Source organism: Sceloporus occidentalis, unplaced genomic scaffold (assembly GCF_023333645.1).
Source record: "Sceloporus occidentalis isolate IW3139 unplaced genomic scaffold, rSceOcc1.0.p SCAF_63, whole genome shotgun sequence".
Classification (NCBI taxonomy): Eukaryota; Metazoa; Chordata; class Lepidosauria; order Squamata; family Phrynosomatidae; genus Sceloporus; species Sceloporus occidentalis.
Window position 1 is genome coordinate 2,312,838 of NW_028317043.1, and position 72,089 is coordinate 2,384,926.

The 72,089-nt window shown below is 41.3% G+C and overlaps 2 protein-coding genes across 6 annotated transcripts in view; both read left to right on the top strand.

The window, feature by feature from the left end:
* The first annotated feature begins 6,692 nt into the window (after positions 1-6,692).
* On the top strand, positions 6,693-35,617 carry LOC149287180 (enhancer of polycomb homolog 1-like). 5 transcript variants are annotated; one of them, XM_089493157.1, is made up of 14 exons: positions 6,693-6,845; positions 21,056-21,215; positions 21,440-21,585; positions 21,673-21,879; positions 22,342-22,490; positions 22,765-22,921; positions 23,503-23,673; positions 25,003-25,092; positions 25,177-25,325; positions 25,500-25,852; positions 33,138-33,340; positions 33,516-33,657; positions 33,747-34,125; positions 35,545-35,617. In XM_089493157.1, exons 1-14 carry the CDS (start codon positions 6,693-6,695, stop codon positions 35,615-35,617), a joined length of 2,532 nt encoding a protein of 843 aa, XP_089349283.1. The 5 variants fall into 5 exon arrangements, with proteins under 5 accessions (XP_089349283.1, XP_089349284.1, XP_089349285.1 ...); XM_089493158.1 differs by having other exon boundaries at positions 33,138-33,256; XM_089493159.1 differs by having other exon boundaries at positions 33,138-33,256; positions 33,750-34,125.
* Positions 35,618-54,559: 18,942 nt separating this feature from the next.
* The window catches only part of LOC149287181 (kinesin-1 heavy chain-like), a 21,757-nt gene continuing 4,227 nt past the window's right edge, over positions 54,560-72,089 (top strand). The window contains exons 1-16 of the mRNA XM_089493141.1: positions 54,560-54,685; positions 64,633-64,720; positions 65,574-65,647; positions 65,726-65,830; positions 66,123-66,171; positions 66,896-66,951; positions 67,031-67,118; positions 67,289-67,413; positions 68,304-68,408; positions 68,609-68,754; positions 69,090-69,238; positions 69,741-69,922; positions 70,370-70,438; positions 70,628-70,834; positions 71,219-71,362; positions 71,640-71,828. Of these exons, the coding sequence (XP_089349267.1) occupies positions 54,560-54,685; positions 64,633-64,720; positions 65,574-65,647; positions 65,726-65,830; positions 66,123-66,171; positions 66,896-66,951; positions 67,031-67,118; positions 67,289-67,413; positions 68,304-68,408; positions 68,609-68,754; positions 69,090-69,238; positions 69,741-69,922; positions 70,370-70,438; positions 70,628-70,834; positions 71,219-71,362; positions 71,640-71,828 (1,902 nt within the window). The remainder of the gene's footprint in view (positions 54,686-64,632; positions 64,721-65,573; positions 65,648-65,725; positions 65,831-66,122; positions 66,172-66,895; positions 66,952-67,030; positions 67,119-67,288; positions 67,414-68,303; positions 68,409-68,608; positions 68,755-69,089; positions 69,239-69,740; positions 69,923-70,369; positions 70,439-70,627; positions 70,835-71,218; positions 71,363-71,639; positions 71,829-72,089) is intronic.

The window sequence follows — 72,089 nt, forward strand, 5'->3', positions numbered from 1 at the left end:
AAAATGTTCGTTAAAACTGAACGGCAGCGGTGGGATTCAAATCCGCGCTCTCGTAGCGACTGGAGCCCTCCTCCTCCAGCGCCTTAGCCCGCTTGGCCACGCTACCTCTTATCACCTGACACTTGTTATTGTCATTTAGTACCTTCCTGTGCCTTGTGAACAACCAGTGCAGAAATGTACTGTATTTGGTCAATTATAAGATGACCCTGATTATAAGACGACCCTCCAAAATTTTAATATTAATTTAGGAAAAAAGCCTGAATATAAGACTACCCTATAGGGAAAAAGCTTTACTAGTAAATATTAAATTTAATAAAAAAATGATTGAGAATAATGAATTTCTTGTGTTTATTTCCTTTTTATTTGCCAACCTGCACCCCAGTTATGCACATCTGCCCCCAGGCTTGCCACTATGCCCCCAGATACGCCTCATGCCCCCTTCCTATATGCCACTCTGCCCCAAGATATGCCTTATACACTTTATATGCCACTCTGTCCCCCCCCCCCCAGACTGCACCCCCTGTGCTTCAGACTCCCTGGTGTCTAGTGGGGGGCATCTGATGAACGTTTACGCAATGCCATAAACAAACTCTGCTGCTACCTGCCACTTCCACCGGGGCTTCTATGACTGAGCACCGGAAGGTCACGTTGTCGCTCCGTCATATAAGCCCCAGCGGAAGTGCTGGGTAGCATCGGAGGCTGCGAGCAGACATTCACCAGCTTCCAGAGAGGAGGATCCAGGTCCCCTGCAGCGCTGCGGGGGAAGGTCTGGGAGATGTGCATGACATGACGGAAGGTCATGTCATGCCGACTCTTGGTCATAGAAGCCCCAGAGGAAGCGCCTGTAGCAGCGGAGGTTGTTTGCACAAGAAGGGTCCAGGTCCCCTGCAGCGCTGCGGAGGATCTGGATCTTAGTCTTATAGTCATATCTATATTTGAAGTTGGATTATAAAATTACTTCAAATACAAGGGTCTTTTCCAGAGCATTTGCAGTACTGAACGCTGATGTACCCCAATAGTAACATAACCTTTGACTATATACCACTAACTACAACCTTCTATCTTCTGTCTACCAATGCCTTGATTCAACTATCAACATCCAACGCATGCATGTCTTCTGTGCTTTCCCGGACTCTAGAAAGGCTTTGTTTGCTGCCTGGCCTATTATTTATTTAAGTTACCCAATTGATAGAAAATCAGATCAGTTGACAAGGCCCACCGGTAGTAAACACATCTTGTTTCTGATCTCGCAAACTATATATTAAACAATTTTTTCTTTAAACATAATTTCCATTCATTTCCCAGTTACTGGTGTCGGACTTACTGGTCTGTGGTTGTCAGAGTTTTCCCTGTCATTAGAGCGGTTTCCTTTTTTTCTTTTAGTCTTATTGACAAGTTTTGGCAAGAGTTCCAATAATTCCGGAGGGAAATCACAAGGCATTTAATTAGTGTTTTAATAGTAGCTTGTATGAGCAAAAGTAACATTTGGAAGACTTTACAGATGAAGGCAGGACTTGGTGAGTAATTGTTATGGATGGACGCGAGGCATGAGATGTTGGTTCTGGGGTGTCGATACTTCACTGATGAAAACCAATGCAGAGAAGACGAGTAAGAACGAAGCTAAAGGTATGGTGAGAAGTGAGATTTGAGCTTGGAGAGAGCAGTGCTACTGGTTCAAAGATTGAAGAGAGGTCCAAGATGTGTTAAATCAAATATCAAAATATAATGAGTGACAGTATAGAAATAGAAAGTTCTAAAAGGGTCCAAATGCAGATCATTGGAAGCCATAGTAGAGCCATGGGAAGTAGCTTCTTGTCCAGAAGCCCTCTTAGCTCTAATCATTTTTTTAACAGTAGTCAGACAGTAGTCTTGTCAGACCCCTTGAATATATGTATTGTATTAAGCGCTGCGTAAATTGTTGGCGCTATATAAATAAAAGATAATAATAATAATAAAAACATGAGCTGCCACAACGCTATAGTGAAATTAGATATTTCTGAACCAGGTGTTCGATAGTATTTACTTAATTGAGAGAAAGGAGAGAACCAGTGAAAGGTGCAGGTGTATAAAGACACTTTATCTTCACTTCCTCCGCTTTCTGTTAGCGTCCCCAAGGTTCAGGCCATGGCCCTCTGCTCTTCTTTCTATTTCGTCTTTTGGTAAACTAATCAAGAGATTTGGCTCCCAGTATCGCCTATAGGCAGACTATACTCAAATCTCAGTGTCCCGTATTAGAAACGGCTTTCTTCCTGGACGTCACCTTAAACTGGGTATACCTTAACCGGACTAATAATCTTCCCTCCGTTTTCAGCCCAGTACCTGAAATCTCTATCTCCATTATGACTATCTCTCACACTAACCAGGCCCAATGCCTTGGGGTCAACTTTGACCCAACACAACATTCACCCATTCCTCAACCAATAAGCCACAAAACCCCTAGCTCATTCCTTTATTGTTTCCCACCTTGACTACTGCAACATTCTTGTGGTTAGCATCACTCGGTCTTGACTCTCTCCTCAATCTATCCAAAATGCTGCTAGCCTTATCTTCCATACTTGACGCTCTTCTTTCCCACTCTGTGAATCCCGCCCCCCCCCACCGGCCCTCTGTAATACTCCCCCCCCCCCCCTACATTTCTGCCCTTATAACAAAATACTCCCCTACTCGATCCTTACGTTCTTCTTGTGTGCTAAAGCTTTCCTCCTCTCATCACCTCTTCCTTTTATGCTCACAAGACTTCACTCACTCTGATGTCCCAGACCAGTAAGGATTTGACTCTGGTCTGGTGGTTTTCACTAGGATTTTAAAGTGCAGAATTATAGCCCCATCTGCAGAATATCCCTGAGCATTGTTGTTGTTGATTTGGTTCAGACAGCCTTTGGAAGGGTGGGTGAGGAGGAGAGAATTTGATCTGGTAATACCGCCTGTGGGAGTCCATACTGGAAATGCCTACATTCAGGGGGTTACCGAAGCCTCCTTTAGGTAGTTCTAAAGCCTCAAATAGAACGTGGTGGTGGCGGTGGCAGCGTGGAGTATTTGGGGTGAGCAGGTTTAGGTAAATGTGTAAATGCTTTGGGTCCTGTTGGCTGGATTTCTGTTAACCTTTTCATGTCTAGCTCCTCCTACCCAATGCAACCGGGCCGCCTGATAGTAACCCTGCATCTGTGACATAAGCATTTAAATGTCACCAAATCCATTACACCGATTGCTAACCAACCGCAAGAATATCTAATAAACTCAGAAATACTTAAAGCAGTCACTGTTCTCTCTTTGGAAAGAAGTGTCTTGCGATCTAGTGCGCACGCATTAGATGATTTGTTTTCTCAGTTTGCGTGTATGTTGGACAGCTTGTAGGCGTTGGATTCTACAGTACCTTTTTAGTACCTAAATCAACCGGGTTAATTAACCGTGCAGACATTTACCTATTTTCTAATATCGTGCTGGCAGACCACTAATAACCTAAGCATTTTGTTTTCAACGTTTTTCCAAAGTTTTATGCCGTTTCGAACCTTGAACGCAAATAATTAATGTATTATATAAATGTTATACGGAATGTAATGTGAAACTATTAAAGCTGCAGTGCCAGCAGATTCCGTAAGAGGGCAGCTGTCCTGCAGAACCAACAGTTGGTGTGCCTTACCCAGTGAAAGGTCACGTCATGTTTTTATTTCCAAGTAGGATTTGCTCACTCAAAATTTATATATAATTTTTTTTTTTTATGTATTTTTAAAAAAAAGATTGAAAAAATATGCTTATATTGTAGCAAATATATATATATATATAAAACCTAGCTATATAATACACTTTGTAATAACCCGCTGACATTCAGGCCACCAGGAGCTGGTTGTGGAGATCCAGCCATTTATTGGCATAGGAATTGGAATAGTACTGAGCTCTGATTATAATCCGGGAGCCGAAATGATTGTCCCGGGCTTCACGCTGTATGTTTTATCAGCCATAGGATGTCAGTTGCTCCATGAACATTTTCCGTTATACGGAGGACAAGTGGCGCATTTGTTTTGGGGTCCTGCCTTACAGAAGTCAAGAAATCCAAGTTGAAGAATAAACTACTCCCTGTTTAACGCAGAGGGGTTTATTCACTAAAAGGAGAGTTGGTTCAACTCCGTCACTTTACTATTCATCATGAAGGGCCAACAGCAGCGTGTTCCTTGCACTAGAAGATCTGGGCTGGCGCTGCGTAATGTATACCTTCATGGGTGGCGAGACTTACTGATTAAACTATGCATTATGCAGGGCTAGCAAAGCCTTTTCTAAAGCAAAAGCTTCTTGAGGATGGGCCTTTATAATGTATATTAAAGTTAAGGCCACAACTTTCCTGCAAACTCCCCCTTTAGTGAAAAACACCAGGACTATCCGTTCTAGAATTTTTTATTTATTTTTTTTGCTGAACATATACGGACAATGGTGCCGGCCAAGGAGAAAATGTATAGGTTTTTTTAGAATTTTTTTTTTTTTTTTTTTTTTGAGATAAAAAAAACAAAAAACTATTGAAAGTGTCTACATTTCTTTGTATTAATTCAGTTATAATGTGTATTTCAATAATATGGAGTTCCCGCGTGTGTCCTGTTGCAGTTCCCTGCCTGCAGCCCATGATGGTCTGTGTCGCTTACGTTTTGGGTATGAATTTGTCAGATTGTATTATTTTATTATTAGTGTAATGGCTGCTCTGACACCTTTGAGGAGCGCGTACCAAACGTGACGGTACTACACATACATTGATGCAGCTAAAGGAGTGACAATTCCTCATGTTAATGTCTGATTATTGAGTATATATGTAACCATCTTTATAGAATATATTTATACTAAATCTTTTTTGCTACATGCACCAGTTGCTTTGGGCCCCTGTTGTACCTTGACCCACGTAAGGACTTTATGAAGCTGGTCTGCTTTTTGTTTTGTGTGCACATTTTATATATATTTATATCGTATTCTGTAACGCTGTATTGTTTTATATAGCTCCATCGTGTTCTGTAATGCTGTACATTGTTTTATATAGCGCCATCGTATTCCAAAACGCTGTAATTATTTTAAATAGCGCCATATTATGTAATGCTGTACATTGATTTATATAGCCCATTGTATTCCAAAACGCTGTACATTGTTTTATATAGCGTCATCATATTCTGTAACGTTGTACATCTTCTGAAAGTTTTCTTGGGGGGGGGGGGAGATCATCGTTGCGTATGAATCTAATACGCTGACGGTGCAGAATTGTGTTGTACTGATTATTTTAGATATCCAAAGTTTTTTCTTGCTTTTATAAAGTAAGTTACAAATAAACCATCCAACTAATTGAGACTACCCTGTCATTTCCCACACACACCACGCAGAATGCTTTAACGGGTAAGGGTACGCAATAAACTTATATATATATATATATATATATATATATATATATATATATATATATAGTGTGTGTATACATATAAGTAGAGGTTGTTGCCGTATTATTCCAGTGGTGTCAATATAAAATAACTATATATATGATATTTTTTTGATATGTTAATCTGTGATAACTGTAGCCTCCCCCATAATAGCAAGGATTGGAAATGTACATTAGGCCCATAAAGCAGATGCATTTGTGTGTATAATGCCTTCAGCTAATACAAACAGCTGTCTGTGTGTGTAGGTGTGCTCTGCGATGGTTAATGTATATTTTAGTGTGCCGAAATATACTCTATGTATAGAGAGATACGAAAAGATAAGCTATAATCTGGGGTTATATAACAGACTTGCATCTCTGCAAGAAAAGATGGCCCACGATGCATTCTGCACGAGCAAGATGTCTTCATGGTACCGTTTCCTATAATGTACGGTGAAAATGGTGTTGGAACATACATGTCTATTATGCAGATGCAGCTGTCATGTGTTAAATGCAGTGTAGCATGCAGTGTGTGTGTGTGCGTGCCGCTGTCTGTAGCTTTCTGCGCGTATGCAGCTGTCTGTGCATGCAGTGTGTGTGCAGCTGTCTGTGCGTGCAGTGTGTGTGTGCGGCTGTCTGTGCATGCAGTGTGTGTGTGCGGCTGTCTGTGCATGCAGTGTGTGTGTGCGGCTGTCTGTGCATGCAGTGCGTGTGTGCGGCTGTCTGCGCATGAGTGCGTGTGTGCAGCTGTCTGCGCATGCACTGTGTGTGTGCAGCTGTCTGCGCATGCAGTGTGTGTGTGCAGCTGTCTGTGCATGCAGTGTGTGTGTGCAGCTGTCTGCGCATGCAGTGTATAGGTGACACACTGCCCTGTGGTCTGCTGCAGAAACCAGGCATATCCCCCATAGCTGTGCGCGCCCCCCACCTCTCCCCCAGTCCGCGCTCCGGTGCGCTGCAGCTCGGTCGGGCCCGGGGTGCGCGCAGGCGCGTGATGCACTCTGGGAATGGCTGCGCAGCTCGGGTTGGCTGGGGGAGCAGACAGCGGAGTTTTAATGTCCGCCATGTTGGCCATGGCGTATTGAAGAGGGAGGGAGAGAGGGAGACACCGAAGCGCTGAAACCCCCACCAAAAAACACCCCCGAAACACAGCAAACCCACCCACGGGCACCTGGAGTGCCGGGAATAAAAAGCACCATTTTTATCACGGAGTCTGGCAAGCGAGCAGCGGGAGGGCACGGAGACCTCCATGAACGAACGGAACCGGAGGATTTCCCCGCTCATCGGTCGCATGGCTCTGTGGTAGACAAAAATGAGTAAATTGTCGTTCCGGGCGCGGGCGCTAGACGCGTCCAAACCGTTACCCGTCTTCCGCTGCGAGGATTTACCGGACCTGCACGAATATGCCTCCATCAACCGGGCCGTGCCGCAGATGCCAACGGGCATGGAGAAGGAAGAGGAGTCGGTAATGATGCTTATTGTCGCTCTGGCAGCCGCTTTGCCGGCGATGTTTTAGTCTGCGCAAGCTTGCACAAAATGGCCGCCATTTTTTTTTTCTCGGCCGCTCGAGGGGGGTGGCGCAGATACACCGTCCAGTGCCTAATAACCCTCCGTTTCGCCCTAGTTTAGCTCCGTTAGGTTGCCAATGAGACATAGGTCATTTTATTTTGCTTACCGGTGGTTTTATTTGGGATTTTAGAGTCCTAGAAAGCACAAAGAGGTCACGTGACGGGGCCGCGGTCCGCCATTTTGTTGTGTGTGTCTCTCCTGTCTTTGGGTTGGGCCTGCTGTGTGAGTGAAAACGAAGGCGCATTACTGCGTGCGGCCGCAGGGTGTCGCTGCAGAACAGCCTCCGCTCACATTGTGGATTGTTTGTGTACATGTAAAGCTGACAGCTTAGAAGAGCAGGGCCTCATTAACCTGTCACCTAAAACAAGGCCCTTTTATCCTACTATACCTGCGTGTTATAATATCCCACAGCACAGCGTGTGTGTACATGTGTATGTATGTGATATATATGCCCTATGTTCTTTTAACCCTTACCATAGTAGCATTCCATTTCTTCATGTGAGTCTTGACACACCGGAGGTGTAATTGTAATAGTGTATCTTTGGTAGTACTTCTTCTTTTTTTTTTTTTTTTTTTTTTTTTAACCTAGGGCTTCTTGAATATCTTTCTGGCCGTAAGTGAAATCTGCCGTCGTAAACCATTTCAGTTATCCCGTATCATTTGTAATTGCTATCTGAGTTCTAGGTTGCATGCATATTAACAAATTCCTAAATTACACAAGCGCGTTTCAATGTCTGCTTTGATATCTGTTACACGTCATATTCTGCTGTCATAGATGTACCATGGACCATGTAAAACCGCGTAGTTAATATGAATTTGTAGGCATGCTCTTAAGCCTATATAAACACGATGTGTACGTATGTTGAATAATTCTAGGGGATTGCTGTATGCTGAGGATCTGTGTATTTGGGCAGTTTCTGTGGAAAACCGAAATAATGTCACCGGTGCTGTAAAAGTTTCAAACTATGTAAGATGTTCTGCAGGCTTAATGCTTTCTTCATGTTGCTGATGTCTTTTTGTGACATTTAATACTGGATACAAAATCGCACAACATCAGGTACAAAATACTTGTGGTTACAGTTGAAATCTTTCTTGGTTACATGGAAAAGATTGTTGGCACACGTCAGGTAGCCTTAGTATTAAAGGAAAAATATGTAATAATAATTTGGCCGCTGCGTTCTAAGTAACGGGAAGCCGTTTGCAGTGCAGTGACTTTTTTTTTTTTTTTTTGCGTAAATAGATAGTGGGAAAAGCACGTGTGCGTCAGCCGTGTAACGCTCCTGTTTAGCTTTCTCTTTCGATTTGCATGTCTGTCGTTTTGCCGCTGGCTTATTTCCGCTCCCTGGGTACAGTACGGGCGAAATGCTCTCCTGGATTCTATTTTAAATGTTACTTTAAAAAAAAAATATAAATATATATATATATTAGTACTTCCATTTCTGAAATCATATGATATGAGTATTTTTGGCACAAAGTTGTATTCACAATACCGGTTTCAGTTATGTTGTTTTTTTTCGGCTTCTTTGCTGACTTTCTGCCTGCCTGTTATGCCAGCGAGATAGTAAATTGTTGGTCGTGTGATATTCGGATGAATTTCTCTGCTCGATAACCACACTGAGCTGACTCAATGTTCTTACTTTCATACGTCACGTTTTTAAGACTGAGCCGTACTATCGCTTACCACAAGGCAGTACGATAAGGAGTCGGGGTGCTTGTGTAGTAGGTTGGGCTGATAACAGAGCGAGAGATATGTAGCTACCTGTAATACATACGTGTCCTGCAAAAACACTGATAATGGTAAGGTGGGCACAGGAAATGGGCACCGTGGCTCAAATATTTGAATTTCTTTTGAGTCCATCTTGTTCTGACGTCAGTAGATGAATGACTTCCATGTTACCCCAAAAATTGTTACTGCCAGGAAACGGGTATCGAGGGAGTTATTCCAGGTACAAAGAATAATCCTGGCGTTTTTATACAAATGCGTCTAACATCATTCCTAGTTAGCAGCTAATTGTCTGTTTTTAGCCGTTTAAGTTCTGGTCTTGTTTTCGTTTCTTTTTATCCATCCGTGTGGCGTGAAATAAGCGAAGGTCCGGGCTCTGCGGCCGGTCGAGTTCCTCCGCACCAAACTCCCCAAACCGTGTCTTTATTGACCTTGCTTTGTGCGCTGGGGCAGTCATGCTGGAATAGAAAAGGGCCTTCCCCAAACTGGTGCCGCAAGATGGAAACTTAAAGTGTCTAAATGTCTCTATGCTGTAGCGTTAACATTACAGGGGCCCAAACCCTGAAAAACAGCCCCAGCCATTATCCCTCCTGACCAGGCTTTACATCAGGCACTATGCATTCCGGTGGGTAACATCCGCCGAGCTCATCCATCGGACTCCCAGATGACGAAGCGCGATTCATCGCTCCGGAGTCCGCTGGCCATGGAAACGCGTTTCATGAAGCTCCCGACAGGCAGCGCTTGTGCTGACGCTTCCACAGGCAGCCTGGAAATATATAGTGAGGATGTTACAGAGAACAGGCAGATGTTACGCGCTACTCTGTTCAACACTCGGGGGTCCCGCTCTGGAGTGTGCGCAGTCCAGCGCTTTGTGATTGAGCGGTTGTTACTCCTAGATGCTCCCACTTTACAGTAATAACACTTACAGTAGCCCGGGGTTCCTCAGTACGACCCGTTCCACTGCAGATATTGGTCTACAATAAAGCACACGGGCAACCATCCATATACACCTGCTAGCCATGAATGTGGTTAAAAGACCTAAATTCAGTAATTAGGTGGGATGGTCGTATACTTTTCTCATACAGTGAATATTTTTTTGCCTTCCAAAATGTAACCGGTCTTGTATGTGCTGCGTTCCTGTTCCAGAGTAATGCTGGATACTTAGTCTGTTATGTGAATAACTGTGTGACTGTTATGTGGAAATGAAGCGGTAAATCCATCTCATATATATAAAAAAAAAAAAAACTATGAAAACGTTTCCTTTAAAGAGACAACCCAGCGGTCGTATGCACTTTCATGCATGTGAGAGGTCCCTTTTTGTGGTGCTATGCTTTTAAATGCATGGTAAGCATTCCCATTTGCTTTCAGTGGGAGTGCTTTCCTGCCATGGATTGGCTGCTTTGCACTGCAGAGGCTGTCGGAAGCTGCAGCTTCTCCGTAAGTTAACAACAGTTTTGGTTTTTTATGCTGGTACATGTGAAAGTTTTTACAGTGTACATTGATATGCATTAATCGTTTAGTGGGCTTTTGGGACACAATTGTATAATAATGCAGACCCCCCCCCACATCATACTTGGTGCTTTTCCCATAATTTTACTGTAAAAAGTATATACAAGGACAGTGACTGCTAGAATTGGCTAGTGGTCTAGTTTTATTCCTGAATAGTATGGACACGTTATAAACATGCACATAAGAGCCCCTACACCAAAACATTGTATTATGGAAGACCTGATTACAATTCTGTTCATGCGTCATGTGCTAAAAAAAAATGTTTAACCCTCGATGTCGAGGCATTCAGTAACGCCGAGATCGGCATCGGGGGCCATGTCTGGCCCCTCCCCGAGGCGTCAACAGCCGCCATACATTGTATGGCGGCGGACGCCCGTTTTAAAAGCGTTTAGGAGGCGATCAACGATCGCCTCCTAAACTTAAATGGTGTCGCTGGAATGCCTCGATCAGGAGGCATCCAGCGACACCAAACACTTACCTCTGGGTGGGCTGTGACCGCTCCGGAGAGCGGTCACAGCCGCAGCTGCCGGTGTTCTTCGCCATCAACAAGATGGCGGCCGCCCTGTAAAAGAAACAAACAAGTTTTTAAAGTTCGCTAGATGGTCTAGAGAACTCTGGCTCCACTTGCAGGTTGAATACAGGTACTGCATTCAACCATGCAAGTCAATGGAGCCCAGCTTTCTAATCACAATGTGATTAGTAAAATATTCAAAAAAAAAAAAAATGGAAAAAATTAAGTGCTAACATTTAAAAATAATTATGCAGTGATGTCACTAGATGAACCAACCAGCAAAATGTGTAAAAAAAAAATAAAATAAAAAATAAAATAAAGTTTATTATTTTGAGCAAGTGCTAAAATTTCTCAAAAATCTCAACAAAGAGTTAAAATAAAAGCACTTCAAATACCCAAGGGGTGTCTAATATAAAAAAAAAATGGCTGATGGGGTAAATTGGAGTGGCTGAGCTCAAAGATAGGGCATAGGTACAGACTGACCAAAATGGACAAAAAAAGCGCACTTCCCAAATGTGGCATTTTAAATCTCAAACACGACAAACCCATGCATGTCGGGTATCACTGCACTCAGGAGATGTTCCTAAACACACATTGGCGTGTTGTTTGACAGTGGTATATACCGGCACCTGTATATCTATAACTAAAGTACAATTTGTGTGAAAAAAAATAAAAAAAAATTACTATTACAAAGTTTGACAAAGTGTAGTTGTATAATTGGTGCATGGAAAGGGTTAAAATAACAGCATTTGGAATACCCTGGGGTGTCTAGTTTTAAAAAATATATGGTTTAAAATTGAGTTAACCGGCTTCAAAGATGTTCCAAAGAGGAGATGGAGGCAGACTGACCAGATCTGTTAAAAAAGATTTGGAAATCATAAAACGCTGCTTGTACTTATTGCCCTATAACTTACAAAAAAACAGCAAAAAACATAAAAACATTGGGTATTTCTAAACTCAGGACAAGTAGTAGAATCTATTTAGCTAGTTTTTTTACTTGCTTTTTTAGGTGAGTAAAAGATTTTTCAAATAAAAGTCATAAAATGTGTTTCTTTTCAATTTTTCACCATGTTTTTTTTATAGTAAATAAGATGATACGATCAAAATGGTATCTGAAGAAAGCCCATCTTGTCCTGAAAAAAACAATATATAACTTATGTGGGTTCACTAAATGGGTGAGGAGAAAATTACAGCTGAACACAAGCACCACAAAAGTATTAAAAGAGCCTCGGTCCCACAGGGTACAAAACGAAAAATGAGCCCGGTCCTTAAGGGGTTAAAATGTAGTGAACAAACTGGATGCCTTACACCCTCTGATGTGGCTTATACCCATATTTGCCACTCTGCCCTCTGATATGCCTTATACCACAAATCTGCTGCTCTGCCCCCCCCCCCCAAATGCCTTATAACCCCCGTAAGTGAACATGTACCCCTGATATGCCACTGGTGCTCCATCATAGAAGCCCCAGTGGAGGTGCCAATAAATATGGATCTCTGATTTTTGTGAAAAAGAAATTGCAGGAAATAGGCTTTTTAAAATACCAACCAATTCCACAGTGCCATACAGCTGATTATTAGCGAGCTTTAAAGGGGTAGATGAGGAATTCTGAAACTTATTGAACAGATCTGAATATTTTGCTGATATTTGCTTCAAAAACATTAAATATTAGGCTTTCTATTTTTAAAATGGTTGTAGTTTTTGTAGAATATGATTTCAGGCTGTGTATGTGCTTGAGCTCGGTTATCTTGGCCCTGACTACTTCTACTGCTATCTGTGGGGAACAATAGAATGGCTGAGTCTTAAGCACCCAGCCAGATTCTCTGACTAATGAAACCGTAACAGGACAGACTTCCTTAGCATTGCCAGAAAGAATCAGTGTGGTGTTTGAGCTGCTAAAGTCACTCACAGTATCGTGTGTCTGGCGACAATGGCGGCATCCGTGTCTGCGGATAAAGTTTTACTTGAAACGACGATAAAATCCGGTTCTGGAAGCGCTGACCTATTTTAATATTATTTACGCAGTGCTTGCCGATGTACAACTATCTATCTTATGCTCAAGTTGAAAATTAATTTTTCATGGGGCTTTTATTCGGTGCCAGTAGAAAATCCCGGTGCCTTTACAATAGGCAAGCGTCTTTACCTGAATGTGACGGTATCGTGAGACCTCGGGCAAAAATCTTTTTTTTTTTTTTTTTTTTCTCTTTTCTTTCTATCTGGGTCTGTCTTATAGAAAGATGTTTTATTATAGTCATTATCGCCATTCTCTTTTCATAGACACATTTGTTCCATTTCACACGGTTTGGGCGATCACGTTACCTTTCTCGCAGCCTTCAGAAGGTTTTTTAATGATGTCAGTAGTCTGAAGATCAGTTTCCCACCAATCCGCAGTCTTTGCACAGAAATGTGTGAAACACAGTCCTATTGGAAGAAAATCAGTGTGGTAATCTGTATAAGGTATAAGAGCCCCACAATCCTATTGGAGGAAGTGGAAGAAAGTCAGTGCGGTAATCTGTATATGGTATAAGAGCCCCTCACACACATCCTGTTGGTTTCTTTATCTGCTGCTTGGAAGCTCCCCCAGCCCTGCTTTTCAGTATATTTTGACAATGAGTTCCCTTTAACCCCTTAACGACAATTGCCGGTCCTGGCACGACACGGAAAAGCATGTGCTTTACGACAATTGACGTGCCAGGACCGGCACGTCTTTTAACGGGTGCAGAAAGCGATCTGTTTTCGCTTTCTGCACCCAAAAAACGTTGCTGAATGCCTCGACCGCGGACGCCCGTTTTAAAAGCCTTTAGGAGGATTAAATGGTGTCGCTGGAATGCCTCGATCAGGAGGCATCCAGCGACACCAAACACTTACCTTTCGATGGGCTGTGACCGCTCCGGAGAGCGGTCACAGCCGCAGCTGCCGATGATCTTCGCCATCAAGCAAGATGGCCGCTGCCCTATAACAGGAACCAACAAATTTTAAAAGTTCGCTAGATGGTCCAGACCATCTAGAGAACTTTGGCTCCACTTGCAGGTTGAATACAGGTACTGCATACACCATGCAAGTCAATGGAACCCAGCTTTCTAATCACAGTGTGATTAGTAAAAATAAATTAAAAAATAAAATTTAATAATAATTAGAAAAAAACTAGTAAAATGTAAAAATCATTTCCCACTGATGTCACTATCAGGGGAACCTCCAAGTTGAAAAAAAATGTTAAAATTTTTTTTAAAAAAAGACAAAAAAAAAAAATAAAATAAAAAAAAATATATATATATATATATATATATATATATATATATATATATATATATATATATATATATATATAAAAAAATATATATTTTTGTGAGCAAGTCCTAAAATTAGCATATTAGCTTAAAACAATTCTCGCATGGAAAGAGTTAAAATACTGGCATATTAAATGCCCGTGGGGTGTCTACTTTTAAAAAAGGTATGATTTGATGGGGTAAATTGAATTGGCCAGGTTCAACAACGTCCCAATTAACACCGGGGGAAGGATGGCCACACACCTAATTTCCAATTAGAAAAATGCACACGTACCAAATGTGGCCTTTTAGTTCCCACAAAAATGACACACCCATGCATGTGGGGTATCACTGCACTCAGGAGATGTTGCTGAACACATTATGGGGTGTCGTGTGACAGCGGCATATACCAGGAGCTGTAAATTCATACATAAAGTAGGTGTGTGTGGGAAAAATACACACACAAAAATACTACTGCAAACTTTGAAAACATGCTGGTGGTAAAATGTGTGCATGCAAAGAGTTAAAATACCAGCATTTAAAATACCCTGTGGTGTCTAGTTTTGAAAAATATATGGGTTTATTGGGCATACTGAAATGGCCCGGCTCAAAGATGTACCAAATAGGGCATGGGCAGTGGATCCCCAAATGCCAAAGTTCAACATTGAAAAATGCGCATGCCCCAAATGTGGCCCTTTTGCCCCCAAACAGCCAGGCAAAATCATTCATGTGAGGTATCGCTGTACTCAGGAGATGTTGCTGAACACATATTGGGGTGATTTGTGATAGTGACATAAACGAGAACCTTTTAATTCATACCTGAAGTAAAATGTGTATGACAAAACAAATGCAAAAAAATGACTACCACAAAGTTTGACAAAAACTGGTGGTAGATATGGTGCATGGAAAGAGTTAAAATACTAGCATTTGGAATACCCTGGGCTGTCTAGTTTTCAAAAATATATGATTTGATGGGGTAAATTGCATTGGCCGGGTTCAAAGATACCCGAAATGGCACATGGGGGGAAGAATTACCAGATTTGGAAAAAATGGCTTTGAAATAGCAAAACCCTACCTGTACTTATTGCCCCATAATGGGTAGAAAAAAACATAAAAACATTGGGTATTTCTAAACTCCGGACAAATAGTAGAATCCATTTAGCAGGTTTTTTCATTACATTTTATAGATGAGTAAAAGATTTTTCAACTAAAAGTTAGTCATTTTTTTCTAAATTTTTCACCATATTTTATACTTTTTTTAGTAGTAAATAATATGATACAATCAAAACAATGTCATCTAAAGAAAGCCCTTCTTGTCCTGAAAAAAACAATATCTAATGTGTGTGGGTTCAGTAAACGGGAAAGAAGAAAATTACAGCTAAACACAAGCAGCGCAGAAATGTTAAAAAGGCCATTGTCACGAAGGGTACAAAAAGTAAAATCAGCCTTTGTCACGAAGGGGTTAAAGATGAGGGATTGGGCAATGTTTTTATTTTGTGTGTTAGTGGTGCTCTGGCAGGTTATTTGCAGCCATAGTTTGAATTGGCTAAGCCTTGTCTAACTCCGTTCTCCTTGGCTGGCATTTTAAAGGGTAAAGTGTATCATTGCTTGCCATGATGGATATGTTATAAGATGGTTGCCATGGTAGTTTGTGAACGAGGGGCCATCTAGATGCGCTTACAGGCATCAGGCTCTAAAAATGAGACAGATTTTCTTCAATGACTCCGCATCCCCCGTGTCTGTGAAAATAATTTGAGTTACATTGTTGGGGGATGGGGATGTCTGCCTGTAAAGCCAGGTCAAGTCTGTAATGTATTTCTGTATTTACCGGGATTTCACATGTTAGTCGCTAAACATGCAACGGCTGCTGCATGTAAATGAAACATACAAGTATTGGTAAATACAGGACTTTATTTTTATCTAAAGAAACACTAGCACCAAATGCTTACCATATTTTTCCACACTTTTTTTTTTTTTTTTTGCAAATCCACTTTAGGATCCCTGTATACTGGTCGCTGTAATTTAATCTATAGTGAGTTAAAAATCCTTAAAATAAATAAAACTGCAACTGACGACTTTAACGTTGATGCAGCGCTACAGATTGTGAGCCGCATGCATTTCTAACACCTGCTACACATCAGAAGGAGGCCTTCATTTTATTTTATGCTTCTTTTCCGTAAACTATATATTTTTTATAGTCCCCTGTTGTTGCTCAGACTTTTTGTCTCTTTCTTTAAAATTCTGTCGGTTTCTGTCACCCGGATTAAACCAAATCTGCTGGTTTTAACATAAATCTGGTTTCTTAGAATTGTGTGCTGTACTTAATTTACTAAAGTAAATCTGGAACCTTTATAAACTGAAACCATCAAAAAAGGAGGTAGACAGCTGTCCTGTTAGGTGTCTGCAGCGCGCAATAACATGAAGCGAATCACGTGATTGCTACTGGATTCATAGTTTAACTTATTTTAATAAACATGTTAACACTCTTGTTTCGTTGTCTGTTTTTATCCCGTTTAGGGCTGAAACTAACAACAATTATTTTTGATCGGATAAAAAAATGAAAAATGTACATTTATTTAAATTTTAATAAACAAACAGGATGTTAAAAACATATAACAGCAGAATAAAAAAGAAAAATGCATTTCTTGTTTTTATTTCCCAACCCGCCCCCCCCCCCAGTTATGCACATTGGCCCAGGCTTGCCAAACTGCCTCCCAGATATGCCTTATACCCCTAGATATGCCTTATGACCCCCTATATACCACTGTGCCCTTGATATGCCCCCCACCCCCGACTTACCCCAGTGCTCCAGACTCCATGGTGTCTAGTAGGGGCAGCCAGTGAGCGTCTGCGCGATGTGCGTAGACAACCTCTGCTTCTGGCCGGCACTTTCTCTGGGGCTTCTACGACTGAGCACCGGAAGGTCATGTGACAGCCATGCTTCATCATAGAAGCCCCAGCGGAAGTGCCGGCAGTAGTGGAGTATGTCTGCTCGTATCGCATGGATGCCCACAGGCTGCCAGAGAGAATAATCCGGGTCCGCTGCGGCGGGTCCTCCTCTCTGGCAGCCGGAAAACGTTGCACAATGTGCGCAGACCACCTCTGCTGTGCTGGCCTATGTTTCTGCCGGGGCTTCTATGGTGGAGCACCGGAAGGTCACGTCACGCGGGTGCTCCATCATAGAAGCCCTGGCGAAAGTGGAGGACAGTAGCAGAGGTTGTGTGGGTGCAACATACAGATACTCCCATCCGGCTGTCGGGGAGGAGGATCTGGGTCCCCTGCAGCGGTGCGGGGGATCGGGATCTTACTGTTATTATCCGACCTCTGTTTGTATTTTTCAGAGCATTTGTTCTGGAAAAAAACCCTCATCTTATAATCGATAAAATCGATTCAACTAATCGATTTTAATGAAATTCGTTGGCAATGATTTTCATTATTGATTATTATGGATGTTATCGATTAGTTCTTGCAGCCCTTATCCCGTTTGAGTGCCGGGGTAATTTTTATAAAATGATGGCCAAGCCATTTATTATGAATCACCTTGGTGTTATGAGAAAAGTGAATGTCCTGTATATAGATATTTTTACAATGCCTCTAACATGCTGAAAAAAGCAAATAAAAGGGAAAAGATTTTGAGCATCACATCTACTCTAAGAAACTAAAAGTAGACATGATTATTTCACAAAGTGTGCAGATACTCAGAAAATAAACTACGTTTACAATGCCACTTTGGTGTTTTATGGCCAGGGCTCCAATTAGTGGTGGTGTGTGTGGGGGGGTAATTTTAGGGAAGCACTTTAACTAAAACTCCATCCTGCTCAAAAGTTGGGGTGATTTTTGTATACTGTGAATATGATCTACGCAACCAGCACACAACTATTTTTATTTAGGGGTTAGGATACTAGCAGAACGCAGGGAGATTGGGAAAGCTGCGAGTCTGTACCCGGCGGTTAGCGCGTGGTGTAAATATATCCGCAGATTAGCCGCGGCGTGCAGCGCCCTCCCGTTGGGATACATTTGGACAGAGGCCTTCCGCAAGAGTATTGAACTGTCGCTGAATATTACAGTATAACCAGCAGCCAGGTTTCAGGTTGAATTACTATTCATCTGCTTCCTGGAGCATTAACTAACTCCAGCCAAACATGAGACTCGGGTGGTTTAGAAGGAAAATAGATTAAAATAATCATTTATGATGACCTGCGGGTTTCAGATACATTCTAGAGAGTAAGGCTGCAGATTTGTGTTTTAGGACAGTAGATTGCTGCTGCACCGTTTAATTACGCCCCCCCCCCTCTTACATGAGCAGAGGTGCCTCTTTATTTGAGCTCAGCGAGGGTTGTGACTTTTATACAGAGTCTCATTTTTGACTAATGGAGTTAATGCAAAACACACAACGCATGCGGATTTAGACTTCGTTAAACTGGATCATGTGGGATCTGAATTGGTAAACTTTCAAACTGTAAGAATGGCCAGAGGGCCCGTAGGCTCAGTGCAACGATAACGTGGGGAGAGTTCTTAAGTCCTATTATACCTTTTTTTGTTTTTCCTCAAAAGAAGCTCCCTGCTGTCGTCCGATTCTTCATTCTGCATAGTGCGGTTATATAGTCTGGGAGATACAGCATCGCTCTATATAAAGGGCAGCCATTACCATTTTAAACTTCACTCAGTGACCACTATGATGCCATAAAATTGTATGCATCACATTTTGTTTTCATATTAAAGACACTTAAAGTGTATGCGTGTTCACATGCACAGAATAACATGGCCTTTAAACATACCCTTACACTTAACATATGAGAGGTTTTAGTGGTTTAATGCTCAAAGTGCAAACGGGCTGAGTAATTAGCTTTTTTTTTAAAAAAAAAAAAGTTCAGATTACATGCAGGCTTTTTTTTTTTTTTTACATACAGGTTTATTACATAAATATAACGAACAAAAATGCAACACAGTTCAGTTAAAAAGCTGCAATATATGGACAAACAGAGCCTGAAACAGGAGATTGTTTGTTTGTTTTCTTGTGAGCAGCACCTCCTCTGGGATAAACAATCGTTTACATGATGTGCAAAACCACAATTTATGTTCGGTCCCAATAAACTGACTCTGTCTTAATCTTCTCGGCACGTTCAAAAAAAAAAAAAAAAAGCGTTATTTTAGTTTCATGGCCAGCTGAATTTTGAGAAGACTAGGTGTATCTTTTTGAAATACGCCTCAAGATTGTAAGCTTGCGAGCCGAGCCTCTCCACCTAATGTATCGGTCAGTCTGTCAATTCTCGTCCTCTTATACCCCTTGAATATATTAATTTTATAAAGTGCTGCGTAGATTGTTGGCGCTATATAAATAAAAGATAATGCGCCTCATCTTCTATAGCTGACAAGTGAAGGATGCAGAGACCCATTGATGTCGGGATGAATGACTGCTGGCTAGCGGGTCGCCTTAAAGAGGGCTCTCCAACTCGATATTCAGGTCAGACCTGTACTCCTGAGGGTTTTTATTTTTTTGTTTATTTCCTAGTATCAGCTGGTTTTGCTTTTCTACCAAGACTTCACATATTCCTTTAGTGATAATGTTGAGGAGTTGGATGGATGCAAAATTCTTTATTGGATTCCCATTCTAAAACAACCTTTCAGCAACTGAAAACGTAATGGTGGCGTTTTATTTTTTGTCTGTCCCTAGTATATATACCCCGGTGGTTTCTGAACTAGCGGACGCTGTATACGAGTCGGCTTCCCTATATTCTGCACATCCGCAAGAAAAATGCAGTATAAACGAAATGCACATTAATGGAACATGCTAAAAACGAGTATAGTGTGTGTGGAATACATGTGTGTGGAATACACGTGTATACGGATCGATGTGTGCATTTGGTATAAATGGGTCTTTTATTGCTTTTTGTATCATAGTTCCAGGGTCAGGGAAAGTAGAGAATGGCTTTCATTGTAACGAAATGCACAAAGATGTTGCGCTGGATTTTTTTTTTTCTTTCTTAGTTTTATATAATAGGAAATTTCAATAAAACTCACAATTGAGGAATAAGCAAATTACTCTTATTTGGTGCAATACCTGTCCTGATGAGTCTTAAAATACTTAGCATCGCAGTCACGTGTAGCAGAAATTTACTGACTTCCAGGCACTTGATAACTACTAAGGCGGTAGGAATCCGACATCCTATAAATACAATAAAAACAACCAAAACAATGAAGAGGCTCGCCGTACGCTTTCAGTCATGCAATCATCACAAAATCCTATAATTGGCGCAATATTCTGCCTGGTGCTACCCTGATCGTGGTCCGGCAGATAGATTGTACGCCTGCGAGCAGAGCCTTCTCTGCCTAATGGATCGGTTTGTCTGCGTACATGGGAAGTGCTGCGTACATTTTTTGTGTTGTATAATAAAAGTTAAAACATATTCTGATGGGGGGTTCAGAATGACGTCGTTCTATGTACAGCCATGTACGTTTTATCTCATTTCTGTTCCAATAATCTTGCAGACCCGGAGGCTGCCATTGCTGTCAGTCATGCGTCGTTTGCTTGGATTTCTCTGCTCACCACAATATAGACTTTCACTTAATTTGACGGTGATCCCTTCCCTGTACTTGGGAAGGAAGCTTTTTATTATAGGAACAGTTCTTTATCCTGTAGGGTATTGATTTTGTTTGTCTTTGTTTTCTGAGGATGTTAATTATTTGTTGCATAGATTATACAGCGGCATGATGGTTAAAGTCATTAGATAAATGGAGATTTATTCACATATGAAGAGGGTCTTGGTGTTTTTTTTTTTATATATATATATATATATATATATATATATACTTTGTGCGTGTGTGTGTGTGTATATATGTATATATATATATATATAATATATATACACACACCCCTATATTTATTGCTTTAGGCTAGAAGTCCATTGCTTGTATAAATTAAATGTTCCGCTGACTAATGTAAAGTTTGCATTTTTAAAGAGTCGATACAGATACGATAGTTTCAGATTTGTTTCATATATTAGTGCCATACTTTCCCTGTGATAATCAATGGGCTTAACGTATAAAGTGTTAGTTACTTCCACTCAGTTAACATGAATCCAATTTGCTTTGTTTCCAGGAACATCATCTCCAACGAGCAATTTCAGCACTGCAGGTATATGGAGAGAAGCGGGATAACATGGTTATTCCTGTCCCAGAGGCGGAAAGTAACATCGCTTATTATGAATCTGTGTACCCAGGGGAATTTAAGATGCCAAAGCAGCTCATTCACTTACAGCGTAAGTCGTCTGGCTAAACCCTTTTGTGATTATAGCGTCATTAAATCACTGAAATTGCCCGAAAACAGCTGTTTCTTGTTTGTTTTTGAAATCGAGCCTAATTTTCAAGTTCACGGTTGCGCAGACACATGGCTTTTCACTGGAGTATAATCTTGTGGGACATTACGGCATAAATTAATCACAATGTACATATTGCAAAAACTGAATTGTTTTCTTACCATTAGCTTTCAGTTTGGATGCTGAGCAGCCAGATTATGACTTGGACTCTGAAGATGATGTCTTTGTGACTAATCTGAAAAAGAAAATGGACCTCTCTCCTCTCCAGTTTGAGGAAATGATTGACAGATTGGAAAAGGGCAGCGGACAACAGGTAATCCCTTTAGGTTTTATCCAGGAACCAAAAAAAAGTGAGATCGATGTCGGATATGATGTGTAACCGTCCTCCATCTTTTATCAGCCAGTTAATCTCCAAGAAGCCAAACTATTATTGAAGGAAGATGATGACTTAATTGCAGAGGTGTATGACTATTGGATTAAGAAAAGGAAAAACTGTCGTGGGCCTTCCTTAATACCAGCAGTGAAACAGGAGAAGAGAGATGGCTCCAGCACCAGTGATCCTTATGTAGCTTTTAGAAGGCGGACGGAAAAAATGCAAACTCGAAAAGTGAGTATTTGTAATGAAGAGGTGTTATAGGGCAAAATGTGAGCCGTACAGACTAATTTGCTGCTGTAATGCGATGTAAAAGAGGCGTGCGTTATGTTTGTGCTCGTTCCCAATGACACTTGGTTTAGAAAATATGTCAACCTCTTCCTTTTATGAGTGTATTGGGTGAGGCATATAAATCCTACTAAATCCTTCCTTTTTCTTTAACAAGTAACCCTGTCATCTGGGGCCTCGTTTCCTCCTATGGGCAAATGAGATTGTGTGACTTTTGCCAAATGGTACTGAAAACGTTCGTTAATAATTTCGCAGGTTTTGTGTGCTGGCAATTTGTTTCGTTTTTTCAGTAGTGCCGTTATGATCATCGTGCCTACGTCAATAAAGAGGGACAGAGCTCACCATTGGGTTCCCTATAAGAGTTTCCATGGCTGTCTTCAGCATGTTCTCCTTCCGTTTTTTTAACAGAATCGAAAGAATGATGAGGCTTCCTATGAAAAAATGCTGAAGTTGCGTCGGGATCTAAGTCGAGCGGTCACCATTCTAGAAATGATAAAGAGGAGAGAAAAAAGCAAGAGAGAATTATTGCACTTAACACTGGAAATAATGGAGAAGAGGTAAATCTTCGGTGGTTGTTACTATTTATCACATTGACGTGTTGATTTGTTTATTCACACACTAACATCTGGTGAAAGTTATGAAAAGCAATGATTAGGCTAGAAAGATAAGAACTACCACCTTGTATACAAAGATTGTCAAGTTTCGCTATAGTTATACGCACGTGGTATATTTTGGAGTTTGCAAAGGGCTGCATGAAATGCATATAAAATGAGCGGTTTTCTGCTTTATTGTGCTGATGGTAGAATGAAATCATTCCTCCCTTAATTGCAGGTATAATCTAGGTGACTTTAATGGAGATATAGTGTCGGAGGTTTTGGCACAACGACAGCCATTGAAGCCCACCTATGCCATCCCCATCATTCCTATTTCTAGTAGTCCATTTAAACATCAGGATACAGTAGAGATTAAAGCTAACAAGGTAAGACATGCACAAGTTATAACTCAGAGGTGCTTTACAGAGATAATTGATGTTTACTATGTTCCCGAGAATATCAAGTTATAATACTGATGTAAAAATAATCTTGGTGCTTCAATGCAAAGTATAACCAGATACTGAACAATTTTCCCACAGTAACACTTTTTTTGATGGGCCTTTTTGTTAACAAATAGTGAAACGGCTAAGTATGGATATTTACCTATGCGATAAAAACCATTCCTGTATTTTCACATGGAGTCAGCTGTTTATAGATAGGCCCATCCTGGCATAGGTGTTTTTTTGTTTTTTTTTTGTTTTGTTTTTTTGCGTTCTGTATGAAAGAGCATACTTATTGTATGTAATTGAAAAAATGCAACAATTACAGCATTAGGACAAGTAGAGATGAACAGATCTAATCATGCAGCTCTTAACTTTCAGTTAGATATTAAAAATTTCCCGCAGCAGCTGTCATTTACAGTTGGCATGGTTTAACACGTTAGTGTTATTTTCATACCCAAGTAAGACGATGATGTAAAATTTAGTACGAGCTTAAAGTGTTTTTGGTCTGAGGCACTTTTTATTTGTTTTTTCAGCAAGAAAAATCTGAATTTGTACGACCGAAGCGAAAATATGAGAAAAAGCCCAAGGCCCTACCATCCTCTCCTGCTGCTCAACAGACAAGCCCTGCTGCACTGCCAATATTTAATGCTAAAGACCTGAATCAGTATGACTTTCCCAGCTCTGATGACGAACCTATGTCCCAGGTATGCTATTATGTACGCTGCGCATATATCAAGGCAAAAATAAAATTCAGTAGAATCTTCTTCCTCTTTGCATTTCACACAAAGGCAAAAGCTGTCTTTTTTTTTTTTATTTTTTTTATTTATTCAAAATATTCATTAATTTGGATCATTCATAACAAAGTATGTTTGTCACTTTTAAATACAATTGCATAATTGGAAGCAGGGACAAATCCAGAGCCTGATTTTGGGAGGGGCACTTACACAAGCAGACACGCAAACAATCAGACACTAACACTTACTCTGACACTAATACAACCATACACACTTGGCGCACATGCGCACAGACACTAACACTAAGATAACCAGACACCAACAATGTCAGGATGACTGCGAACCAGCTGAAGCTTAGTAGAAGTTGTGTAAAGCAGTAGGACAATGACCCCAAACATCAAAGTAAATCGACTACAGAATGGCTTAAAGTAAATCTGCCTTTTGGAGTGGTCCAGGCAGAGCCCGGATCTTAGTCTATTAGAAGTGGCCTTGAGAGTCGTTCACACCAGGCATCCTAGCAATACGGCTGAGCATAAGCAGTTCTGTAAAGAAGAATGGTCTAAAATTCCACCTGAATGTTGTGAAGATCTGATCTGCCTCTACCTTTTTCCACAGATAATTAATGGTTGTGTTCAATAGATCTAAGGCTTAAATACTGGCGATTCTGTTATGACACTATATGACCATGTATTTGTAAGCCCACCACTACTTCAAAGTACCCCATGTTTGGCCAGTCCTATCTAATTTTTCACAGCTGTATTGCTTATCAAGCAGCTGAATCAGCGGGACTGCTTTGCATTTTAACCAAAAAGACTCTCAAGCAATTTTAAGCCTTTTCTGGGCACCATTAATGAGGCTCTTGTGTGGCAGGAGGGGCTGCTCAATCCTAGGGTTTAGTCAGGACCTGCAAATATGCACAAAAAATACAAGCTAGGGGAGCGCAGGAGCTAAAAAACATAAGACACTCACCTTCAGATTCTCGGGCTGCTGCTGGAATAATAACGACCAGTAAGTGCAGAAAATAAAGCATATGCAGTGAATACCGCATATATCTAAGGTATAAATATTGGGAATTCCATCACAATTAATGGTAGTGATCCAGTGGGATCATTTACTTTTTCCTGCCGATTTGTATAATTGTAAAAATTACTTAGACTCTTCTGATCCTCATAATTGGCTCCACTACTGTATAGGGAGACCTGATTTTTTTATATGACAGAGCAGGCTTTAATAGTAGTGTTTAAAAAAAAAAAACCCCAACAAATACTTTAATTGTCTTATACTATTTTTTTTCCCAAGGTTGTGTCAGGTTCTTCGGAAGCCGAGGAAGAAAATGATCCAGATGGTCCCTTTGCTTTCCGTAGGAAAGCTGGTTGTCGGTACTATGCTGTAAGTAACATAAGTTGTAGTAACTTCATTACATTGTTTAGACAGTTTCTGTGTAATTAAAGTTTCCCAACAATTCATTTCTAGCCTCGTTTGGACCAAGCTGGCAACTGGCCATGGTGTAGTCCGGATCAAGGAGGACTCGGAGACATTCGCTATAGATACTGCCTCACTACTCTCACTGTACCCCGCAAGTGTATTGGGTTTGCACGAAGACGGGTCGGGCGTGGTGGAAGGTGAGTTGTGATTCGAATCCAATTGTGTTATATTTACTGTAAATAAACAGGCTCCGTTTTTCAGGAAGGTTAGAAAGGGATTGTGTGTGAGGAGACATTTGGAATGCAAAATGTATAGAAGGTGGGGGGGCTAACCCGTTGAGCGGATATCATATTCTGTGCTGTCCTTTTTAGGGTGCTCCTGGACAGAGCACATTCGGACTATGACAGCGCTTTTCATCAGCTGGATGTCGACTCGCTTTCCTCTTCAGAACACTCTTCAAACAATCTATTTGCCAATACCTCAGAAATGAATACCTCGGATAAATGTTCCTCTAAAGACCTCAGCCAGATATTGGTCAACATAAAATCATGTAGGTGGCGCCATTTTAGGCCTCGGACAACATCCCTACATGAGAGTGACATTAATGACTTCTCCTATAGAACGTTTCGCAAAGGTATAACTCGAACAGGCACAGCACAACCTGGGACCCAGACTTGCAGTACCTCGACATCAAGTAAAAGTAGCAGTGGTTCAGCACACTTTGGTATGTTTTCTATTTCTCTTTATATATCAACATATTCTGCTGATTTGTGATCCCTGAGATAGGTGTCTGTGCATCACAAGAGATTAAACGTATTAAACTTGGAGTTTAAGAGTTTTTTTCTTCTTTTTGTCATAAAAGTTTACTTATGTTGAAGTTTCTTAGTAAAGGTAATAATGGTGAACTACATATGATGCTATCCATACTACAATATAATTTTGTGTTTCCATCAAACCAGTAAGTCACTCATTAGGTAAAGGAAGCTGAATAAAACGAGCTAAGGTATAAGCTTTGGAGGGGAACTACCTCCTTTGTAGTCTTTTGTTAAGTTTTCTGTTTCATGTCTAATTCTGAAACAAACATCTAGCTTGTGAGCAGCCCCCCAACTGGATGATTTGTTTTTTTACTGAATAGTCTGGTTTTGATGTCCTTGTTCTGAGGGTTAGAATATTTTGCTGCATAATTTTGAGCTTTATTGTGTGGTTCAAGCTGTCGGGTAGAATGGGAAAAAGTATATTAATGAACATTTTAAATATGCCTTTAAATCTGTTTAGTAACTAATACTGTTGCCTGATTGCAGTCCTGTATAAACGCCACCCTTTAAGCAAAGCAGTCAACGCAAAGTTGGATGTTTACTCTTGGTACTGCAGCATGTGTGTAATAGGGGTTGTGCTAAAAGGCAGGGCACAAAAACCGATTCATAGTTATTATACGTTTTATGATACAGAGCTGGCTTTAATGCAGCATTTGAAGCCTCTCATAATAACCTTATCTGGTGAACTGGCTCTTGGATCTACCCAATATCGGCTTCTCCAGTGGCCCTTTGAACCACTCTAGTCATTGATAATACAGCCGGACGAGGTTTATAAAGGGCAGTTTTAGTGCAAAATTCTTCAATATAATTCCAAGGCATTTAGCACCTTTGCCATATTTTTATACAGGGCTCTTCTGGTGCAACCTTTTCCATATATTGGGTGCTTGCGAAGTTGGTACCTACTTTACACACAATTTATCAGTTTCAAGATAATTTTTATACACAACAGTTTCATACATAAGATTTCACCTTTGGCAGATCTATCCGTCCATCCATCTGTGTAATTTTGTTGATTATTTTGTGGTAGTCGTCTACAACATGTTGCACATCATTGTGTTACATTATGCTTCTCAGCTGCTTCTGTATAAAATGTATTAGTTTTGGTAAAGTTAAGGTAAAAACACGTTGGTGAGAAGTCATTGTAGTTTACTGTAGTTATTTGAGAGCATTACAGCAAGGAGTCTGGGGACTACGAGTCTATCCCAGGAGTCATTACACTGATGTTGTCCACAAAAGCCAAGTCAGAACTGGGATGGGATTGGAAAGCCAGACTAAAGAAAAAAGGCAGATATCGGTTTGTTTTTGCATGGAAAATTAGAACTACAAATTCCAGACTGTGAAGGATTGGGGCGGGATGGGGATTGGGAGACATCACTTACATAGTACCCGAGCCGTATGAAAGCTTTCTGTTAATGTTTGTTTGCAGATGATCATGAAAGTGTTAACATTTTAAAACAATCACAGAACACTAAAGTCTGCAGAAAGCCTGTGGATCCATAATTGGCTAAAGTGATATTAAGCTTTATTTCAACAGTACAGATTAAGGAGAGAATTTTGCAGTCAACCAAGTGTACCTGTTTGTAGCGGAAAACCTACAAGGACTATTCTTTGCAACCACTTCTTTCAAACACAGAACGCTCCACTCCTCATTAGATATTTTTCATAAAAGATGAAATAATACTGGATCTCTTTAGGTCTCTGAAGCTTTAGTTACACTGTCCATGTAGTGAGAATAAGAATCTAGCAGATAATCTTTTTACCAGGGGCCTTGACTCGTAGATTTGAGAGGCAACTCAAGATCGGTTAACAGTGATCATCTCTTTTGCTCCCTTTTTGTTGTCCAAAATAACAAAAACTATTTTACTAAAATTACTGAAAATCTGATTTTCTTTGTGATGTGTTCCTGTTGAACACCTTTTTTTTTTAGTTTATTTAAGTATCTTGAAGTTCTTGCTGCAAAGATGTGGGAGAGGTTTCTATCCCAGATAATAATAATTAGGGCTGCAACAACTAATCGATAAAATCGATAATAATCGATAATGAAAATCGTTGCCAACGAATTTCATTATCGATTAGTTGAATCGATTTTTATCGATTATTAAATGAGGGTTTTTTCAGAGCAAACGCTCTGAAAAATACCCCTCATTATATAATCCGTTTAGTCTGACTCACAGCAGCAGCTCCTACTTACCAGCCCCTCCCTGTAATCACTGTGACAACTGGCCCCGCCCCCTTCCTTCTCCCAGAAGGCCAGAACCACATGGCTGTGACACTCATCTAACTGTAAGTATAAAATTAATATTTGGGCTACTGAAGGTTAGGGGAGGTGGGAATTAATTTAGGGGCAGCTATGGTTAATAGGGTGTTTAGGGTTAATTTAGGGGCAGCTATGGTTAATAGGGTGTTTAGGGTTAATTTAGGGGCAGCTATGGTTAATGGTGTGTTTAGGGTTAATTTAGGAGCAGCTGTGGTTAATGGGGTGTTTGGGGTTAATTTGAGGCAGTTTTGGTTAATGGTATGTTTAGGGTTAATTTAGGGGCTGTTGTGGTTCATGGGGTCTTTAGGGTTAATTTAGGGGACGCTGTGGTTGATGGGGTCTTTAGGGTTAATTTAGGGGCAGTTATGGTTAATGGGGTGTTTAGGGTTAATTTAATGATGAGGACTGAGGGTTAATTTTATTAATTTATTAAAGTTAACTTAAGGTGCAGTTAGAGGTAAAGGGGGGCAAACTAAGGGGAATCTAAATCCTGGGGGCAGTGAAGATTAACCCAGTACTTATTTATAAAAGTATGGTCTGTGACTCTATGAGGGGACTATGAGATATCTGGGGGTATATGGCATATCTGGGGGGGACGGAGTGACATATCTGGGGGTATAAGGCATATAGGGTATATAAGGCATATGTGGGGAGGGCAGTGTGGCATGTCTGGGGAGGACAGAGTGGTGTATCAGGGTGTATAAGGCAGATCTGGGGGTGGAGTGGCTTATCTGGGGGTAGAGTGGAGTGGCATATGTGGGGAGGGCAGTGTGGCATGTCTGGGAGGCAGTGTGGCATGTCTAGGGAGGATGGAGTGGTGTATCTGGGTATAAGGTGTATCAGGCACAGTGGCATATGTGGGAGGCAGCGTGGAGTGGCATATGTGGGAGGCAGCGTGGAGTGGCATATGTGGGAGGCAGCGTGGAGTGGCATATGTGGGAGGCAGCGTGGAGTGGCATATGTGGGAGGCAGCGTGGCATATGTGGGAGGCAGCGTGGCATATGTGGGAGGCAGCGTGGCATATGTGGGAGGCAGCGTGGAGTGGCATGTGTGGGAGGCAGGGTGGAGTGGCATGTGTGGGAGGCAGGGTGGAGTGGCATGTGTGGGAGGCAGGGTGGAGTGGCATGTGTGGGAGGCAGGGTGGAGTGGCATGTGTGGGAGGCAGGGTGGAGTGGCATGTGTGGGAGGCAGGGTGGAGTGGCATGTGTGGGAGGCAGGGTGGAGTGGCATGTGTGGGAGGCAGGGTGGAGTGGCATGTGTGGGAGGCAGGGTGGAGTGGCATGTGTGGGAGGCAGCGTGGAGTGGCATGTGTGGGAGGCAGCGTGGAGTGGCATATGTGGGAGGCAAAGTGGAGTGGCATATGTGGGAGGCAGCGTGGCAAGCCTGGGCTCAAACGTGCATAAATTGGGGGGGGCTGGTTGCAAAATAAAGGCAAGAAATGCATTTTATCAAAGTTTTTTTTATTATGCTGTTTGTATTTAATATAATTTGTTTATTACATTATTTTAAATAAATGAAAAATTTACATTCATTTTTTTTTTATCCGATTAATCGAAAAAATAATCGGCCAACTAATCGATTATGAAAATAATCGTTAGTTGCAGCCCTAATAATAATAATAATTGACCATCAAGCAAATATATCGATCCATTACTTGTGTGGAATTGCCACCAGAATCTTGGTGACAAATGTAGTGGGGGAAGTGAACTGACAGCCCCTTTTAGAGTTTGCAGTACAGAAAGTACACCCTCTTTGGATTCTATGGTTTTAGCAGGGGTACAAATTAGGTAAATACCACCTCAAACACATGATGACATTACACAGTGTCATGATTCAACAAAAATAAAGCCAAAATGGAGAAGCCATTTGTGCAAAAACTAACTATATATTATGATTCAATAGCTTGTACAACCACCTTTAGCTGCAATAACTTGAAGTAATCATTTTCTGTATGACTTTATCGGTCTCTTACATTGTTGTGGAGGAATTTTGGCCTCTTGTTTACAATGTTTATTGAGGTTTGCAGACATGGGTTTATGCACGGCTCTCTTAAGGTCCTGCCACAGCATATCAAAGGTCTGGACTTTGACTTGGCTATCGCAACACCTTGATACTTTTCTCCTATTTATTTATTTATTTATTTATTTATTTTTAAGCCATTCTGTTGTAGGTTTGCTGGTGTGCTTTTAACATTTGACTCTATACAGAGCATTTCATGGTCAACTTAATGGCTGCAAGGTTCTCAAAATCTGCAAAACAGGCCCAAATCATAATTCCTCCACCAACATGCTTGGCAGTTGGTATGAGGTGTTTGTGCTGATATGCTGTGTTTGGTTTTCACCAAACGTGGCGCGTTGCATTATGGCCAAGCATCTCTACTTTGGCTTTGTCTGTCCAAAGGACATTGTTCCAGAAGTCTTTTGGTTTGGTCAGACGCCACCTTGCAAACCTAAGCTGTGCTGCCATGTTCTTTTTAGAGATAAGAGGCTTTCTCCTGGCAACCTTTCCAAACAAGTGTTCAGTCTTTTTCTAATTATACTATCATGAACTTTAACATTTAACATGCTAACTGAGGCCTGTCGACTCTTGGGTTTTTTCCAATTCCTCTGAACTTGGGGTGAATTTTGGGAGAAGATTGGCAACTGCCCTGAATGTTTTCCACTTTTGAATAATCTTTGTCACTGTAGAATGATGGACTTTGATAAATTGTTTGGAAATGGCCTTCTGATCCTTCCCAGATTAATGGACAGCGCCAATTGCTTCTCCAAGATCATTGCTGATGTCTTCCCTCATTGGCATTTTTAACCCCTTCAGGACCGGCGTTATCGTACTGCGTCTTCCCTCGAAGACCGCAGTTTTAAATATTTTAATTCCGTGCTCGTGATTCGCTTCAAATCGATCACTTACGCGGAATTGAGGGGGACACCCAGTAGCAGCCGCCCCTCGCGATCCCAGCGTCCATATCGATGCTGGATCACGCTTCATCGATGATGTACCTGGTACGTCCCGGTCTGTGGGTGACGCCCAACCAGGAAGTACCAGGTACGTCACCGGTACGGAAGGGGTTAAACACACCTGGATACTTCAGGCCAACAAACTGCTAAAACTTTGGCCTTTATAGAGGTGGTCACACTTGCTGATAATCAAGGGCATTTCATTAGCAGCACATGTCTGCATGTTAATTCCTTATGAGGGCAGTAAAGGTGTACTTAGTTTCACATGGCTTCTCCATTTTGGCTTTATTTTTGTTGTGTTGCCTAATTTTAGACCTGCTAAAGAACAGATGATTGTCCTGATATGTAAAACCGTAGAATTCAAAATGGGTGTACAAAATTTCGCACACTCTATTCCCCCCCCCCCCATGAATAAGTTTATTCATTTTAACAATTGTCTTGGTATCTGCTGCCCCCTGCTTCGGACATCCAATCTGTAGACATGCTATAACCTGACTGAGCTATTCTGAAGCTCACTGGGGCTGACACTTAATAATGTAAAGTGAGGTCAGGGAGATAAATTCTCCTGCTGACCCACTCATAGCTTATATTCAGCTACATCCCTTGGGCGATTGGAGAACCTCCTTTTATCTATCAGCGTTTACTTCTGCCAGCAATCTCTCTTTAAAGTAATGGCCTCTGCAACGAACAGCAGGGAGGAAGTAAGCATCAGCAGGATAAAATAAATTTATAAAAGCTGATTTATTGTTACTACATTTTAGAAGACACCTTTAGTTATATTTTACTTGTTGTGTGTCTGTATGAGAGAGAGGATTGAGGACAGTTTGGCTGAGTGTGACTAGTGATGAGGGGCAGAAAGCACTTTAAAATCAGTAGGTTTGTTTAAAAAGCAGTATGTTTGATAATGTGCTAAGAAGCTCAAATCCATATTAAGTCTCATCATGTATCATTTTGGCCTCAAATGTCTTTCTTTGTATACAACATTTTACATGATTCAATGCACCAAATGTACAATAAGGTGTTACATCGGTGAAACCTGCCAGCAACTGAATACAAGGATGAATCTGCACAGATACTCCATCAACCATCATGACGAAGGAAACTATTGCACTCCAGTTGGGCACCACTTCACCCAAACAGGTCACTCCATACATGAAGCCAAAGTGATACATTTTTATGATTGCAAAATCAGAGGACTTGATGCATTTGAGCTTCTTAGCACATTATCAAAACTTCCTATAACCTGTGCCTTTTTTCTTTTTTTTTTTACATGCTTACCCCTGCTGCCTTATCTGTGCAGTATATGCCACTATTTTCTATTTACCCTATTTAAGTTTTGTCTGCAAATTCTCTACCTTGTTGTTTTAACCATGTATCAGAACATGTACTGATTAGTTTTAAACTGTGGTTTTCACTTGCTTGGTCAGAAATGCTTTTGACTTGATAAAGGGAGGACTCCCGAAAGCTTGTCTATTATTTTAAATACTGTTCGTCCAATAAAAAAGGTATTACAAGATTCTGCAGCATTCTGTTTTTTTTTGTTTTTGTTTGTTATTTTTTGCATTCTTATACACTGGACTAATACAGCTACTCAAAACTTCTGGAATTCTAAACTTGCTGTGAAAGTTAAATTCCCATTCTGTATTTGTCCTTAAAATATGTTTTATCATATGACTTTGCTTCACCCAAATAAGTTTTATATAAAAGTTGCCCCCAATGAGAGCAGCACAAAATCAAATATATTTGGAGCTGTTTCTCCATGTGTTTACCTTTTTCTGACTTTAAAACCAAAAGTTTGTATGTATGCAAACTAAACAATACTTATGCTCCCAGTGCCATTATCCCTCGAGTATGCTTTCAGGAGATGTACAGTAAGAGCAAATGTACAGTATTTTATAAATTGCTTAAAATTGTTGTTTATTGCTTTCTCTTAGCTTAAGGGAGTTGTGTGTACAGATTTTAATGCAGTGCTTTGTCTTCCAGCATTTACAGCAGAACAATACCAGCAACATCAACAACAACTGGCACTAATGCAGAAACAACAGCTCGCTCAGATTCACCAACAGCAGGCCAACAATAACTCATCTGCCAACACTTCACAGGTACAGAATTTTTTCTTCGCTTTAAACAACGGGAGTTCCCTGTTTTCATGCAAGTGCAGAGGTCAGCAAATTCTGGATTTAGAGGTAGTTTTTGGAGCTTTCCTGGTATCTACAGAAGCTGCAGCTACATTATCCCATTCATTGATCTTTCTTAATTTATAAAAAAAAAAGTGATAACATGGATTAGGGTAACTTTCTGGGTTTGTTTGTTTTTTTACTAAATAATTATAATCTGAGAACATAATTTATTTTCCAATAGGGTTTCGTATCCAAGACATTAGATTCTGCTAGCGCTCAGTTTGCAGTTACAGCCTTGGTAACGTCTGAACAGCTGATGGCCTTCAAAATGAAGGATGACGTGGTCCTTGGAATTGGAGTGAATGGCATCCTTCAAGCCTCAGGTATATTTTTTATTCTAGGATTCATTATTTTTATAGTACATGTTTTTGTTCTTGTAACGTTGACTTTGTGTCTGTATTTTCCCTTGCAGGAGTATACAAGGGCTTACACCTCAGTAGTACTAATACATCTGCAGCACTCGTACATACAAGTCAAACACCATCTTCAATTGGTTCAACCTTGCTACAGCCTTCCAATATTACACAGACTGCTAGTTCCCACAGCACTCTGAGTCACCAAGTAACTGCTGCCAACTCTGCAACAACTCAGGTCCTGATTGGGAATAACATCCGATTAACTGTACCCTCCTCCGTTGCCACTGTAAACTCTATAAACACCCTTAATGCACGCCATTTACCTAGGACTTTAAGTGCTGTTCCTCCATCTGCCTTAAAGCTGGCTGCAGCCGCAGCAGCAAATTGTCAGGTACCCAGTATTCCAGCATCATCACCTGTGGATGCAGTACCAAGGTAAGCTAAATGCCTGACTCCTGTTATGATATGACTTGATAATGGCAATGGACGCTTGCTTTAATAGTGCATAGAATGCTTCCTAAGCACAAACAACGTTGGTGAAATGCCTTGGCTCCAGAGAGGCCACAAGTAACATAGTTAGCGATTTTGCCTCTTGCAAGATGGCGGTGCCCACTATAATAACAATAAACAAGTTCCCAGACTTTCCTGAGAACTCTGCAGGTTAAATACAAGTAATGCATCCAACCATGCAAGTCAAAGGATCCCAGCTTTCTATTCACAATGTGATTAGTAAAATGTCACTATCATTGGAAACAACTAGTTCCAACAAAATGTGTGTTTAAAAAAAATAAAAAATAAAAAAATGATGCAGGATTCACACATATTGGGGTGTTGGTTGGTGACATACGAAGAGCTATACTTTCATACCTAAAGGACAATGTGTGCGTGGGAACAACCACAAACAATCACTTCCACAAACTACTGGTGGTAGGGGGCATGGAAATAGTTAAAATACTACCAAATAGGACATGGGGGCAGAATTGCCAGATTTAAAAGAAAAAAATGTTTTTGAGCTTATGAGCATTTGTGTGTGTGTGATGCTGCAGAACATTTATCTAAAATAGAGGGTCCGGTTTTTAATAAACTGTTCATTTTTCACTTTAACTGCACATATTTTACTGTGCTGCACATTTAGCACCTAACAAAATATTACCAAGCAGTTTAATAATTTTATGTGCAGGGCTCAATAAGGATCAGAAATGTTTACCTCCAGTCCCAAAGGTCCACAAACAGGCTAGTAATTTTGGGATATCCTGGCTGGAGTTCAGGCAACACAATCAAAAATAAATTTTTCTTGAATGCAAGTGATTTAACTATCAGATCCATGATCTCTTTGCCGATCTCAAATACTTTGTTTCAAAAGCACCCCTCTCTATTCTTTATTGAAGATGTATACCATTCTCGGTAAGGTAAAGGTGTTTAATGCTCCGCATGCTATACACATTATGATAGAGCGGTCCTGCAATTGATGTCTTATTTTGGATACCAAAAAAATATTACAGGGCTATGTTTGTGCAGAATAAGGAAGGCGAGCAGAAAAATATGGGTGCCAGCTCGATATGTTTTTGGCGTCAAAGCATAGAAATTATCCCATAAAATGGCATAATAAGTTTGGAGCCAGGTGGCTACCAGCTTCAAGGACTTTTCTATGGTATGTAATGGAGACTACATCAATCTTTCAGGAAGCTGTTTCTCTGGCTTTAATGAATATTATCATTACACTATCTGGGCGTTAGTACAGAGATATTACATGCAGGTATTCTAAAGGCATAATAACGCCACAAATAATGTAATTTAAATGTGATCTGTTAAGTCTGAATAATAAAAACCTTCTCTTTTTGTATCCCTGTCCAGGGAAAACCATGAAACAGAAAAGCCAGCATTGAACAGTATAACAGACAACACAGTAGCAATGGAGGTGACGTAGTTTCTACGGAAACAGGACTTTAGCCTTGGGGACTTGTTTAGGTGCTATGCATCAGTAGCATTACGAATGCAAGGGATGATGGGAAGCAGCACACCGCATTTCCATGGCAGCTGTGGGGACTCAACAGCAATGCACATCTCTCATGCTTTGATTTCTTTTCTTTTCGTACTGTTAATAGGAAACAATAAACATCTGTAAATTATGAATACAGCAATTATCTGTACAGTCCTGCATATTTGTAATACTCTTGTATATATGTTACTTGAATACAGAACTGTTCATTTGTGATGCTTTGCACTGGGGGGGGGCGGTAACGGGAAACAAAACTGCAACAAAGTAAGAGTGTGAGATTGTATAGAGATGAGAAGTGTCATCACATCATGTGCATGGTGCGGAACCTGCTGTTTTATCTATTTATTGTGCCGTGTTTACAGTTTTTTGTACACTGTACCTTCATTGGTTCCTGTGCTGTAGTAAATGTGTTAGGTAGCTGTGGACTCCTTGGTATTTTGTAAATGATATAACATAACTTGGTTCTCCATCTCTGTGTTATCATGTAAAGAAATGGTGACATACACACAAAATATAAACAAGAGGCATCGTTATAAAACCGGGAATGTACTAATAGGGATCTTCCTCTACAAATATCGCAAGTTACAAGATAATAATGAAGTCTCTCAAATCTTCCCATTCACCCACACTTTATGCGGGTGATTTTGGTACTTCAGGCACTAAGGTTTTGTTGCTGCTTTACAAACAAACCCCCTCCTGCCCCATCTCCCCCTACACCAAAAAAAAGTGTTAAAATCAAGTATGCAAACGGAGTCCATATGACTGGAGTTTTTTTTTTATGTCTGCCCTTTTTTTTAAAAAAAAAAAATAGGAAAAAACACTTTAAAAATTGTATTTTTTTATTGTGTAATTGTTCAGACTTCATTCTTTACTTGTTATTAAGAAAAACATGGATATAAGGGAGAAGAATGCAGTAATTGCTGTACATGTATCATCATTCCAGTTTCTAAAACAGCCAGCTTTTTTTTTTTTTTTTTTTTTTTTTCTTTCTTTCTTTTACAATTCTCCAGAAGGCTGAAAGGCCAGAACCACAACTATCGGGTGCCTTCCTTTGGAAATCTTTGACCTCTCTTCTGTGAAGAGAATGGTACTTTACAGACTACTAAAGCTTTGTCAGTACCGGAGTGTGAATGCCCAGTCCAACGGCATACAATCATCCTTGAGGTTTTTAATCCCACCTGGAAAAATTGTGACTGAATTCTCACAAAATAAACCCAGGGCATTACATGTTGACAAATGTGTGGTGAAGTTTTTTGTTTTTTTTTCTGTATTAATTTCTGCTTTAAAGGTCATTGTCTGACTGATTAAAATGTTCTGCACTTGTTTCTTACCATAAATGGAAGGAAGGAAAAGCTCCCACTAAATTAAGGAAAAATATTAAAAAAAAATACCTACAAAGAAATCTGACTTGTGTCTGGTGTGTTTAGAGAACATGGCGATGAGGTCATTTTAACATTGCTTTTTTGGTACTTTGGAGGGATTTTCTCAATTACTGATACTTGCCACATTTAACTACATGGTTATATGTTAATTCCACTTACGCCTACCCCTTTCATCATTGAATATTATATGCAGAGCTGCATTGTATGTAGTGATGGTGCAGTATCATAGATATATGCCACCCAGATGTTGCCAGCGTAAGGTAATAGATATGGGAAACCTCATTGGAAAGCAATGGTTTATGGTGTCTGGCCGGCCCACTCTGGGCCTAAATAAAGACCTGTGAATTATGCATACATATAAATAAATCATGCATGCTAGGCAAGGAATTGGGGCACAGTAAAATGTATGTGTATGTCTAACCGCATATGCAAAACGTATGCGGGAGAAGTCCGTCTCTTTTGAAGGTGCCACATTGATTACATTGACAACCTCGAGCATTTGTCACCTGTTTTTCAATCTCTTGTGACTTCTCTTCCATGCCCAGCTTCTAACAGTCCCTTGAGTGATTGTTTATCCAAATACATTATGTGAGACATGATTTTCTTTTACACAAGATACAATTGATAGGGCTGCTGCCACTTAAGGTAAAGATATAACACACTTTATGGACCAAAGTATTGGCACACCTGACCATTACACCAAACACTAACTCTGATGACATCACACTTTAAATACATAGGCATTAATATGTAGCTATAACAGCTTCCACTCTTCTGGGAAGGATTTTGGGGTGTTTGTGGGGATTTTTGTCCATTCATCCAGTAGAATTTGTAAGGTCAGGCTCTGATGTTGGATGAGAAGGTCTGGCTCACAATCTCTGCTCCAGTTCATCCCAAAGGTGTTCAGTGGGGTCAGGGGTCTGTGAGGCCGGTCAAGTTCTTCCACAACAAACTCATCCAACCATTTTTAAGGACCTTGCTTTCTGCACTGGGCACAGTCATGCCTGAATATAAGGGGTATAAGGCATGTTCTGGGGCAGAGTGGCATATCTGGGGTATAAGGAATATCAGAGGGCACTGGGATATGGGGGATATAAGGCATTTCTGGGGGGGCAGAGTGGCAAGCCTGGCATAACTCAAATATGCATAACTGGGGGGGCAGATTGGGAAATAAAAACAAGAAATGCATTTTTCTCAGTTTTTTTTTTATTCTGCTGTTTGTTTTTAACATCCTGTTTGTTTATTAAATAAATGAAAACATTTAAATTTTTTTATCCGATTAATTGAAAAAATAATCAAACTAATCGATTATGAAAATAAGCATTAGTTTCTATAAACTTAAATAATCGTTAGTTGCAGCCCTTATATATATATATATATATATATATAAATTTAGAGATATACAGATATAAATTGATAATATATACATTTTTGCACTGATCGTTCACAAGGCACAGGAAGGTACTAAATGAAAATAACAAGCGACAGTTACTATGAGGCAGCGTGGCCAACCGGTAGAAGGCGCTGGAGGAGGAGGGCTCCAGTCTCCATGAGAGCGTGGGCTCGAGTCCCACCGCTGCCATTTAGTTGTTAAAATCCCAGTAATCCCACCTAGCTCTCCAAAATATTCTAATTTCTTTCTTCTATGTCTTCTATGGATTATGTGTGGCTGCGCTGCCATCTAGTGGGGATGACTGCACATCGCAGTGACACATTCACAATCCAGGCCGTAGTGTTTGTATGAATGGATGGATATTAGGGATGCACCGATATATTGGTGGCCAAAATATAACATTCGAAAAGGGCATTATAGGCAAAATGCCGAAATAAAAAAAAAAACGGCAGAAAATAATTGTCTATAAGGGCCAGGCTGCTTACTTGTGCGTTGGTCGCACAGTGTGCGAGGAGCGTCTCTTGTACTGGCCAGGAAAACAGGAACCCAGCGGAGTAACGAGTCATATTGTTGTTTTTGTTTTGTCCAATTTTGGTGTGTTAACCACATTTTTATTAAAAGTAACACACCAAAATTGGACAGAAAGACAAAAATTCAAATTCAATAACAATATTTATATATTATTATTATACTATATTTATAAAGCGCCAACAGATTCCGCAGCGCTGTACAAATATGAAAATTTTACAGATAACGACAAGTACAATACAGCAATTGACATACAGATACAAGAGGAATGAAGGGCCCTTTTCCCGCAGGAACTTACAATCTAGGTGGATATATATAATATACTAATATTGTTATTTTTTTTGTCCAATTTTTGTGTGTTACTTATTTTTAATAGGTGTGGTTATTTTGTTATTTTTTTTTACAGGTGTTGGGGGTCATTTTCAGTTTCAGACAAGTTAATGCTGACTTTTCGGTTAGGTCCAGAATTTTCATTTCGGTGCATCCCAATAAACACCAGTTTCCACTGGCTCTGAGTATTTTTATAGCTTACCTAAAACATTTGGCATTTGGCTTATCCCTCCAGGAACATCAATATAGCAAAAATACACATCTAATTAACTTTAACTGCCTATGTGTTTCATACATGTGTTAGCAATGGGTGCGGCTGAAACACCTAAACTCAATAATTAGGAGGGGTGTCCCAATACTTTTGGTCATGTAGTGTATCTAAATCTATCCATTCATACAAACACTGCAGCCTGGATTGTGAATGTGTCCCTGCGATGTGCAGTTATCCCCACTAGATGGCAGCGCAGCCACACATAATCCATAGAAGACCATAAAAGAAATTATCAGAATATTTTGGAGGGCTAAATAGGATTACTGGGATTTTAAAAACTAAATGGCAGCGGTGGGACCCTCCTCCTCCAGCGCCTTCTACCGGTTGGCCACGCTGCCTCATATCAACTGTCGCTTGTTATTTTCATTTAGTACCTTCCTGTGCCTTGTGAACGATCAGTGCAGAAATGTAGATATTTTCATCTTAAATATAGAGTCCCGATAGTACTATGTAGAAAGTTTGTGGGACAGAAAGGACATCGCTTTTGCACCTCCAGGCCGCCTTTTCCAGTACATAGCTAACATAGAATGTGTCGGCAGATAAGTACCATTCAGCCCATCCAATCTCTGTATTTCTTAGTCCCTGTCTTTATCATATCTATCTATCTATCGATCTATCTATCTATCTATCTCTATATCTCTATATATGTATGTATATAGTTGCAGCCCTTATAGATATATATATATATAATATATATATATATATATATATATATATATATATATATATATATAGGATAGCCTAATGTCTATCCCTCGCATGCTTAAACTCCTTCACTCTGTAAACCTCTACAAGGGCCGGACTGGGACTGAAAAGCAGCCCTGGAAGCATTTGGAGACCAGCCCTGTATAGTTTATCTCGCGGTCGAGCTCTTATACCCACACGCACCCCCAAATAACTATAAAACATTCTTTTAAACACATTATTTATATTAAAATGCCAGAAAAGTGTTAAAAGGCCCTAATAAATTAAATACATTACACATAATGGAATCAAAACATTTGCTACTGCAAACATTTTTAGATGAAAAAGTTCCATTTTATTCAGTGGAACAAAACAGCAATCACATTATTCTTCACGATATTCTTGTAAGAAACTTTTATTTCTTTATTAATTCACGTAAACTATTTTTTCATATTTAATAAAAGCTATGATTGAGAAAAATATTTTTTTGTTTTTATTTCCTTTCATTTGCCAACCTGCCGCCCCCCCCCCAGTTATGCACATCTTCCCCCAGGCCTGCCACTCTGCCTCCCTAATATGCTTTATACCATCCTATATGCAACTCTGCCCCATTAAATGCCTTTTAACCCCCTTTATGCCACTCTGCCTCCAGAAATGCCTTTTAACCCCCTATATGTCAGGGGCATATCACTTACCACTGCTTCAGGTGTCTGGTGAAGGCAGCGGGTGGAGGCCGGCATTCATATAGTTAAAGGGGGCGGTGTCCATGCACTGCACCGCCCAATGGCCATGCCTCAGTCCTTCATCCCACCCCTTTTAAGACGTGGGACGAAGTGCTGAGGCACGGCCATTGGGCAGCGCGGTGTGTGCACGCCAGCCCCTTTAACTTCATTGGGCGCCAGCGGCAGGAGGAGGCCCGGCAGCCGCTTTCAATCCCGCGCTCAGCGGCTCTTTTGAATTTTGGTCTGCCGGCCGACTGGCCCACGGACTGACTGGCCCACGGACTGACTGGCCCACTGGAAATGTTCCCGGTATCCCAGTGGGCCAATCCGGCCCTGACTTCTACCACTTCTGTTGCAAGGCTGTTTCATGCATCCACAACCTTTGTAAAGTAATATTTCCTGATTTGCCCCTCTAATTTAAATCTGTCCTTTTGTTTTGGTAGTTTATCTTTAAATATACTCTCCTCCTTTATCGTGCTGATTCCCTTTATGTATTCACATGTTTTTAATCACATACCCCCCCCCAAACCCCTTTCCTTTCATACAGTCCTAACCTCAACATCAAATGTTGTATGCGCTGCCCTTGGGTTTTTATGCCCCAGGGGCATTATCTTGCACTTATCCACATTGAACACCAGCCACGGCTCCAGAATATTTTTATAGTTTACCTAAATCATTTGGCATTTGGCTTTCGCATTTATCTACAGACCTTCCTAAACAAGCCCTTCCTGGGTTTGTAGCTTTTGAACGAACTAGGATTTCATGAGCTGTTGAGCCTCTACAGACACTGGATAGAAAAAAAGTCAAAATTTACTATGAGCCAGGGACATTCTGCTAAAGTGAAGTTTATTTCACAACATTCTTTTTACATAAAATTAAACTAGACAACCGTTCCGTGTTTGTAGAAGGTAGGCAGGCAATGCAAGAGTGAGAATCTGACTATATACCTAGAACCCAGGAGCTCAGACCTTGAGTGTTCCAGGTATGGGTGGGATACCCAGGGGTATTAAGCTATGGGGTTTGCATATAATGCCCAATACTAGTACAACGCGTAATATCCATATTCATTAGTACTAAAAACCATAAGTGTACCTAGAGCTTTAATATGTTCTGTAAAGCAAGATGTAGGATCTGAAGGCAATCGAGTTTCAAAGATTTATTTTGTTCTGAAACAACTTCAAAGGAGCAATGTGTCTTACAGCGCTTTCCTTCTTTGCTTGGCGTTTGAAAGGAGGGTGTGGGTAACTGGGTGATATATTGTATTATTTGGGCAAGCGTGAGATCAAGGTTATTTTTATGAGCTAACAAATCCTAGTACAATAAAGTATGAAGAAAATGAAACTAATCCTCAAAAAGAACCAACGTAAGCAGATGTCCTGTCAAGTTTGTACATAACCATAGTTTACGAACCTGTACTGTAAGCTCACAAGACCAGGGATCTATTTCCCTTCTTTAGCTCTTCGTCTCAATGCATGTTCATCCTCTTGTCGATTTTCTATACTGTCTATTTTAATCTTATTATAAATTTTTAATTTCCCCTATTATAAAAAAAAACAGATTCCTCAAATACATACATTACCTACATAGCCTAATCTCACAAAATCAATAAAATCAGTTAAATATAATACTTTTTTCTTAAATAATGCTTCTGGTAGTTATCAACAGGTTCTTAAGTCACCTAAAAGAACAAATGTTTCCGTAATTGGTCATTGGATGTTACAAAACTTAGAATTAAATTGAAATCCATAGCAGGTGGATCTTCAGAACCAGTCTTTCCCTGGAAAAATCACTTTTATACCTACGCTACCTTTTACCATATCCTGCATTAAATGTTTGTGACAAATGACAGCACTGGGTAAAAGAAACCATCTCCCATTCCCGTATCACAGTGCATTTATAGAAACAAAATAAAAAATGTTGCTATAATTTAACACTAAAAAAAAAAAAAAAATTAGAATTTTGTACAAGCAACGGCTTCTCGATGAGATTGTACCTTTTATTTATGTAAGTAAATGGATTTATTGCACCGGAAAGGAAGCCAAGGCCTGCTAGACTTTGTAACTGGGCCATTTAAAGTCCAGTGTTTCTAGATTAAAAGCTTCAGTATTGAGAAAACTGATAAAATAGGTAAACACTTTACTTCTGAGCAAACCTCAACCTCCAAAAGATTCTCCAATAGTATATTTGTTTAGTGACTCATGAAGAAAACTCATGTCAGAATGAAAGATTTGACAAATAAAGTGTACTTTCCAGATAAAGGATTCTTGAGGGCAATCCTCTGTTGGCCATGCGGTCGCTCTCTAAAAAAACAAAAAAAAAACTGTTCGAGATACATCTACAACACAATGAGGATCGGGGCAATAAGTCATTGAGCTCCATACATGAAAAGGAAATCAATAAAATATTTAGAGATTTTATCCTTTTTTTTTATAATTTGGAAGTCCCACTGGATTTTTGTATGATTCCCAACACGCCGGGTAATACAGGAATCAGGATTAAGTGGAGAAACAGCAAAAAAAAGGAGGGTAAAAGCGCTAAGAACAATAAAAACAGCAATAAAATAAATAGTCCTATAAATAGCAGCAGCCCACTCGCCAAGGTTTCCTCTTCTTGGCTTGGTAAATAACTTGTAAGTCACAGGGGATAGTGGTTGCGCATAATGGAGAAGAAAGTCACAGTAATATAATATGTGGCTGGCACCGTGTGGTAAAGAGTTAAGGAATGGGTACTCACATTTTTTGGGGACTTAAGCAATTAGTCCCACAAAACTTGCATGGGCGATACAATCCTCGCCTGGGGATGTCTTTAGCAGCAGTCCTGTGTAGTTCTTTTTTTTGGTTCTCAGGATAGGGGGCACATAAAAAGTTAAACAGAAATAGTGCATAGTGCTTTCTGTATATATAAAATGAATAAAACAAATTAAAACAGTTCACTATATACTCACAATATGGTGAGCAATCTGAGGAAGCCTATTTAGTAGGTGAAACGCGTATGTGCTATTTTTATTGACCTTTAAATGGTTTTTAACCAAAAGGCTGAAAATAAATACCGTATTGGCTTGAATATAGGCCGCACTTTTTTCCCCCACTTTAAGTCTTTAAAGTGGGGGTGCGGCCTATATTTGGGGTCTAGCGCCCGATGCCCAGGACATGCAGTCCCGGGCCCCGGGCAGGCAGCGGGGTTAGGATACAGATCCCCCGCAGCGGTGCAGGGGACCTGCATCCTACTCTCTGATACGCTCAGACAGCCTCCCCTGCCAGCAGCACGGGAGGTTGTCTAAGCGCATCGCGCAGACGTTCACCGGCTGCAGCGATGCGCGCATAAACAGCCCCCGCTGCTGGCACGTCTGCTCGATGTGCTTTAACAATCTCCCTTGCCAGGAATTCCCACGATGTACGCTAACAATCTTCCTTGCCGGCACTTCCAACGGCGGAAGTGCCAGCACCGGAAGTTGAGTACGCGTACTGCGTAGCTGTCCCCTGCCGGCCCTGCAAGACCCCGGGGAGTCTGCACCAGTAAGTCTAGGGGGGGAGACCTCTTGGGGGCAGAGTGGCAGCATATCTCAGGAGGGGATAGAGTGGCAGGATATCTCGGGGGGGGGGCACATCTCGGGGGCAGAGTGCATATCTCAGGGGGGGATAGAGTGGCAACATATCTCGGGGGCAGAGTGGCAGCATGTCTGGGGAGGGCAGAGTGGCAGCATATCTCGCGGGGCAGAGTGGCAGCATATCTCGCGGGGGCAGAGTGGCAGCATATCTGTTCCACTAAGAAATTTTTTTCTTTAAAAAAGCACCTAACTTTTAGGGTGCGGCCTATATCCGAGCCAATATGGTAAGTTTTTTTAAAAACCATTCTTTTCTGCTCCTGGTATCCTTTTAATGTTTTAAACACGCAAGTTTATATCCTTGGTGGGGATCATTCAACCTACGCCAGAAGGTGTGAGCAATCCATTTATTGCTCACCATATTGTGAGTATATAGTGAACTGTTTTTATTTGTTTTATTCATTTTATATATACAGAAAGCACTATGCACTATTTCTGAGAACCAAAAAAAAGAACTACACAGCAGAGCCGGCCTTAGGCGTTGTGGCGCCCTGTGCGGACTACTCCTCTGGCGCCCCCCCTCACTACCCGCCCTCTCTGCCCCTTCAAACTACCCCTCCCCTCTGCCCCTTCAAACTACCCCCGTCTGCCCCTTCAAACTACCCCCCTTCTGCCCCTTCAAAATACACCCCCCCTCTGCCCCTTCAAAATACACCCCCCCTCTGCCCCTTCAAACTACCCCCTCTGCCCCTTCAAACTACACCCCCCCTCTGCCCCTTCAAACTACCCCCCCCACTTACCTTGTTGCCGGAGTCCTGCGGTGAGAGCGGGAAGCATCCGACTTCTCGCTCTGCCGCGGTGCCGGCATTTCATGTTGAGCGCCGGAATAGTCCGGCGCTCAACATGAAACGCCGGCACCGCGACGGAGTCACAGAGAGTGAGGGGCGCCGAGCGGTTGCTGAGAAATTCACGAGCAACCGCTCGGCGCCCCTGCCCGGGACTTAGATTAAAGCATCGTTTTTTTTTAAACTTTATTCAAAATGAATGATGTTAAATAAAGTTTAAAAAAAAAACCCGATGTTTTAAGTTAAGTACCGGGCAGGCGCCCCTGCTACCATGGCGCCCTGTGCGGCCGCACAGGTCGCACACCCCTAAGGCCGGCCCTGCTACACAGGACTGCTGCTAAAGACATCCCCAGGCGAGGATTGTATCGCCCATGCAAGTTTTGTCGGACTAATTGCTTAAGTCCCCCAAAAATGTGAGTACCCATTCCTTAACTCTTTACCACACGGTGCCAGCCACATATTATATTACAGTGACTTTCTTCTCCATTATGCGCAACCACTATCCCCTGTGACCTTTAAGTGGAGAAACACCACCATCAGTAGATTATAGTTTTCATTATTGACTGCATTAGGTCTTCCAAAACCCTCTAGTTCAAGGCTTCTGGTCCCGGGGCAATCACTTGGCACACAGAGATTCCAGAATTCTCTTCTTCTTGCCAACAAATGCAGCTTCCGATGAAGTCATTGACCACATGGGATTCTGTCATCAAAGACCACTGCTCAATGAGTAATTACTCAATACACAGACACCATTTAAAAATATTACTACTTGCTCAAACCTTTACAGGTTAACATAATTTGTGACTGAATGCATGAGCCCGTTATATTGTCCAGAAATGCTCTAAAATGTTGCCCTCGTGCTCCATAAACACGTTATGATTTTGTAACTAGTTTATATTGCATTGATTAAGCTATAATCACTATGTTCCGTATAACGCAACATCGGACTCCAGCGTTTAAAGCTTCAAAGTGTTCTACAAATCATGTGGTTCACATTCCGCAGATTTCAAATCTTTGATCTTCAGCATGGGATGGGATTTTGCACTTTAAACATAATTAATATGTGAAAATAAATCATAGCGATATCAAGTTTTTGGCAAACAAGATCTTCAACAAACCAGGAATACAGGGTTATAATGACTGCGTTTACCATAAGTAAGGTTTATCCTAAACGATATTGTCTCCGGGATCAATAAGGATTTCATATTATCCTGTTTTAGGATCACATATTGGAGATGGTTGGGATTTCCAGATCAGACAGGAAAGATCTGGGTAACCTACAAAATGCATTGTTTTCAATGGGTTTAGGGACCACCCATTGTCCTTAAGGGGTTAAACAGCTATTAAAGTGAATTTGGATCTGCCTTAAAGGAAGAAGGTGTGGATTTTAAAGCATTGTGTTGTCTGAGAATGGAAAAGTGTCTTTATCTGTACAAACATACTACATTACAGCAATAAAACAAACAGCTATATTAAATTACCCTTGAAAAAAGTTTTCTGATATTCCACAAATAGGGGTCTTACTTTCCAAGATGATCAAACTGCTTTACCCATTTATTATTTACACGTATGATTTGCATATGAGCTGTCGGCCCACGATCTGGAATTCTCAACCACTTTCCTTAAAGGGGAACTTCCACTTAAAAACCGTTTTATTACTATTTATGTATTGTTTACGTCCATCACATTAAAAATACATTTTCACAAACATTGTGCTGTTTTCTTTTTCAAAACAGTTCTAGATCTACATGAATTAATATATTTTCACACAGCTGCATATGAGCCATTTGTATATGTTTTAGCTCTGTTTAAAAAATCTGCAAGACAAACACCACGACACATTATCATACCGCCTGTGGAAAACAACAGAATGGCTCAGTCTTAATCATCCAGAGTTGGATACACTGACTAATGAAAGAAGAAGAGCGGACTTCATTAGCATTACCATAAACAGCCAGCCAGGGTCGGACTGGATATGACTAGGTGGACCTGCACAATACGTCTTAACACTCCCGGGGCACAGAAGGCCAGTCTCGGCCTGGAACATCTCAGTCTGGTCTTTGAGCAAGGAAGGTCACCCAGAATATCATGGCTATATCATGAATGGCAGCCTCCGTGTCTATAGATAAAGATTTCTATAGGAATATATACATATATATATATATATATAAAATATATATGTACGTATATATATATATATATGTACGTGTGTGTGTAGTTATATAAACCATTAAACTGTTAAACATCTTGCACGTTTAGAAAATGAATTGGCAGGAGTCAGATCTATAATCGGTAAAGTAATCTTTCTCCTTGGTGAAAAAGTCATTAGCAGTTAGGGTTGGATGTCTAGACTGTATAAATTGATAGACCCCGGGAAAAAAGCCAAATATATTGTGTATTTTTGGCTTCAAAAAGCTACAAAGTGCTTCATAGGATAATCTTCCTACTTTGTCAAAAAAATGTAAAAAGAAAACCCAAAACAAACAAACAAGAAAGACCATTTGGAATTCTACCTAAAATCACAAAATGGAAGAGACTATGGGGAGTTTGTCTGCCGATATCTTTTATATGTTCAAAAATGGTCATTTTTGTTACACAGTTTTTTGGGGGGTTTTACCAGAAACCAGATGTCTGCCGATATCTTTTATATGTTCAAAAATGGTCATTTTTGTTACACAGTTTTTTTGGGGGGGTTACCAGAAACACAGGTGCTATACACATTACGTGTCTCATTTTCACAGCTTCTGGGACTTTCTTTCCTTTCTTCCCTAAATGTTCATTAAAATCATGTCTCCTCTATATCTAAATAGCCTATATTAAAAGACGAGAAGCTATGTCCTTGACTCCAGGGAACGCGCAATCTAAACTGATAGCGTTCCATAATAATAACATTTTTGTGGCGTTTTGGAAACATTCGCCTGTCTGATCTTCTTCGGGTTCTGTGAATTTAAAGTTTAGTTTAACTGAAACAAACTCTAATTGAAAAACCACCTTTGTTTCAGGTCACTGGTTCTTAGAATTACATAGACGGGCATTTTTTTCCTAGAGGGCAAAATACAGGTAGCTGGGCAAAAAAACAATTATTATAAAAGACAATCAAACGAAAAAAGATGATAATAGCCGTAAGTAATGACACCGTCGCTCTTTTGTGAACTTACTTTGGCCACCATAGCTAATTTAAGACCTGCCTAATACAACAGGGCCTATTTTCAGTTGTTACGAATGCTCAGTTGTTCCAAGAATAGATAATAATGTTCATCTCTAGGCATTTGTTAGGGGTTTATAGGGCCAACTTGGACCTCTTGTGGGTTAAACCCATCAGTATCACTTGTTTCCCCAGAAGCACTAATAGAATGGGATTTTCTCCACGTGGAAACTTCAGCTTTCACCCTCCCAACATTTAAGAAACATCTCAAAACCCACTTCTTCAGAGAAGCCGCGCCATCTCGGTATCCACCACTAATACAACCCTTCACCACCTCTCACCCTTTCTCTGTGCCTTATGTTTTTCACCCCATTCCCTCTAGATTGTAAGCTTGCGAGCCGAGCCTCTCCACCTAATGTATCGGTTTGTCTTAGTCTGTCAATTCTCATCTTGTCAGACCCCTTGAATATATGTATTGTATTAAGCGCTGCGTAAACTGTTGGCGCTATATAAATAAAAGAATAATAATAATAAAGTCGAGCTTCTGGGTTGAGTGTTTACTTAGATCAGCTGGGACATCTCGCAGAGGTTGGGAAGTCACCTTTGGGAATGTTGACTCTGTAGAGTTTATCGAAACGTTTTACTGCAATAGTCTAGGGCTACCCCTGAGTATATTCAGGCACTAAACTTAACCAATGGAGTTTTATATAAATTCAGCTAGTCCTCCTTTATCTTATTGTGAAGAATCACACATAGAGGTAACCAAAGCACGTACATAACAGACATGCTATTATATTAAATCTAGCACAATTTTATCATGCAATATCTAGCAATGTTCCAGGCAGTTTGCAACTATTTGAAGAAAATAAATGATATGGAATTTTCCCTTTTGGTTCAGCTTGAAGCTTTTATATAAAACTCACACAGTATTTTAAAGATCACACAGCATTGTCCTTTGTGGCAGACTTAAGGACATTCATTCTTCTTAATAAAACCGGTTATCGCTTTCCAAAAACGCTTTCACGGTTACTGGAACTTCAGGCTTGGTGAGTTCTTCTTCCGGTCCTCTTAGTAAAGAGAGTAAGTAAAGAGGCCCAAGTATAATCCTTAAGGTCTAGCACAACCGAAACGTTCCTAAGGTGCAACTGGACCCCGTCCATCTCGTTAGTAAATCATACTATTTGTGTTTCGATAAGAGATTTGATGTCTTCTGCAGTAATGTACAGCCTGCAAATCACAAAATGAAGAAGTTCAGCACACCCAAAGCAAACACTCAGAAACCGGATACCGTATTGATCCGTGTCCACTCCGAAGTGTTTGTTTGGACGCACTCCTGCTCTTGTACATTATTAAAATGCTACAAGTATATAGTATTTTGCTTTGTGTCCACCTTCTAACTTTTACATTGTATGGACTATCTCTGATATTTTTAAGCAATGACAAATATTGTTTAAAGAATATACATTTTAAGCATCTAAATGTCGTTGGTCATTTTCTTTAAATTACCTGCACAATAGGCCATCTACACTCATAAATCATAACGTAAACCAAATGAATTTAAAACCTCCATACTGAATGGATTCAAGTATAAGAGTTGCATATGTTATTATATACCACTCAGTAAAACTTTACCTATGTAATGCAGGTTCCAGGGTGCATAAGCATTTCCTGCATAAAGGGACACTCCAGTGAATAATGAAAGCACATTATTATTAATTGTTTTATATAGCGCCATCAGATTCTACAGTGCTGTACAAAGGGTAGACAGAGCATAAGTAGTATATAACATAACAAGATGACGTACAGAAAGAACAGATGAGGAGGGCCCGGCACAAATGAGCTTACAATCCAGAGAGAACTTTGTAAGTACTTTAATATGCATTCATTTAACCTAAAAAAGACAAATAACACTTACCTTAAAGAGAAGCTGCAGCTCTTTGGCCCCAAAGATCTGATGTGTATGTGCATGGGGGTCTCTTTAGACCCCTGCCGAGAGCATTTGCTTATGTTGACCTGTGGTGAGCATACCATGTGGACTGAGTTGTCATCAGCCTGACATATCCCGCTTGGTTGTGGGCAAAGGGGCAAATACAGAATCTCCCCTTGCGTTTATTTGGATGGCAAACACCACAAAAATGTAGAGGGACCCATCAGCCACCATATGCATTAAAGTACATGCGATGGCTGTAGTGTTCCTTTAATTGGATATTTACAGGCAAACAGACGGGTATTTATTTCAGATTTTCTAAAACAAAATGGAGACAGACATACAAAAATGTAATTTAATGTGTGAAGACATGGCTGTTTTGTTATAGAAAAGCATCTGATCTGAACTTTTACTCTTTCCAGCATTCTAATCCTTCATGAGAGTAAAAGGCAAAACTCATTATCACATTCTAAGTGAGGTAAGAGAAATGGAAAAAAATCCATCACTTCTCACTTTTTTCTTCCATTGTATCATCTGGAAATCTGCCAATCGAAATTCATTTTTTATATGTGGTTATTCCGGATATTTTAAATGTATTTTCAGATGTTTGGACTATTCAGATAACTGTTTTATTTATGTATTCTGTAATGTTGCCGGCCGAGTAAAGCTAAAGCAGTTTCAAAGATTAGCGAATTCTGTTGAACTATTTACAACCATGAAAAAAATAGTCTGACATCTGTTTCATCCACTGGAATTTGAGACGGAGATTCATAGCTTCCATTGTCGGTGCGAACACGAACCCGTGTGACCATCTGCTTCTGCATAACCTAACTTAAGAAATGCCGGCATTATTTTTAATTATTGTGAAGAGCTCATTGCTGGTTAAACACCCGAAGAAAACATCCAAAGCCCTCTATGCTGTCTCCTGACTCTCTGATTAGGAATCGGTGCTTCATTCTGTTGAGGGTACAAATTCTTGAAGAACCTCACCATTTTTTCCAAAAGTATGGAGATGTTTCCTCTTTTAAAAACAGTTCTAGCTTTTGCATATTATGCTTTCAGAGTATGCACATTGGGTGCTGCAGCGACCAGCTACCACTGGCTGCATACGCCTGGTCACACAATACGTGAGCATAAAGCCGTAATGCATGGCCTGTCAAATCCCCAGTCTGGCCCTCTACTAGACCCTTATCATACTGTCTTGTGTTAATCACCCAGCTGCAGGGCCGGCCCGACAATGGAGCCGAGTGGGGCAACTGCTCCAGGCTGCACTTTGCCGCCCCAAGCCCTTTTTTTATTTTTAAGGCGGAAGAGAGAGGGGCGCCGAGTGGTTTTCACTTACCAAGTTGTCAGTTCCCGCTCGGCGCCCCCCCCTCTCTCTCTCTCTTCTGCGGCGAGTCTCCCAGTTCGGTCTCGGTGCCGGCTTGTAATGCTGAGCGCCGGAAGATGACGTCATTTCCGGTGCTCAGCATTACAAGCCGGCACCGAGACCGAACAGGGAGACTTGCCACAGGACTGCTGAAAAGTAAGTACAAGGAGGGGGGTAGATAATGGGGGGGCGGCAGGGACGGAGGGAGAGGAAGGGTAGATAATGGTGTGTGGGGGAGGGGCGGCGGCATTTTGTCTTGGGCCGGCCCTGCCCAGCTGGTTACTCAAACAGGATTTCATTAGCATTACCACAATCAACTCATCGTGGTGTTTGGACAAGGAATGTCCACCCAAAATATCACGAGTGACAAAAATGGCGGCCTCCTAGTAGATAAACTTGGGCAGATAAAGGAAGTTTATTGGAACAAAATGACGTAATAGCAAGGTTTTGTCAGCGCTGAGCTATATTGCTGTACTCAGTTCTGTATTTTATGCTGAAGGAGAAAAATGTTCCCCATGAACATCCCAACGTCTCCACGAGTCATTCCAAGGCCTTCTCTCAGTTACAGCTGTGCTGTGCAACATATCAAAGGGATACCTACGAGTGAGTGAATGGAGATAGAACATGTTAAGTCAATGACATCATACCATTGAATCTAGAGATCCCCAGCTGTCGTCCTGTTAGATGACGACAATGAACGTATCTTCTTACACGATGTTAGAGTGACTTATTAATATAGCTATTCCATTTTTTTAAGATACCGTCTGCTCTCATTCTGGAACGCATACATTCAGTTTATATTATGTGGTCTTCTTTGCCGGATTAGTTAAAAGATCAGACAGGCTGCATTATTATTCCTGGATAATCTTCTATCACGCATCAATTTATATCTTCCTGTGGCTGCGTTTTGTGCAAGGAAATCCTTTAATCTCATACGGTATAAACGTCGTATTCCAACGCACCGGTAATTCAAAAAACAAATACAGCACACGCTGCAATCTATCGTCTGTGAAAGAAGGGGGTAACACCAAATCAGATATTAGATTGTTCCAAAAGAAATGGTCATACCCCTTAACCACTTAAGGTTTTTAGTGCACAAAAGTGCTAGTATGTAAAAAAATCGATACTCATTTTGCAATTTTGATTATGCTGGGTTGAGCCCGTGTGATCATTGGTTCGGGGATGGGGGGGCTCTGTTTTACTGCAGAGTACGTCGCTGGTCCTCTAGGGACATTTTATCAGGAGGTACCAGTTACATCACTGGTTGAGAAGGAGATAATAGAGAAACCCATACAAAAGTGGGAAAAAGTTCTCCTTTTATAAACGACATCATGCGCTAAGTATCTGTGATCTTAAAATAGCACAAAGCTGCACAGCTGCCAATTCGTCCGCTGGTACGACCGAGCCTTTAACTAACTGCTCTCAAGATTTCCGCAATTATCCCTCCCCATTAGGTTATTTCATTGGAAACTGGCAGCGGTACAGAAAGCGAGACGGGAAGTAGGTTTAGGACGGGGGGTAATTAGTTAAACATTGCAAACTATAGGTGACCTCTAAACAGAAGATACTGAAAGCATCCCTCTCGTTAAGCAACCTTTGACCTCAGCGGGAACCTGTGTGTGTGTTTGCAGAGATGTGGTTTAAGCTGCCTGTATTCGCTATGCATTATAAAGGGCAGTCCCTGACAAATTTCTCTGCAAGAAGGTCTGAGCTCCCGGGCCCTGCATAATGCATAGTTTAATGGGTGACTCGATCATTACACAGGGGCTATCCTCGGTCGCTTCATCATAATTTAAAGCGGGGTTTGTGACTAAAGAACAGTTGGCCGGCGGGTTGCAGTTTCCGCGCTTTCATTAGAGCCCTGCATAATGTATAATTCAATGGATGAGAACTCTCATTGGGTTAACTATACATGATACAGGGCCAGCTAAGCACTAAGCACCTGTGGCAGAAGCTTTCTAGGGTTGTCTCACTAACTTACCTTTCGAACCCTCTCTTCTTAGTGAATAAACACAAATGACCTTTATAGGAACCATTATACATCAGATGGCGATGTCATACTTAATGAAGCCACCTGGATTAAAGCAGGGAGTTCGGCTTTGAATATGCAAGTAAGATAAGCACCACAGAAGACGTTGAGATCTTATTAAACCTGGAGTCAGTTCTAAAACGCGTGGCCCTAAGATTTCACTAATTCAGCCTGAAAATTATGTAGAAAGCACATGAAAGTTTGCAGTTCAGGAATTATTTAGTTTTATACCAAATAGAAGGCTGATGACGCGAGGAAATTTTTGATGAATATGGAAATCTGACGTCAGCGGGAAGTTGCTGCATGAAACCAGGAGACAGAGTGCCCCAGGACGCCCAGCACCGAGCGTCTCCCGCCTGCGTCACCGCGAACCCATTCCCTCCTCAATCCGCATGCGCAGCAGGAGCAGGGCGATGCGCTGTGTGGGCGAGGTGACGTCACCATCCAGGAGTGGCGGGGGAGGAGTCAAGTGATGTCACCGCCGGCCACCGCCATGGCTGCCATATTGGATGGGAAGTGAATCTCATCCCTCCGCCCACTGAGCTCGGCGGCTCCCTGACTCGGGGGGTGGGTTTGGGAAGTGGCGGATTTTAGTCTGTGCACCGTCTCCATCACGTCAGCCGGTCGCCGCCGCCTATTGTGTTCATTTTTGTTTGGTTAAGCTGCCCCGGGACTGAGGCGGAGGTTAGTGAACGGACAAGATGGCCGACCCGGCGGAGTGTAGCATCAAAGTGATGTGCCGCTTCAGGCCGCTCAACGACTCCGAGGTGGTCCGTGGGGACAAGTACGTGGCCAAGTTCCAAGGGGAAGACACGGTGGTTATTGGGGTGAGTGCTGGGAGTGTCCGGGTGACCTGTACATGGCGGCTATAGTTCTTAATAGCACAGACCTGTGTGCCCGGCGAGCCCGGGGGGGACTGTCACGGAATGACATTACCCATGGGCCGGCTGGGTAGGATACTGACTCTAGGGGTATACGGGGCTGGGGATACAATGTATGGGACGAAACTGCCCCACCCCTGGCCAGAGGAATCTAATTTACCGGGATATGACTGCCTGAGCTGGGGAGGCTTCGCCGCCTCATTGCCGGACTAGAGTCCCCTCACAGACAGTAACACTTGGTGTTTGAGCAGCAGTCCCGCCCATAGCTGCGCGTTTAGTTCCTGGGGACGCTGCATATTGTGGCCCCTGTCAACGTCTGGCTGGGAGCCACAGACAGTAGCCGGGATTGCCATTAGCTTCATACATAACTGTGTACAATGTGCTGCTCGTACCTCTGGCACCGATAGGGTTAAGCAGGCATTGAGTGGGTCATTTAACCCTTTTCTAGGTACAGAGGTGTTACCCCTGTGACGTGATATACACTAGAGACACGCGTGCTGTCAGCGTCCCATGAAACACGGGTTATGTGTCATCGGTGATATTACCTTTCATCCCAGTCTGGTGCAGAGTTCATTAAGAGCGTAAGCTTCTGGGGGCATTTACCTGCACCCTAACAGTCCACCTGCCCGTCATACCGGTACCTGACATGGTTATGCTTTGGATCGGTAACCGGTTCTGTTGGATTTCCTTGTTTCCTGTTGCGTTTATTTGGAGATGGGGCTGCTCGTCTTAACAAAGCGCTTCTTAATAGGCCAGAGTTCAGAATTCACAAATTATAATAAAGGCGAGTCGGACGAATGCCGTTAAGTCACCAGTCGCATCATGACATGGTTTTTCTAAAGCATTTAATGATGTCATACACCCCCATCCAGCCATGGTTTGTTCATATACTTCTTTTGGGCTGTTCTCTACTGCATCAGCGTCTCTGTGTTCTTCCCCTGCCTTCTTCATTTCGGTACACCATTATTATTATTATTATTATTATTGCTGTTGTTTCTTCTATTATTGCTATTATTATTCCTATTAATTTCTATACAGGCCAACATTTTCCGCAGCACAGTGTGTTTTTTCCTGGAAGTAAATGGAGACGATACGGCGGTGTTGTGTGTTTAGCGTAGGCTCGGTGTGTATACACGGCCCAAAATGTGTTTTGTGACTTTTCTCAGATTATAGAGGTGAAAGGGACAAGCGTTTTGCTTTTTTTGGTACAGGTTTTAGAGTTAATTTGCTTGCGTGTAAATCATGGTAGATGATTGTTGGAGCCCTTTTTATACAATAGTAGACAAGTACAAAGAAAATCTAGGTTATTTGTAACCCGAAACAATTCTTGACGTAGCCCAGCTTATAAGAGGATAAAGATCAAGGGCTACCTTTTTATATTTCTATACAAAAAGGATGAACTCAATTACATGTGAAGCAGAGACCCCCGAGGACCCAGAAGCTTTTGTTTATGCATATCTTTATCTGTTGGTCCAAGAAAATAATTGCCTTTAACTTAAGGCTCTTGCTTTAATACCGGAAAGAAAAAAGTGGTGTGATTAGTAGACACTTTGAATGGATAGGTTTCCGAATCTTGGCCGGTTTGGGGTATCTGTTCCCTGTGCGTTAAACGGACCGTTACCTGATTTAAGGTGTCTGCAGAATCCGGTTTTACTACTTAGAAATCGTAAGGGTTTTAGCTACAGGTACAGTGAATTATTAGTTAGCGAGACGTTCGGGTTGCCTTCCGGACGTCTCTTTCTGGGCAGCGTAGGATGGGGTCCTGGGTCAGGGTGCGATATTCTGGCCCCGATACGCAGGGCTTTCCGGGCGGGAAGATGAGCGATCGTGCTCCATGCGCGGATTAAAGGGTACCACGAAGTATCCCCGTCTTACCCATTGGAAGGAAGAGCAAAAAGCTTTGTATTTACATAAAAACAAATTCCTACGTCTCGTGGTTTGTGTCGCAGTAAAATGATTGACGCGCTGTATTTCCCTGCTTAGTCTTACAAAGTTTTGAAGCTTTATTTGTTTTGTTGTTTTTTTGAGATTTTCAAACTTTCCATATTTTTGGCTGAGAGGTTTGCGCTCGCACTGACAAGGTGACTCTGAATTTTAAAAAGCCACAAATCGACTGCCGCTCTCAGTTGATTTCCCCGGCCTTCCAGATAAGTGCTGAACACATCCGTCGTACCTCTGTACGTTATCTTCTTTAACGTGTGAATTGGCAGAGGAGCTATGACCTCATTGTTATTGTTTGAGGCTGTGAATAGGCCGTGCCACCTGCGGGATTGTGATGTTGCTTACGCCTTTTCTGTCTGATCGCTGGGCGTGCTGGCTTCTGTTAGTCATCTCTGGCGACTCGCTAGTGCCGGTGGAGGGACGCTTCATATTGTTACCCTCTCGTTTTATTTTGAAGGCCCTTATAATGTAAGTTGGTGCCTACGTAGCATAACTTGGCAAATGAAAGTAGCGATGTCTTGTTTAATGAGAAATAGTACATTTAGAATTATTAGGAGTAAGATCCTTGTTACTAGCGCAGGTACCAAGTCATGAGCAACATTACAACCAAGCCTACACTCAAGCCATCGCAAGCTCTTTAATGCATGTGATTTACTATCTTACTAAAAAAAAAAAAGGTATATTGATGTTAGCACACAGTTTCATCCTAAAAAGTAAAGATATTCAACAAAAACTAACTACAGCACAAGCATATAACACAAAATTAATGAAATGTTGGGATAAAGTCTATCTGGGATCTCTCTGTAGAAATTCTACGTGTGTATATATAATATATATATATATATATATATATATATATATATATATGTATATAAATATGTATCCGTCTCCTAGAATCCTCACACTCCTCCAAATAGGCCGCACACCCTCCGCAAATGTCTTATTTTGTTATTTATATAGGGCCAACAATTTACGCAGCACTTAACACAATATATATATTCAAGGGGTATGATGACGAGACTTGACAGACTAAGACAAGCCGATACATTAGGTGGAGAGGGCCCGGCTCAACGCCTGTCCCAGCGGCTGTACACACACACACCCCACACACACACCCCACACACACACACCCCACACACACACACCCCACACACACACACCCCACACACACACACTTAATAACGCGCTCCCTTACATCGTTATGGCCGGACTTTCCTGCCAGAGGCTGCGTTAGCGGAGAGTACGCTGCGGCATTTAAGAAAATGGATATTAAAGTACTTGGCACTTTAACGTGTATTCATCTTTGGTGAGCTCTTGCTGAATTGGCTGACTTCAGCCACTGCGGAAACGATGAAGAGTCCTGTCTTGATCAAATACTTAGTGCCTTTTATTGGAAAGGTACAGTTGTTGTAATGCTTCTGCACCTGCCAGCCCTGACGCAGTCTTTTTAATAACAGCCTGGTGTATTATATTTACGTATTAATGTCCATAAAACATGGCTTATTTTTCAGACTCCGGTGTGCGAGCTAGCCCCCTAAAAAAGGGAGAAGCTGCAGCTTCCAACCCCCCCCATGTCCCAGCTTTTCACGCCACTGAACGGCCAATCTGTGGCAGGTTAATTGGCGGGCACCACCCGGGATGTTTGCCGAGCCAGCACTGAAGGCGAGGACATGTAATGCCAAACACCTCTCGAGCACGAAACGCGGCATATAGAGGCGAACTGCAGAATTCCCACATGCATTTGGAGGGGGGGGCACATGAATTTAAAGGGACGTCTCGCTTATCTGATGCTTTAAAGTGCATGTGATTGCCGGGGGCGCCCTTTTAAGCATTAATGCAAGTGTATTTAAAACGGTGTGGTTGCTGGACTGTAGTAATTCTTATTTGGAGTTGTATGAACATCCTACTTATTCATCGCTTAAGTGGCGTACAGGAAGGTCGTATTACTTTGATCGCGTTCTCTACGCCTGCATCTTAATAATTTTCTGTGCCAGTCTGTCCGCTCCCTCCGACCGGCTCCTGACTCTTACGCGAGCCGCTGGACTTTCTATTGACATTTGGGGTGAGATCAGCTCTCCGGTTTTGCATTTGATGGCTGCTGGAAGCACGCGTGTCGGAGGCAGTCGGGCAGGCCTCGTACTTCTTGATTATGGCGTTTCTCTTCAGGAAAGGGCGTGACAGTGAATTCAGGCTGCCGGCTCCTGACTAAGCAAGTTTGGATGTGACTTGAATGACATCAGGGCTGTGCTTTGGCATTTATGTGATTTTTTTTTTTTTTTTGTTTGTAATGAAATCTTTCAGTGTGACTTGTTTGCTACGTTAGTCTTTGTGCTCATTTTTTTTGTATTCCTTATTGGATCGAGGACGTAATGTTACGCCCTTGCAAAAAAGCCAAAATATTCTTCTCCTCATGTCACGGATTGTGGCTAATTGCAGCTATCGGGGGGCATGACTGCCCAAAGAGCCTGGCAAACCAGCAGCAGCCAATGGAAGCATTTCCTTGCATGTGGCTGCTCAAGGAGCCAATCGCATGCATGTTGCTAGGTGCAGTCTCACCAACACAGCGGCGATGGGCTTATAATTGAGTATGAAATGGATACATAACCCCAAGGGTTGTGACTTCTGTGTAACAGCGCTGTACTTCAGCAATAGCCTTTTCATGAAGCATGGTCAGTGACTCTTGTTTCATAAACATGGATGCGAACTTTTTTTGGGGGGGGGGGGGCATGAGTCCCCAATTTTCTGCATTAAACCAAGCTGCAGACCTCAAGGTGCTAACACTGCATGTTAAACATGGAAAATAAATTTGTTAGGTGCAAAATTACCGTACGCGCGGTGGGCATTTGGCAGAAAAGCAAATGACGGTCTGTTTGTGAAAATTATTTTATTAACGAACATGAGCATTTTCACTGAAATTATGTCTGAACAATTATTAAATGTGACCAGTTTTAAAACACTGGTAATATAACTTAAAACGACCCTAATGTGGCAAAGGAGCACAATGGGCATGGCTAGTGGCCTGCTGCCGAATGCATGCTGACAATTTGTCAAACGTTGGCTCATGCTCGGTACTCTTTAGTGGCTTCGGCAGCGTATGCGTTCCATCAGAGATGCCAGTATGCCACCAAACACCTGGCGGCCATCCTCTTCAAATGTATGTAAGTATATTTATATTAAACAGGATAGGTGCTAGTTTGCTGGCTTCTCTGATGGAACCCATGCATTACCGCTGCTATTCTCATACTTCATGTTGAACATTGTATGTATACTCCTCGCTGTGCTATGAACCTACAAGTTGTACGCAGGTATTCTTTGGCGTCGATGAAGTCTGTGAACTGACCCCGCATAACATCGTCAACGCGGGCTACAAAATTAACTGGGCGGTCGGCAGCATGGCTGCGTGTCACTGACATGCCCATTATGGCACAGACGCCGTAGGTTCGCCATGGCTCGTCTAGGAATACGTTTCTGTTTTAATGCTTTCTGCCTTTTTTTTTTTTTATTATTATTTTTTTTTATAACCTTTAAATACACCAAGCCTTTAAAGAGTTAAAGTTGGTCTTTAATAATTTATGACCTTGGAACCTTCCAGGCAGCCAGTGTTAATTGAGGCCGTGTTGGACTTCATTAAATGCCACCGTTCAGAGAGAGCAAGATATTGGCTGGTATACCTCGTCTTCATCTGGAGATATTGTACATCAGATACGTTTGTGCAGAAACAAATTCATAGCCGACTCTTCCCATTATGACAGAAATGTGATGCGTTTGTTGTGGGTTTTTTTATTATTATTTCTTTATTAAATGCGTGATCATTAAGATTTGGGTGGTGTTTGGTAAAACCCCAGCACATGGGTAACTCGATTTTGTATTCGTGATGATTGATGCTCTTCGTGGAAATGTAGTTTGCTTCAACAGTCTGTATGTAAATAAGTGGTGGAAGTGGAACCGAGCTGCCTCTTAAAAAAAATAAAAAAATACAGATTCTGGGAACACAAGTCTTACCCAAAAAAGTGCTGTTTCACCTATGTTGAGCCGTCTGATGCCTAAACCATCCCCAGAAATAATTATTTCAGTAGTTTTGCCTTGTTAGTAATATTTTGTGGAAATGCTTAGTTGTCTTGTGGCAAAAAAAGCTTGTTTCTATGGAAACAACCTATTGGTACCTCCTTAATAGCAGAGAATTGGTTTTATTTTAATCGCATAAAACAGCAACTAATTTAATTTATTTGCGTAGCATAAAGGAATGCAATTAATATTTTGTCGAAGTGGAATGGCGACTTTAACAATCCTATGTGCCAAACAAATATTTTTTACAGATTGCGATATTATCTGTTTTTGAAACATGCCTTGCGTGTATCCCGTAGATTCAGCGACTTTCTATTCCCTCAATCTATTTAGCTGTCTCTCTCGTTAAAGGGACAGTTTAATGTCCCCGACGCCCCTGCTGTAGAAGAATGCATACTCAAGTACTCTGAGTAACCCTCACCCTCTGTGAGTACTTTAATATACATTCTTCCAAAATAGGGAAACATAATGCTAATCTGGCATAGAATTTGCAGCCATGCTACAAGATCTTTCCCCCTTCAAAGATGGGCCGCGCTCCGTTAAAGTGCGTACGATGGCTGTGGGTCCCGTGAGGTTTCAGTCATTCTGTGATTGTTTCCGCCAACCTTTTATAATGGAGGATGTTTCTGAGATACTGCGTGTCAAGCAGAGTTATTTGTGACCGGATCAGATGTTTAGAAGTTTTAGGGAGCTGTAATGCGGATGTTCTGTATCAGACCAGAGCTTTGTTAATGCGTAAAGCGTTCTGTGTACTGGTGTTGAACTTCGGACATTTTTGGCCCCCAGGCACCCGTTTCTGGGCTCTAATACAGAGATTGCATTATATTTCTGCTTAAACCTCCAAGGTTCAGAAGAATGCTCGACGTACCTACGCTGTTCTGTTTCTTGTATGAAAGTCTGTGGGGATTGACCCGTTTGTCTTCCTTATTTTGGCTTTTGTGTAATTTGGTGTTAAATGGGTAACTGTACAGTGCAGCACACGGGGTGTCTGACCAGCGGAGTCAGGGGTTGGATCTTGGCATAACTGAGTATTCCAGTTGATGGTTTTCTCGAGTACAGGAGCATGTTTATATAGAGCTTTACGGTTAGCCGTATGATAAAGGGTAGGTAGTCATAGATGTTACAATCAGGGTACAGTAAGCATAGGTCCATGTGTCACAGAGCTTGCAATCTATGGGAGTGTACACTCTGAAGGAGACATTTTAGCTTCCTCCGGATTTCACTCTACCCAAAGAAACAAAGTAATGACCCCGGCCCGCTCAAGCAGATGCCGTTGGCACGAACCGTTCCATGGGCTCCATCCCGCACCCGGCTGCGAGCGGTGAATGTGTTGTCAGGGTGCTGCTTTCAGGCTTGCTGTCCAACCTTGGCACAAGCATCGTTGTAGTTGGGACCTAAACAGGCAAGGTTAGCTTGGGGACTCTTACCCCCTCTCTTACCCCTTGGCCTTATCTGATTTACCCGAAGCTTTGAGTGTCTTTCATGTGTTCTCCATATAGCTGTAATGAATATCGTGGAATCGGAGTTATTTCTGCCAATGCTGGATCATTTTGCTGTGGCTTTTATACGTTTTCTATGCATTTTTTCCTTTTTGGTAAAGGTTGGATGCACTTTTGGCGCATGTTGTGTATCGGGCTGCCTTGTGGCCTGAGAGAGTCCAAACCTTCCCTGCATCTTAAGTCTTCTCTGGGTGGAAGATGCGGGGCTCTTAGTGGTCATGGTAAAGAAGAGATATTATATATTTTTTTTTTATTAATATGAAACTACATGTTCTGCTCGTCCACTACATGAACTGGAGTTTTATTTTTTTATCGGAAGTAGTTACCAAGCAATTTGTCTGTTTTTCTTGTTTATCTCCATATGGCCATAAAAGCTGATTATGCGTACGGACCGCAGCTGTTTAATTCTTGTTACGCTGTAATGTGCCGCGTTGGTGAAAGATCTCCTCCAGTAGCTCCGTGAGTCTTTGGGAAGAATGTTCTTGCCGGACACGTGTCGCGCCTTAACGTTACCCCGCAAACAATTGTGTAATTACCGTATTGGCTCGGATATAGGCCGCCCCCGTATATAGGCCGCACCCTAAAAGTTTGGTGCTTTTTTAAAGAACATTTTTTTCTTTAAAAAAGCACCAAAAAAACATTCTGCCACTCTGTCTCCCCCCCCCCGAGATATGCTGCCACTCTGTCCCGTCCCCCCCCCCCCGAGATATGCTGCCACTGCCCCCCACCCCCCGACTTACCAGAGGAGACTCCCGGGTGTCTTGCGGGGCCGGCGGGGGACATCTACGCAATACGCGTACACAACTTCCGGTGCCGGCACTCAGCGGGTGTGCCAGCACCGGAAGTTGTATACGCGTATTGCGTAGATGTCCCCCGCCGGCCCCGCAAGACACCCGGGAGTCTGCTCTGGTAAGTCTTGGGGGCAGAGGTAAAACGCATCGTGCGGACGGTCACCGGCTGCGGCGATGCGGGTAAACAACCCCCGCAACCGGTGACCGTCCGCACGATGCGCTTAGACAACCTGCCGTGCCGCCCCCACCCACCCCCCTCGTGGAAAGTGCTGGCAGGGGAGGCTGTCTAAGCGTATCGGGGAGTAGGATGCAGGTCCCCTGCAGCGCTGCGGGGGATCTGTATCCTAACCCCGCTGCCTGCCCGGGACTACATGTCTCGGGCGCTAGACCCCGAATATAGGGGGCACCCCCACTTTAAAGACTTAAAGTGGGGGGGGTGCGGCCTATATTCGAGCCAATACGGTATCTTCCCATTTGTCCGGTCTGAAAAACCAGACCTGCGTCTTCCTTGGCTTTTTTAGGGCTGGCAGCGCTCTTAATAATACTCTGCAGAACGCGTGTATGATGTCATTCTCAACGCGAGTTGTCATCTACATCATTGTCTCGTCTGAGGATTTGGCTTAATTGCTTCGTGCAGCGATCACGCATTTATTTTTCACTCGGTATGTGCCAGGTTCGCACACATAGCTTCGCAGGGTGGGTCGTGTCTCCGATGACTGGGGAGTTTAAATTTACATTCTGTTTCCATCGTATGTATTCCATCGAAAAGCATCGCGCTAATCCCGCACTTGTGTCTGCTGCTTGATTTCAATGTTTCTGTCCCTCAGAGAACAAATTTATATATTCAGAAATCTGTATTTTTAGCTAACTATTCTTGGGCTGTTGTGCTCGTTGTGATGAGTTAATTATAAATTGTAAATATTGTAACTTTTTGTTCTGAAATCCTAAGGCTTGGTGAGATAAAGTTAGAGACATTTAATGCACAGATTCTAGAACTGTCTTTATAGAAATATTCTGAATTTATGCTTTCAATTGAAAATTTTAAGGTTTTTTTTTTTTTTTTAGTGATATCACCATAGCAACCAAATTATGTTGATTGGGCCGTTGCCTAGGAGAAAAGGCCAATAACTTCTTTTTTCAAATGATGGCAACTTTTTGTATTGAGTTTAATTCAAACCCTCGATATAGCAGATTGAGTGAATTGTAAACTTTTGAGTTACGGGGACTTTAGGAAGCGATGTCCACCTGCCAGCAGTCACCGTTGCTGGGAAGCTGGGTTATGTTTTTAGATTGTTCTCCCTGTTCTTTTTTTTGGAATAATGATTTATAGCCGTGGCTGCTAGTAGGTCCTCTCGCAGTAATTATTAGAAGAAATGTACCTGTCTATTAGATAATGCTGGATCTGCCACCGGCTGCTGCTGTAGTAGAAGCGCTCAGTATCTCCGTCTGCGCTTGCAGTTCGGAACCTGCCTGGCTTTCTGCTCATCAAGTGATTTATCCCGTGTTACGTTGCGGTCGCCGTTTCGGAGAGGGATATGCAGAACCGTTTTCATTGAACATCTTTATGTGTAAATAACATTCTTTCTTTTTCTTTCAGTCCAAGCCATATGCCTTTGACAGAGTGTTTCAGTCTAATGCGTCTCAAGAACAAGTTTACAATGCATGTGCAAAAGCAATCGTCAAAGGTAATGTGTGTGTAGATAGATATATATGTGTGTTTGTATACACTTTTGTTTGTGAAAACCACTGTATATAGATAATGTATTGGTCCTAAACACATTAAAAGGCTATTACATGACAAGTAAGCATGCTGACTGTTTACACTAAATTAAGGATGAATTCTCCTTTAAAATAGTTGTTCTGTTATCGATTAAGTGACTTGTGAATCACGCGTATGATCGGTCCAGGCATTGATGACTCCTTCGGGAAGTCACAAGCCCTGCGCTCTGTCTTTGTCTGGCCGGTTGCTGTATTGCTGGAGTCTTTACATTGTGGTCAGTTTCTATTCACAATAACCTGTAAAAAATTTGGAGGCCCTTTTTGTATCTGTCTCAATTTTTCATACTTGGGTTCACATCCAATTAATATTCACTTAAATTGCCTAAAATAAGACCACACAACTTTTAAGTACCAAAAACGTGGTATTTAAAAGGAGAATAAGGATTGTGAGTGCTTTAAATAGGCTTGCCCCTTCCCCTAATTGGAGTGTGGAGTGTGGAGTGTGGAGTGTGGAGTGTGGAGTGTGGAGTGTGGAGTGTGGAGTGTGGAGTGTGGAGTGTGGAGTGTGGAGTGTGGAGTGTGGAGTGTGGAGTGTGGAGTGTGGAGTGTGGAGTGTGGAGTGTGGAGTGTGGAGTGTGGAGTGTGGAGTGTGGAGTGTGGAGTGTGGAGTGTGGAGTGTGGAGTGTGGAGTGTGGAGTGTGGAGTGTGTCCACATATCCCAGGATCTGGATAGCTGTTTAGGATCCTCGTCTGTTAAAACCAGTTGAGGTAATAGGAGGATTATTGGTTCAATTAACTTTTGACTTTGTTTTTTCATAGATGTGCTTGAGGGCTATAATGGTACAATATTTGCATACGGGCAGACCTCATCTGGAAAGACCCATACAATGGAGGTAACGTTTATTTTAGTTTTGTTTGTTTTTCTTGTTATGTTGTAGAGCCAATAAACAAACCTTTTCCTTTCCATCCAGGGGAAACTCCATGATCCAGACGGGATGGGAATTATTCCCAGAATAGTACAAGATATATTTAATTATATTTACTCTATGGATGAAAATTTGGAATTCCATATAAAGGTAATTATACAGTTTAAGATTATAACTTTACATATGCGTGCCAACGTACTTTATTATTGATATCCCTGTAAACCATATCTTAGCACAACGCTATGTTTTCCCCAAAATACAATTAAACCTTGGAAAAAAAAATGTTTTAAGGGCTGCTTGTAGAACATATTGCATTCCTCATGGTCATAGCTACCCGGACCTCTCGTTAAATCGGATAAAATAATCTGGAAGAAACAAAATTAAAATCTTGTAGTGGTCTAAATGAAAACGTGCGATCCTCATGCAATTTTATTTTGCTTAGGTGTCGTACTTTGAAATATATTTGGACAAGATAAGGGACCTGCTAGATGGTAAGTTTAATGTTTTAAGGAACCTTTGTGCTTGTCTTAAATCTTAAACGAATGTGGATATGTATTTCACCTTCGTCCATTTATATTTATTTCCCCGGTTTTGCTACTCGTTGCGTTTATTTTATCTCGGCGCGCGTTTGTGTGTGTGTGTGTGTGTGTGTGTATATATTATAATATATATTATATGTGTGTGTTAAGAAATAGCTCTCCTTAAAAGCAAGTATTTCGCCATTCAGAGATACACATTAAACAAAAAACCATACACTGCATTAGAGCCTCAAATTCTATAAAGTCTGCTTCTCCATTCTCTCAATGTCAACTGACAGAACATCCATCTTTTTTCTTTGTTTCCTTGAAGGGACTTAATGTATAAATATATCCATCATTCTATGCAAACAATCTAATGTTTGGAAATACACGTTTTTAAAAAGCCCTGTCTACATCCACTCGTTTGTAAGAAACGCTGATAGAATCGCGATGCGGACTGAGTTGGCCCTCTTTTGTAACGTACATTTCGAGTTGGATTTCTTGAAATGCAGAAATGAAAATCGCTCTGGAAGTAAATGTCTTTGAGCAACAGACTTCACTTTCCTATTTCGTTTATGTGCTCTGAAAACGTCAAACATGCTTCCCCATCAAGGCTTCGCTGCCATAAAACGCTGCGTGTCTAACGTGTCGCTGATGGATTCAGACAAGTGTTCCTCTCTGCTTTGATTTCTTACAGTGTCAAAAACCAACCTGTCTGTTCACGAAGACAAAAACAGAGTTCCTTATGTAAAGGTGGGTGTTTGATTCATTGGTTTGTGTTATTGTAAGCTGGTGGCCTCCATAACTTCCTAGTTCTCTCTTCCTCTATTAGGGTTGCACGGAGCGCTTTGTATGTAGTCCTGAAGAAGTTATGGATACAATAGATGAAGGGAAATCCAACAGGCATGTAGCTGTAACAAGTAAGTCCTCTACCTGTCTTTCTCTTTAACGAGTGCGTTGGCGCACAAAGCGTCTTATGGGCGCACATTGATTTGATAATCCTATCGTCTTTCTGTAAGTTGGTTTTAGATTCATATGTGTCTCTTATGTGGCTACGTCGTAACTTTTTTTTTTTTTTTTTCTCCCTCAGATATGAATGAACATAGCTCCAGAAGTCACAGCATTTTCCTAATTAATGTAAAACAAGAAAACACTCAAACCGAGCAGAAACTGAGTGGCAAACTTTACCTGGTTGACTTGGCAGGTAGTGAAAAGGTTAGTTAAATCTCAAGCTGCTAAATGTTATTTTTTATTTTGACTAGATGAGGGAACAAAAGACAAATGTTAGAGCATGTTCAGAGGTTTAGATGCAATACAGTACAGTTTTAATTTACCCAGAGGGTGGTAGAGAAGTGGAACAGCCTCCCATCAGGAGTGGTAGAAGCCTATACAGTGAGGGGATTTAAGCATGCATGGGATAGACATATGACTCCTGAATCTGACAGGACCAAGGGCTGAGTCTTTAAATCAGGAATATTGGGCAAACTAGACTGGCTGGTTCTTATTGGCTTTCAACATAAACATAAACCTGCAAGCTCCAAGGAAAATACCCGTTCGGCATAGTGATACAACAAGCATGTTTCTGAAGTTAAAGCCAGCCATCTTTGCTGGCCCTAGGCCTATCCCTGGTCAGCCCTTCCTGCTCCTACATACATGTGCACGGTGGGCACATCTCCCTTGTAGCGGATCCATTAAACAGGATTGCATTTGGGAACCCGATTGCCCATTAAGACAATGTCCCCTTGGTTTTGTGGCAGAGGGGTTACCATCCTAGTTGGCCCAAGCCATAATACGCTGCTAACTTATATGTTTAGTTCAAAATATGCCCCTTAACCCCATCAGTAATACATTGTTCATCCAATAAGGTCTTGTAACAACGATGACGCCAAAAGTTCACCTGCAGCTACAAGCCCTGCGATGGCAGGCGGTTTCTTTTATAATTTGTATCACATACAGCCATGATCCTTTAAGTCTTGTATGGCTTAAATTCTGCGAGTTGACACAAGCGATGCAACCTAGATATAGCTATATATTTTAGATTTTCAACGCCAAGACTAACATCTCATTTCTTTTTGGAACTAGTTTGACTTTTTTTTATTTATTAGGTTAGCAAAACTGGAGCTGAAGGAGCTGTACTAGATGAAGCGAAAAACATCAACAAGTCTTTGTCGTCCCTTGGAAATGTTATATCTGCGTTGGCAGAAGGAAGTGTAAGTTGTCGATTTTGTGAAGCCGTGGCTATCTGTTTTGAGATTGGTTTAACTACAAAGAATTTCAATTGTGCCTCATATTTATAGCTCTGTCCTGTGTGAAAAGGTTGTCATTTTGTTTACGGCAGAGCACCCTCCCAGCTAGAAGTGTATCCCTTTTTGTAATACTTCCATCAGAAATCTAATGTTTCTTTCTCTAGGTTTATATCCCCTATCGTGACAGTAAAATGACCAGAATCCTTCAGGACTCATTGGGAGGAAACTGTAGAACCACTATTGTGATTTGCTGCTCGCCGTCGTCTTATAACGAAGCTGAATCCAAATCTACACTTCTTTTTGGGCAGAGGTTTGTTTTCTATAAATCTGGGGTTTTCTGTCTTGTAAATATAAGCGTTAGAGTCAGGGTAGGTAAAATGTGCTTCAATAACTTGGGCTGATGCTTTTCAAACGCTGATCCATGCGCTGATCTGATCAAATGAGTTTACAGCGTAGAAGAAGGGGGAGTGATTTTTTTATTTTTTATTTTTTTTTACGCAAACATAAAACAGAAAACATATTAATTTGGATAAGAAGTGTTTCTTTGTTTAATGGTCGCTCACCCATCGTCGTGACAAAGCCGTTGTCCTGTGCCCTGAAATCAAACGGCAAACAATTTCATCCATGAATCTGTTTGTTTCTTAGAGCAAAGACCATTAAGAACACAGTGTGTGTTAACGTGGAGCTGACCGCTGAGCAGTGGAAGAAGAAATATGAAAAAGAGAAGGAGAAAACAAAGTCCCTGCGTAATACCGTACAGTGGCTTGAAAATGAACTTAACAGGTGGCGCAAAGGTGAGTACAATATGGGAGGGCGGCTTTAAACTTTTATAACCATCACTGATATAACGGAACCTGAGTTAAGTGCTTAAAGTCTCATATGATGAGTAGTATTTACTGAAATCATGGTTGTTATACGGCGGGTGAGCTGCCTGTCGGGGTCTGTAAGCGAAGGAGGGATTTCAGGTGTTCATTGTCAAGATGTTGCAAGTAGGAAAAGAATAAAAAAAAAAAAAATACATATAACTATATTAAGAGCCAAAAGATAGAACTCAAACATTTCTTCTATGGCTACCCCAGGGGTGTATAGCTCCATTCCCCGAGGGCTGTAATTCTGTTTACTCGCCTGAAAAGAAGTAATAAAATGCACTTTTAGTCGAGATGCCTGTGCTCGGGCTGGCACTTTCCCGGTTAGTTTGCTGTCCACTCGCACGCTAACACGTGAGTTCTGATCGTTGCTACATATTGGCTTATTTGATACATATATCGTCTCATAAATGTGTTATACGTTTTAAAGGAGAGTCTGTACCTGTTGAAGAACAGTTTGATAAGGAAAAGGCCAACTTGGATGCGTTGGTGGTAGAAACTGTTGTTGCGAATGACAAACCAGCTGTTACTCTTGCAACCAATTTCACGGATGCCGAGAGAAGGAAATGTGAGGAAGAAGTGACTAAACTCTACAAACAGCTGGATGACAAAGTAAGTTCGAGGTGCTTTTGTTACTCTGGATACTGTAATAGCCTAGAAATCTGGCAGTTCCTAGAACCGTATATATATATATATATATATATATATATATATATATATATATATATATATATATATATATATATATATATATATATATATATTTTTTTTATTTTTTTTTTTCATCAAATTTAATCTTGTCTGTTTTTATACCGATCTGCTCTATTTATAATGTGTATTTTGAGTTCACACCAAATGTGCTGCCAGACCGAAAAATGGACTTCTTTCCTTGGACTTCTCCGCAATCTTTAGCCTTTAACTGTTCTGTCTGAAAGTGAAAACAACTTAAGTTTCACAGACTGACCATCTGTTGTCACGCTTGTGAGCACACCATAGAAAATATAATCGCTGAGACAATATTACATATTTTGCAAACTCTTCATCTTCAATGTTTTTTAGGACGAAGAAATTAATCAGCAGAGTCAGCTTGTAGAAAAACTAAAACAGCAGATGTTGGATCAGGAAGAGGTAAGTGGTTTGCCACCTTTTGGTTTGTGTTTTTTCTTCTTCAATCCTGGTAATGCTAAGGGCATGGATCTGTAAGTGACTGATTTTAATACTCAACATCACAAGTCGTATAGCCGACATGGAGTACATTACAAATGCATACAAAAAAATCTACATACATACCTTCATCTGGATCTTTTGTAACATCAGCTTCTAGCATCCACAAGGAGGGACCAAGATAACATGCAGGCGGAATTAAACCGACTCCAGGCCGAGAACGATGCCTCCAAGGAGGAGGTGAAGGAAGTGCTGCAGGCCCTGGAGGAGCTTGCGGTCAACTATGATCAGAAGTCACAGGAGGTAGAAGACAAGGCGAAAGAGTACGAAATCCTGAGCGAAGAGCTTAATCAAAAATCGGTAAGGCATTCGAGCGCTGGAACGGGTATTGTTTTCATTGTGGCTGTTGATCTCTCCCACAGCTAGTTTGTGAGTTTGATTTAAAAAAAAATAAAAAATAAACTTGCGAAATTCAGTCCCCCCCGAGTTCCTCTGCAGTTCACTGTGTATTCTCGCTCTCCATCAGTGTGGATTAAAGTTGACACAGCTGTCCAGTGTTCCTACAAGTTATTTTGTATTGTACTGAAAAAAGAAGCCTGGATAGTATTAACATTTCCGTGAATTGACCGTACGCACTTGCTTGCCTTTGTTTTTTCTTTCCAGTTGAGATGGAGGAATGATTGATTTGTAGTGCTCATTCAATGCTTCTCAACTGGCCTTTTTTTTTTTTTTCTCCATACATAGACAATTTTGTCAAGTATAGACTCTGAGCTCCAGAAACTGAAAGAAATGACCAACCACCAAAAGAAAAGGGCCACCGAGATGATGACCTCTCTGCTGAAAGATTTGGCTGAGATAGGAATTGCCGTAGGAAACAATGATGTTAAGGTAACTCTTAAGACTTTCGGTTTCCTTCTGTTGTTTTATGTATAAATTGATATTTATCCTTGTTCCTTTTGTCTGATTATTTTAATGCTCCTGATTAGAACACACATCTGCTGTTAGGGCATTTTGCAGAGGAAAACATTTCCTGAACAATGTATTGGACATAATGCAGCTCGTCTTAACCGCTTGACAGAGCCTGCGGCCGGCCATGTGTTTTCCCTTTATGAAACTTTGGATAGATAAGAGTAATGTTTGATAAATGTTTTTGTATTCCCATCAGCAACCTGAAGTTAGCGGCATGATTGATGAGGAGTTCACGGTCGCTCGGCTGTACATCAGCAAAATGAAGTCCGAAGTGAAGACAATGGTGAAGCGCTGCAAGCAGCTGGAGAGCACGCAGTCCGAGAGCAACAAGAAAATGGAGGAGAATGATAAAGAGCTGGCTGCGTGTCAGCTTCTCATTTCCCAGGTAAATGTCTCCGTGTGGCTTTGAGGCATGGCTTTCATTTAAACATTGAGGACGGTTTGGAAATATATTGCAGGTGCAAAATTCTCTAAAATCATAGCACGTAATGCAGATAAATGAAGATCATCATGCGCAGCTTAAAGTGCATCCCTGACATATGAATATTTGTTAGGGGGTTTACCCCCAAAAATGAGAAACCACCAAAAGGGATAAAAACCCCTTAATTCTGCATTATATGTGGCTTCATGCAAGTTATCAACACCT

Excerpts from the sequence above, each read along its gene's own strand:
- LOC149287180 (XM_089493157.1), top strand. The coding sequence starts at position 6,693 with ATGAGTAAATTGTCGTTCCGGGCGCGGGCGCTAGACGCGTCCAAACCG. Across the intron at positions 22,491-22,764 it reads CTGGAAATAATGGAGAAGAG|GTATAATCTAGGTGACTTTA; the intron begins GTAAATCTTCGG and ends CCTTAATTGCAG. Across the intron at positions 22,922-23,502 it reads AAGCTAACAAGGTAAGACAT|CAAGAAAAATCTGAATTTGT; the intron begins GCACAAGTTATA and ends TTGTTTTTTCAG.